Source organism: Gallinula chloropus, assembly GCF_964237585.1.
Source record: "Gallinula chloropus genome assembly, chromosome: 2".
Lineage (NCBI taxonomy): Eukaryota > Metazoa > Chordata > Aves > Gruiformes > Rallidae > Gallinula > Gallinula chloropus.
This window is the reverse complement of record NC_140086.1, coordinates 92516804-92588730: the sequence shown is the minus strand read 5'-3', so window position 1 is coordinate 92588730 and position 71927 is coordinate 92516804. Positions and strand designations below refer to the sequence as shown.

Below are 71927 nucleotides of genomic sequence, written 5' to 3'. Positions count from 1 at the left end.
TTAGTGTGTGAGTGTGAGAAAAGAGAGAGAGGCCCTGAGCGTGTGAATGAGCATCAGCCAGTTGAAAGCAGACTGTGGGCTCCTCTCTTGGTGAGTGGTCCACAGGAAAGGTGCCATGTGCTTGGGAGGGCAGCTGCATTTGCCTTCTCTCAGAAGTGTTATCCAGGACAAGTGAATTTAACAGATCAGCACACCCTTAATAAATAAGGCTACAAATTATTACTGGAAGCCTGGCGAAGGACTCGCAGAATCATTTTAGTAATGTCACAGAATGGTTTGCACCTCTTTGCTGAGTCTGATTTTAATATCCATTTTGCAGACATTCATGGACTGGTTAGTTAAGGGGAACTTCTTCAGCCATCCTGAAAATATCTCTTCGAAATAAAGTCCATTCAGTTGGTTCTTTTCTAATGGATGAAGACGAATAAGAAAAACATCCCAAGGTAAAGATCACAAAGGAGAGGAAGAACTTTGGGGAAAAGAAAATCCCCAGAAAAGGTATTTTTAAATGTTTTGAGCTTTGTTGTTTGGCTTTGGTTTGGTTTTGTTGGTTGGGGTTGGTTTTTTTTCAGAAATGAACATTGCCTAGATCCTGTGGTCCATATGCCATAAAAGGCAGCTTAATCACAGGTTTTCTGAAAGAAATCTCAGACTTTCTGAGAAGGCAGCAAAGGCAGCACTTCAGAGTCACACATATAAAGGGATGCAGCATTAGCCCATGCTTTCTTCTTCATGAAGTCGCAAGGCTGTTCACCCAAAATACAACCCATTGAGCTAGCACGCTCTTACCATGGCTTGGCATGAGTGTTCCTGGGGCACTGAAGCCTCTCCTGAGCTAACTAGTGAAACACTGGTATCATTCTATCTGCCTCCACTTAATTTTATTTAGGATTAGATGGGGGAACGTTTGGAATACTGGAAAAAAAAAAAAGGAAAATTATGTAGCTTCTGTCATTCACCAATGTGAAAGGGAATTTATTTTTGCTTTATTGGTTTAATTTTTTTCCTTTTGTTATACAAATATTAATGAGTGACTCTCTGCTTATTTCATTGAAAGTAGGTAGTTATATCCACAGTTGGTATCCACCGATGGGCCTCCAGTGGACTTTGATTTGCACAAGATGTGGATTTGGTCCATGTTCTCAGTGGACCTATTCTGATACATATGAAGATTAGAATCCAACCCAACAGGTATCCAGAACGGTTACAGTTTTAATTGTGGGAATTACTTGTGTAGGGACATTACACTGAAATTTGATTATAGCTGCTTCGACAAGTGTAACACTCTGTAGGAAAATCAATCCTGTTTCTGTAATGAAGAAAAACAAGTCATTTTCAAAAGGAAATATGATTATACATTCACAGCTTAGGTTGAAGAAACAGAAGGCAGCTTAATACAGTGCAGGCTTGCTCAGAGGGAATATCCACTCGCTGAGGCCAGCATAACAAGATTGGATTCCAGTTTAATGTGGTTGTGACTCAAATCCCTTTGGAGAGTTTGTTTGACAATCTGACAAAGTTATCGCAAGAAAAATAGGTTAAAAAACATAAACTTGACTTCAGTAACTGCATTTCCTCTTCAGCATGTAGAGTATTTTGCCTGGAGGCCGCTGCAGCCCGAAGCCCCATAGGTAATACCACTTTGTGCCTTTACATAAACCAAAATGTTTTAGCAGGCATTTTGCTCCAAGAAAAGGCTTGCCATGTGATCTTAATATGGGGAAATAAGGTCTTTCTGATCTCTCTCTATGAAAAAGAGACTATGAAGGAGATGAAGTGTAACTGGTGTTGCTGCAAGGACATGGGCACATCTCCAGTAATTTCTAACTAGGGTTTTAGTTATATTTCAGTAGCTGCCTAGTTCCCTCACGATGCATTTGGGAAGTTCCTGTTTAATGCTGAATCCTCACACTTAGTGTCAAAGCAGAGTGTGCTAACTGAAAGTGAATATGCAGCACGGCTCTTCCGCAGATGGGAAATGGAGGCCCAGAGAAATGTGCCATGTCGCCTTTGGGGCTAATTGCTTAGTCACTGGCAGAGTCGAGTCACTCCCACACTCTATCTTGGGGCACAGTCACGGAGTCGCAATGGCAGTAATTGGAGCCTTCAAGATATTACAACCTCTAACTATTCATTACTGTCCCCAGTTGTCATTTACCATCTTTCAGCTGGTGGTTACCAACCCACAGTTGAGCCACCAGAACAGATTATGTAAATCCTAATAGATTCAATGCCTAATCAGCCAGGTCTTCTCAAGTCACCTTCATCTCTGGTTTAGGTTGAGCTGGATGAACCGAAACAGGATTGTGCTGGCATCTCTGTCATAAAATTAAGAAGCAGTCACAAAGAGCTGGGAGAGGTAACTCCTTAAACTTTTCTAGGTATATTTGCAGTAGTAAGTCTGACTACACCCCTATTTCCTGACCGGCAGTGCAGCCCTTCTGATGAACTGCTGATTCCCGGAGACCACACACTTCTACATTTCTGGCTGCTATCTATTCTAATGTTTTACTCACAATTGCATCCTAGAAATCAACTATATGCATGGACTAATAAACACAACTACACAGAAATCTTATCTGGCTAACATTTTGCTAAGTAAAGAATATTTTTATGGATCAAGATATGGTGGACACCTTTGCCTGTCTACTCAACCACTCAGGATATAACAAGGAATGATATATAGCACAATTGCATCGTGCCATCCTTGAATGGGTTGCAGTGATCTCACTTTGGCCAAACTTGGGAGAGAACATATGAACTTGCTACAGAGAAAAGCCAAGGAAATGTTTAGATACAATGGTTATCTCAGATTTTGGGCTCCTAAACCCAAATCAGAAACAAAAATGCAAATCATTGGCATTTTTTTTTTAAAAAAAAAAGGAACTTTAAACTTATCAGAATATATGATTTAACTGAGTATCAGCTGACCCCCTTACTTTATTAGCAGATCCCTCTGTAGCCTCTAGAGCATTCAGCAGTCCTTTTTTCCTCACATCCTATTCCCTGCACATTGAAGTGATGATCTCTTGATGGGATAAGCAGACTGAAGCCATATTTTGCCCCACCTGTTTGGAAGCCTACTGACGCTTGATACTTTCCTTACCAGTGCCATTTTTTTCCACCATCACACCAGTCATCACAGTGACCTCCCTCCCCTAATCTATAACCTCACATCTTCTAGGACATTCCACAGATGAGGATCTCTATTTTCGTTGAAGCCTACTGCCTTGGTTTTGTCTCAAGGTTGAGCAGTTGGATGTACCCATGCCAACAACTGTAGCATCCTGCCTCTTACCAGGGCCTGGCCCAGCAGAGCAGTAAAGCATTGCATGCTTAAAGATTGCAGTGGACAGAGCCTGGAAAGACAACCCTGAGCAGATGCAAGCACTCTGCCCTAGGATTCTCAGGAGAAGCAGGAGTGGTTTGGGATATTTTTGGAAGCACCAAATTACATGAGTGGCTGACCATGACAGCAGACTGTCTTGTCTCCAGAGTGTCAGCTGAGGAGTACAGAGAACAGAAGCTTCAAGAGGTCTCTGAGACTAGCTGAAGATGACTCCAGCATAGTGTTGCATTGACCCAACATGTTGATAAACGATCAGGACAAGTCACAGGACAGAGGGAGAGGAAACATACTCAATTGAGCAACACTTGCTAAATTCCTTCATGTTACACTCACATCACAAGCTGGGGCCCTTCCGATAAGCATTTGAATTTCAGCACTGTCTTGCTGACTTTTCAGACCCAAACTGATTGAGACTTGAATGTTAGAAGTTAGCTGCCACCTCCCAGAAAGTCCCTTTCTCCCCAGTCATTCTCCTCAGTGTTTGGTGAGCATTGCTGGCTGGGTAGGAACCTGCCTGAGAAGTACCTGCAAGCAGACATTTAGCAATATTTCCTTTCCCAAGTTGTCCTTGCATTGCTGATCTGCCCATATCTGAAGTATTACCTTCTGCTGATATTCGTAACTCTTCTCACAGACCCTGATGCTACAGGGAACAGGAACCCACAACTCCTTGGCCTTACTGTACTCAGTTTTATCAGCAATGAGAAATGGCCTGGCAAAGCAATCAGTTTTGGCCGGTGCTCCCCTTTCTCTGCTTGTGCAGCCCAGCATGAAACACCATCCCCTGGGCATCACATCTGCAGGTCTCTATCACCAGCCTCTAGCAGGAACAGGCCACTTTAAGGGATATAGCCAGCAACTGATCCATGTTGCCACCTACTGTGTCCTGGAAACTGTAATGCCCTAGCACTTGGTGACATGCACATGACATCTCACTTGTGACACGGTGACTTTCTAGGGTTGCTGCTGTGGTAATAACAGCCTCGTAAGTAGGAGATAGCTTTCCTACCACAGTGCAACAGGCCATCATCCCAAACTACACTTGAGAGAGGAGAATGAATGGCATATGGGATTTGTTGTACTCTGGGCTGTCTCATGGCACCAGCTGACATAAGCACTATCTGATGCGCTGTGAATAATTCAACAGGCATGCATGCCTGTCTGCACCAAATTTGTATTGCCAGGTGATCCAGTAATGCATAAATCCAATCTTAGTGATCATCTGACCACAGCCTAAATGTTCAATGCTTGGGTCTATCATTAATCTCACTGTGTGATTTTAGACAAGTCATTTTCCCTTCCCTGAGAGTCACTTTCCCACAGCTGGAAAATGGGACATAATAGGTAAACCCATACCTCTTGGGGGCTTACTGTCCCACCGCAGGTTATAAGTAAATCCTGCTAGATAGAATGAGTGTTTGCAAACAATAAGAAATAATAATAATGATAATAATAATAATAACTAAAAAAAACAAAAACAAAACCAAAAGATGATACATGAGAATGGAGAACAGCTGTGTTTTAAAGGTTGTTTGGAGGCTGTTTCTGAAAATAGGGAGAAATTTTTATTCAGAAAGCAACTTTTTGAGAAATAAACTGGTTGTCTGTCCATCCTGTAGATGTAATTAATCCAAAGGAGCCCTTTCTGAGGACTGGACTCTGGGGCACACAGATGAGCACTGAAGTTTGCAGATACTGGTACCAAGACAATCTCTCTGCTTCTGCAATTAATTAGATGAAACTGAAACAATATTTGCAGTTTTGTCCCTCTGCTCAATTTTCGGTTTTGTAATTGGTACTTTTCTCCTCTTACTGGACTGAAATATGTCTGTGAACAGTATTAGGTAATTTCACATGATGGCAACCTGTGAAACAACACACAGGTGACAAACAGATTTGTAGGAATAGTATGATGACATTTATCTTTGTTTAAAGAAATTATTTTAAAAAAATAGAAAATTATATAATATGGATAAGAAGTCCTTCTACACCTTACTTACTATCTGTTCCAAAAATACACCATCCAAATGAACAGTTACGCTACAGTAGTGTGTAATGTTGAATGCTAATGTATTGCACTTACACAATCTATTTTTCTCTCACTACCAATGTCTGTCATATGCCGCCACTGTTAATACCTTTGGTGATTAATGGTGTTGCTCATGTTTTGGAAGAAAACCAGTTCTAACTCAAAGCCATAGAAGAAACAGGACAGAGTCATTATGGGCTAGATTCAGTAGTGGACTTGAATGCCTCAAATCTGCCTAAACCCCATTTTAAGCTCATACATCCTTTTTGGTTTGTTCCTTTTGTTGCCTTTTTTCTTTTTTTTTTTCCTAATGTATCTCCCTATTGTGCAAAACAGAGACTGACTGTAAGTGAATCAGCCCCCAGGTTAACAAAGTTTTTAAAGCAAAGCATGTGAGTAATCAGTAAGCTTAACTCCATGGACATGAAATAAGCATGAAAATACTCAGCTCCCTGCATACCTGCCCTGGCATGGCTGAGAAGGGGCAACTCTTCTGCATAAAGCTGATCCCAGAGCTGCTGGGAGTGGGGAACTACAAATTGGTGCAGCCATCCATGTGTTGAACAACCTTCTCTCTATCACAACTTCCGGAGCTTGGATGTCATGCTTTGCCCATCATTGCAGTACCTGAGCATAGTTGGAAAGCTAAGTCAATCATTTTACACTGGATTTGAAGGTTTAAAATGTTTACACATACATTAAGAACTGTGGAAATTTACTTACATTACTTTTTGGGGAGCTTTACACACCCACCCAAAGGTTACTGATGCTTTCAAAAAAGCCCAGGCCTAGAGAACAGGAAGAAAATGTATTGTTCGAATCAAGGTTTATTTATAATGCGCTTTGATCTTCTACTAAAAAGTAACAAATTAAGAACATTATCCTATGCCTACCACAGATTTAAAAATATTAAAAATAGAGAAACTCCTTTTTCTCATAAAGATCTAACGTCTTTTACTGTTGTGCAGGATTATTTCTTAATTAGTATCACATTTGCTAGCACTTTATCCAGCAAAGGTTTAAATGTCTCAAAGAAGAGAATTTACAGTTTATATTAATTCTGTCAATGCTGTGATAATGGTGTTACTGGTGTTGCGTAAAGATCACTAAGTAAGTATTAAAAGTAAGAGGAGAAGTTCTTGCCATTTCCAAGGAGAAGCAGCCTGCATGGTACAAGACGTGTCTGAATTTGAGCTGCATTGAATTGTGAATTTTCAGGTAAAAACAAAAGGCTCAGTCTCTGTCAAAACACTGGGTAAAAAAAAAAAAAAAAACAAGTATCACCACCACCCCAAACCCACCTTTTACTCCTGAATTATATTTAGGGCAGATATTTCCAAACAATCCTGATCCAGCAGCCTGTCAAAACCCCTCCATGAAAGGCTGATCTGCCAAGGATTTTTTAAAACAGTTAAGCTGTTGCTCTTTTTATTTATTTATTACAATGAAAAATATGAATCTCTTTCTTCTGTTTGTTTTTTTCCCTATACTTGTTTGCTTTAAAAATAATGGGCAAAATCCTGCCCCACTTAAGCCCCTGGGAGATCTGCCAAGATATCACTCATCTAGTGCAGCTTTCACACCATAATGTAAGTATTACGGATGTTGAATTTTAAATAAAAACTTCCTTTTTCCAAATGCTTTTTAGTCACTAAAATTAAGCAAACTAAAAAAAGCAAACCAGTCAAGGCTTAAAACCCTTTCTTTCCTAAACACTTGACATTTCTGCGCTTGACTCTTCCAATGGTATAATTTGAAGTATTTTTAGTTCTCACAGGCAGGCAGTCAAGACAGGACTTGAACAGAGAACATAAAATCCCTGCTTTCCTCTCACCTCTGTTACAAAATGCCTATCAGAGAGTCTTTATATGCATAAAAATTAAAAAGCAAACAATCCTATGATTTTTACGGTTCACGATTCAATTAGTTGGCTTACTCAGTTAATTCAACTTTTAGCTGACGTTTCATTTTTGAGCACGAGATATTGACTCCTTCGCTGGAGTTCCCAACAAGCAGTTCCACTCCATTCTTTGGAGGGGACGTTTTTTCCTCTTCTTCTAGTTGCATTTTGTTCTACTTTCAGGGTGTTTTAATGTTTGCATGTGCAAATAGGTTATAGACACTGTCGATTTGGGTAATATCTACATGCAGGCATCAAATGATACTTCCTTTCCCATCATTTCAAGAGCACCCAGGCAAGGCAAATTTAAGTTGTGACATTGTAACAGGAATTCTTGTGAAGCACAATAAATGACAAAAGTATCTCTTGAGGAACAGCTGAAAGCCATTTATACCCCTGTATTTCTACAGCATTAAAAAAAAAGGCAGAATTAGACAAATTTATTGCTGTTATTTTTATTGATTTAATGTCATGTTAACTTTGGAGTAAGTGTATTCAATGGCAGCGTAGTCTCTGGAACTCTCTGACTAATCCAACTAACTTGAGGATAAACTCACAGTTATAGAAGACCATGGGTATTAATCAGCCATTAGCCGCGACACACGCACAGTGACGCAGCGTAAGAGAATTTGGGAGGGGAAGTATTCTTTGTGCTGGAAATGTTGCATGACAGGACATGCAAAATACTCTTCTATTAGATAAAATTAAGAATATGCAAGAGCTACTTAAGGAACAGCTGAAATATGAGCAAATGGGTTATAAATCTGTCTCCATCTGCTACAAGCAAGACTTTAAGAACAGATTCATGTCAGAACAGGGATACCATATTATCATGCATGTGCTGGAAAAGACTTGTAGACAAAGATGGCAAACCCCAGCGTTACCTACCTAAAGCTACATGAGGTTGGATTTCAGAAGAGCCCATCGCCTCTTTAGTAGGAGACTTCACGGAAGTCTCCTCAATTACAGCTCTGTTTTTTTAATTATACAAGTGTGCACACCTTTGCCCTCCAGTGAGGCCCCCTCAATACAATACATGGGCTAACCACACTGCAACTGCATCTGTGCTTCTCACATGAGGTCAGCTAGAGGAAACCCACACTACAGCCTAGTGTCCTCCATCAAAATGCAACTATGGACTACCTACACTCGCCTGTATCCCTGCTGGTGGGGGCCAAAGAGCCTCACCTGCAGACAGACAAGTGCAGCTGGAGCAAACCCAACTCCTAATCTTCGCTTAGAGCAGGTGAGGGGCATCTGTTACTTTGCTTCAAAAAGAGCAGTTCCTGCCCCATTAGTGTGGTTTTGATTTCTCTTAATGAGTTTTTGCTGTTATATCACTTGAAAATGGCTTCACAGCAAACACAGGGGTTCTTTGTGCTTAAAAAGCTTTGTATTGTTACTCTAGCGTCACATTTCTTTAAAGTGTTACTTACAGTCATGTACTGGGCTCTTGTTTGTTTGTTTTCCTGTTTGTGTGTGACTCCAGGGGAAGGGCAGGTAAGTCCCTTGCTGTATGCTGTCCCTCACCTCTGCAGTGGTGGCAGCTCTCAGTGCTGGTGTCAACCTGTGGCAGGAAGGCAGAATATTCATGTCTTTCAAGCTTTTTCTAATGCATATGCAAAAGGTTTCTTTATAGTACCTGCTCCTAGAAGGGCTGCCTGATTTTGGGGTTCTTGTAGGTTGGATTTTGCCCTAGCCTGAGATGTGAATTAAGCTTTTCTGACTACTCAGTTGTTTAGTCCTCATCTTCCAACACCTTATTCCCTTCTCTCTGAGCCTGACTTATAGGGAAGAGGGAAAGTCTTTCCTTGCAGGCACCTGGGGGTCCCTGTAGGGAAGGAAATCTGTGGATCTAGCGGTGCACTTTGCAGTGTCAGTCTAGGCTGGTAGACTTACCAAGACTGAAGTTCTGATCCACAGCAAGTGTTTTTGATGTCTTCTTCCACCTCCATCTCTCTTTCCTCCCCCAGAAGCTGGTATCATTACTTTGGAGCACAGATGCCCAGTATCCATATGCCGTGCTTCCTGTTTTCTATCTCATCGACCAGACTGTAAATCATTTAAGTTAAGGATGTGTCACTTACAGACTTAGCCCAGTGAGCAGACCTGGAGTTGATCCAGACCAAGCTATCCAATAAGGACAAAGGTAACATTGCCTACTAGTTCAGCTGCCTAACCCAAATTTGCTGTGTTTAATTGAACAGTGATAAACTCAGTTACCTCATATAGCAGATCGCCTCTTCTTTCGCAAGCACCCATCAGCCCTCCCTCAAACAACTTTACATTTATGTGGATTTTAGGCATTCACCTAACAGCCACCATACAGCAATATACAAATGGGGACAAACTGCAAGAGGAAAGACAGACTGATAGATTGCTAGACAGACTGAATCAGTTTGTAGAGTTTGACAATTATATTCATTAACTCAATCAGCCTTCCGTTAATAGTGTGGGTTTGATTGCCATCTTGCCTACAGGTAAATCTCCATCAAAATTACAACCATCAGTTAGTCCTCATTTTTATAAACTATATGTGCTCGGGAAAAAGGGGGAAAAAAATAGAGAAATCTGTTGGCGTTTCCTTTCTTCCAGCAGCGAAAAGCCGCTCGCAAGCTGCGGGAGGCACGGAGCCACAGTGACCTCAGCCGGCGCCAGAGAGACCGTGCGGGGACCGCAGGCGCAGCTCTCCTGGCCGTGATTCCGACTTGAGGATGCTGAGCATCTCCCTGCCCTTGTGGTACCGGCTCTGCTCGCTGCTGCAAACCCAGGTGCTAGGGACCAAACTGGGCCAAGATTTTCTCCCGCTCCCTGCTGAGAAACAGGGTTCAGGATGGCCCCGTCCTCCCGTTGCCACAGGGTAAGGATGTGTGAAAGCAACTAGAGGGCTGTTAGCGGGTGAGAAGGGTTTCTTCTGCCTCTAAAAGTTTTAGGTTTGGGTTTTTTGGGGGGATGTGGGTTGCAGACATTTGTAAGAGATGGTCTAAAATGTTTCCCAACGTTTAGTAACATAAGCAGCATACTTCCCATGCTGAAGTCACCCTCAAATGTATGGGCTGTGGTAACTTGAAACAAGTATTTCTCAGTCAAATTCTCTATGAAACACATTCACTTTATAAAAAATTGCTATGCTATACAGGATCTTCTGCATCATATTCTGGTGTTGTGATTAATCAACTCACAGTCTGGAGTAAGTATAGCTTCATGAAAAAACAACGCTGTGAGGAGCATTTACATGCATATTCCAAGGTGAAACGTGGTGATCTCTGCCAAAGAGCACACTCATATTGCTGCCTGTGTTTCGTGACGATGTGTCAGGTGGAAAAGATCATTATAGTCACAAATAACAGAACTGTCATTTTCACCAGAAAAAGGTATCTTGTAGTTGCCATCATTTTAAAATATATCAACTGTTCATAAAGCCATATAAAAGTCTTAGTTTCATAGATAAGAGAGGCGTTTTTACTAATAAGCAATAAAACAGTTGTTTTTCTCACCACAGCAAATAAATCCTGTGTAACCCCAAAATTTACAGATTTAATATTCATCTGAAACAAACTAGTTCTGTTCTGTTTGCATCCACAAAGTGATGTAGATCTGCACTGAACTGAGAGTCCAACTTGCTGTGTGTCTGAGGCAATGACCCCGTAGTTCACAGTCCTCATAAAATCTAACTCGCCTTTTGCTGGCCCAGGTTGGCATGCTGTGAAACAGAAGGTCTGTTGTTGGGAACCAGAGGAGGTCACGGCATCGAGCTGTGCTGTAAGAGAAGGTCACTGGGAGGGCTGGGGACGAGGGGCAGTGCAGGTTAACAAGTGGGAAGAGCAGGCTGGGAATGGGGCGCAGCCAGTGTTCACAGCGCGCACACTGGGTCAGGTCGGATCTGTGATGGAGAAGTTCCAGTGAGCCCCAACTTCAGCCTCGAGCCCTGTCTCACTGCAGGAAACCTTGAAAAGATGTGCTGGTGTGTCCCTTATTCAGAGGAAATTCTCTCAAGATGCAGGCTGCTGTAGCAGTATTTTGTTTTCTGATCTGGTGCATCTATGTCCTTTAGATCTGACCACCTGTGTCCAGAAACTTTGAACCTGAACTGCATTTATTCTACAGAACCACAATCAAGTACTACATGTTTTGTTTGTTTTGGTTTCTTCTGCTTGCATCATCTGAAGAAAGAATCCAGAGGTTGCTGTTGTGTCAGAAAAGTGACTTTTTTAGTCAAATCCCACCACTACTATCAGGAGAAGAGACATTTCCATTGTAGCTGCAGCCTGGAGTCAGCTTTCTTTTGTGTGCTCTCATGTGCTTTAGACCAGCCAAGGGTTTTTTGTTGGTTTTTTTTCGACAGGCTGGATGTTGGCTTATTGGTTATGAGAGCCTGTACAATCACTGCACTGGAAATAAAAAGCCCTGACACTGGAGCAGAAGAAATAACAATGTTGGTTTCTTCCCACTAAGTGGAAATAACATGCTTTGTTCCACCAATTTAAGGTACAGAATACCTGACATGAGATGGTGTATAACATTTTGTATTTCTCTGGGAAAATGTCTCAGCATTGCTACACTGTGCCAGAGCAAAACTGCACCAAAAATGGTCAGGTACAAGGTCATTGATAATAGGCCAGATTCTCAGGGGTGAGGTAAATTCAAGGCTACAAGGTTTTCTACCAGGCCACTGATAGTGTGGCATGGAACATTTGTTTCTTTGGGTAGCTGAAAGTCAGCTTACCTACACGTGAAAGTCTTTGAAAAGACTCTTTCAAACCTCCAATAAATAAGTGATAAGCACTTAAAATAACTGATCGCATATGATTGACAGGAAGAAAAGATGACCCTGGTTTAATAAATCATGGAGCTTGCTGATCTCAGTAGCATCATATATTTTTAAGGTAAGCCATTATAGTTTTTTTTTTTAAATTAAAAAAGGAATCAGTTGGAAAAAAGCATACATTTTTCTGTTCCTTATCTCACTATACTAAGGCAATAAAAAGTAAGCAAGTGTGTAGATGGACCTATTTGTTCCACTGGCCCCTTTGCAATGCTGCACAGTCACAGGCAGATTGAAAAGGAACTGAATGTTTCTAGAAACCACTTGTAACCTCACTGTTACTATACACTATAAGTTAAAGGACTTATCTTTTAGCTACAGATACTATTTAAGCTGAGTTTTTGAGACCTTAAATGAGTTTTAAAATCATGAGGTTAAGTGTAACACAAACATAAGGAGTTAACATCTGTCTACTAAGTGGATAGTGAATCAGAACTGACCTACTCTGGTAGAGACTGAGCAGGCAGAGAGTGTATGCTTCAAGTAGATAGATCAGACTGTTTCCATGAGGAAGTTTTAAATCATAATTAATGGGAAAAAAAAGGAAAATATAAATGCTTCTCCTTAAGGGTTTTTTCTTTCCATTTTCTCACAAGTAATTTTATATTCTCAGTTGGGAGGATTCCTACAAAGCTTTTATCGGAGACCTTAGCACAAACTTCTGTAATTTTCTTTCACGTGTTGTTGGCAATTTGTAATGAAAGAGAGAGCTGCTCAGCATGACTATTCACTGGGATCAGCAGTAGCCTTCCTTCAGACCCCGAGACTTGGTCACAGCTTTGCAAGGACAGATGTGGCTGTATGATGAAGGGAGAGCAGCACTGCCACAGACCTGTGCTTCATTGGGCAGTGCTGGTGGAGCATCTTTGAGTCATATTCCTCATTAGACTGGTCTCCTGTTAATGGCACAGTAACAGTATATTTAAAATCAATAACCATTACCTTTATATAGCACCCTTCATTTGCCAGCTCACAAGGCAGACATCCCAACTTTCCTGTGTTGGTACAAATAACTGACTTCCCAAAGATTTTTGATAGACCCTGTATTAATTAAATAACAGAAGATGAAATAGGGAGGCAGGAGTGGTCCAGGGACTGGGGTGTTAGGCCAGCATGAGGAAGACTCCCGTTTTTATGATATAGGCTTCTTGTGGGGCCTTAAGCTAAATGCTTGTCCTGTTTGCCTGAACCAGGTGACTAATCCCTCTTTGTTTCATGAGGCAGTTTGATGACAGGATATCAAAGATGCAAAGAACCTTCAGTCCATGTAGCAGGGAAGATGTGTGTGCCTTGCAGCACAGTTACACAGTTATGAGGGTTTTCTGAACTTTGCATGTTCTGATCCCTTTATACCCTCCTTTGAAATAAACTGCTTTTCAGTCACAATGTAATTTCATCCAGTCTTCATAAAAACCTGGTCATGGTATTTGCTTGATGTTTTCCTGACATTGACCAGAAGTAAAAGAGAAAGATGTACGAGGTGAAAGTGAAGCTACACACAGTTGCACTTCTAACTGGCTGTTACTGGTCCTGGATCAGATTCTCAGCTGCCAGAGCCACAGGATAACTGCAGTGCCGTTAATGTAAATCTCCTGATTGACACTAGCTGAGAACCTAGTCCCATCTTCCAAAATCAGACACTTTTTCAAAGGGCTGTAATATATAGAACATTTTTCCTGGTCGTTTGTTACGAGGTGCAATGAGAAAATGGAATGAGCTTCAACAGTGAGCTTCCAAGCTTTTCTGAATTTAAGTTTACTCCTACTGTAATATCATTTGTCACAACTAGACTGCAGATCGAAAGGCTGGCTGTGTCGGGGGAATTTGGTGTTTTACATTTAGAGGGAACATTTAATGAATTATGCTGCCCCCAGATAACCCCTATTTCATTTGTATATAACGCTCAGGGCTAAGGATTGTCTTCCTCATCCTTCTCAGACGTTAGGCAGTGTGATTCAACAGTGGTCACGTTACTGCTCCCATCTTTACTTCAGACAAAATCCTGCAAGTGCTGAGTGCCTTAAATCCCACTGAGGACACAAAAATGGCTTTAATTTAACAATAATCTTAAAATCATCAAAGGCATAAAGTTCTGAGTGAAAACAAATGCTTAACTTTTTTTCTGTGTGTGGCTAGTGGGCAAAACATATTATGTAAACGTGACCTTTCAGTAATTTAGTATTTAGTGCTTTTTATATTAGTACCTAATTGTTGGGTTGTTTGGTTTTTAAATGAAAAGTACTCTAAAACATTAGATTGCCTATAAATATTCTGTCCTCTTAATCCCTGGAGGTATTACTGACCCAGCTCCCACTAACTGGGTTTGTCAGTTTGCAGTTCCACATCTTCAGTAGGGAAGGTAAAGACCTTTAAGTTGATGTCAGAAACAAACTAAGAGGAATGCACCAAATACTACATTAGCAAATAAAATGCTTTAGTCTTGGAAAGAAACTATTTTATTACTCAACAGCCATGCAATGTAAAAAAAAACCCAAACTGAGCAGCTGATCAGACGTTAGGCTTCAGGGGGCAAGTTTGTTGTCTGTCAGGGTCAGCTAAAAGATTTCTCCCCCTCCCCTCTGTCAAGGCACTGGTTTAATTGGCTCTGTGCATTATGGAAAGTAGTGCCTCTCCTTCAGGCCTGAGGCAATTGTCATTAGCCCCTGGAAACTGAGCTTTGCCTCCAGTCTTATGAGTAGGGGATGAAGTCTCTCGGTTTGTACAGCCTGGAGAAGAGAAGGCTGGGGGGAGACCTCATGGCGGTCTGTGGCTTCCTGATGGGCGGGAGCGAAGGGGCAGGAGCCGATCTCCTCTCTCTGGTGACCAGGGATAGAACCTGAGGGAATGGCATGAAGCTGCGACAGGGGAGGGTTTAGGTTGGATATTAGGAAGAGGTTCTTTACTGAGAGGGTTGTCGGGCACTGAACAGGCTCCCTGGGGAAGTGGTCACAGCACCCAGCTTGGCCAAGTTCCAGAAGTGTCAGGACAATGCACCCAGTCCCATGCTCTGACCTGGCTCTCCCTTTGTGGAGCCAGGAGTTGAACTCAATGATCCTTATGGGTCCCTCCCAACTCAGGAGGTTCTGTGATTCTATGAACACACTTACATGCTTCATATCATACATCCCAATTTTGTGTTTGCTTTAGTTTTGTTTGTTTTTAAATAGAAGTTACTTGCAGGTTATAAATGTGTGTGTGTGTCTGTAAGTATATGAGACATCACACCAGATGAAAAGCAGAAACTTAACTGCGAGTTAAGTGGATGAAAGCCAGTATGTCTTAGGTCTGGCTGTGGGGACCTAGCAGCTGAACCTGTAAGCTGCCCAAAGGACTGGACCCTCACTGTGGCTGTACAGCTTGTGAGCAGTCCCCAGCTGCACTTGCACATCCCTGTAAGACTGAGTGGTGAAAAATGAACTAAATTCACTCTGAAAATAACCTACTTTTTTTACACAAAATTCAGTGCTGCCTTCCCTAAAGCTTCCGAGGTGTTCTAAGTGCTACCTCTCTTCAGTTTCCATGTGTGCCTGTTACCATATGAGTGAACACTAGAAGAGAGCAACCAGTGCTTGAAGGAGGCTTTGGATCGTATTCCAAGAGCTCTCATTTGAACTGGTGGCCAAACTCTCCTCGTGAAGAGTGGAGCACCCAGGATGGTGTGTTTTCACAGGATTCCCTGTTCCCTGGGATTCTGTGAGAATCACTAAGCATTTCCATTTGGTATGGTAATTTTAAGAAGCAAACTCAGGTCCAAGTATTGGAATAGGAAAGGAATGTTTCTGAGCAGCCCTGGTGATTATTTTTTCCACCACCTGTTTCCCACTTACATTCCCTCTGTGGTAGACCTACAAAATACTTTTATTTTGATGACCAACACCCCTTGTTGCTCCAGGGCAGAGAGGCTAGGATAAGCCCAACACACACTCCGCTGCCCGTACGGAGTCCAGATGTTATGAAACGCAGCCGAAGCAAGGCAGGCTGTGGAACCGAAGTAGACAAAACATTCCAAAAATCCAGAGTTGCTTTCTTCCCTGAGGACTTTTTCGTGTATTTGCACATCAAACAAACACCTATCTGATGTGTTGGAACCAAGTGTTTGGCATCAGTATCAGCAGAGGATGTAAAACAACGCTGCAGAGGCCAGCAGAGCTGGCAGCATCCATCACAGCAAAGTCCTTGCATGTGCTAAATGGCAAACAGCTGCTTTTCAGTATCGTCAGCGGCACACGGAAGAACCTGAGGGAAGCTGCAGGTCTCTAGGATTCTTCTCTTTGTTATTAATATTGACATAGCTGCCGTTCAAGGTAGAAATTCATGGTGTCCATAAAACAATTTGTATTAAGGCAAGGCATTTTTTTGACATACAGAACTCGGTTGCAAAAGATCTGCCTGGAGCTCCTGAAATCTTCTTTCTTGACCAGACCTGGGCAAGTGCAGATGAAACGCTGCCAGGAAAGTTTCAACACTGGTGAGGTTGCTACAGCAAACAGCCTTAGTACTCACTGCAGGGTATGTTACTGTATTCAACCTCATGAATTGTTCCTGCTGATTGGTATACTCATTTACACATAGTTGAAGATTTGAATACAGAGGAGAGAGAACTCACACCAGCCAGATAGATAGCAGTCTTATCTGTATGTACCCCATTTATTCCAAAGCTGGTTTTGTCAATGACCAGAGGATAAGCTTAACTTGGAAGTATGAAGTGGTTATTCACAATGTAGTTTATTATCATTGATCTGCAGAGGTTCCCATAGAGCAGTAAAGTCTGCTCATTTTGAGCTAAGCACTAAGGCTGTGAGGCCAACCTACAGTAAGCTTGCAATTTAACTGTGTTTTCTGGATACTTTTAGGATACCTGAATTCCTTCAAAAATGCAAAGCAACTGAAGATTTTCTGTTAGGTCTCTGTTATTACACACTGCCAACATGATCTCCAAGTTGCATAGTCACTGAGATTGGTCTCAGGCTCTTTGCTCTCCTTATCGAAACACTGCATCTTTGTGGAAAGAAGATGCAGCACAATCCTCAGGCCTCAGAAGGGTAAGCATCAAAAATCATAGATCCACATCAAAATCTCAAGGAAAAAAGGGGTTTGCATTACATACAGTAGGCATACAAGAAAATGCTCAGCAGGACCTGAAAGGGTTTTGTTATCCCATTTAGCAAGGTGAGTCAATGATGCTGCATTGTAGCAGCACACCCTTATTCAGGCAAAGTTTTGCTCTGTTCAGTGTCATCAAGAATACAAGGACTGCTGAGTTGTAAGGAAACAACACAAGAAAAGCGGTGTTGCTCTGTCCAAAAAGGAACAGTTTGACTAGATTTTTGAATAATGGAAACTAGAGTTTTTTCCTGCTGATGTTCCCAAGAGCTAAAGCAAGACCATACATACCCAGTTATGGGAACTGCAAATAAGCCAGTCACTAGCTATTCTGCCCTGATTCCCCGTGTGGAGGCCTTTAATCATTAAATATATGCTATCTTATTCCACTCTGTTCATGAAGAGATGTTCTTAACTTTTCAAAATGTGCTGAAGTCTTATCCCAGATATGGCACCTGCCCTGCCTTCGAACAGCAGTTTTCCTCCCTTAGCTGGGACAGCAAACCTGAATGGGGTTCAGTTCTTCAGCCTCCATCAACAGCAGCTCAGCTCATCAACACAAATCAGCCTTTGCTGGTAATTTCAGTGAATGTGACAGGCTGGGAAGGAGGATGGTGGAAGGGTGGCCGTGTGCATCTTTCCATCACTGCTGGTACAGGGGCCATAATCTCCGGCAAAAGGACAATGCAGATATTGAGGGACAGTGACCCCTCCAACTACCTCAGTGAGCACTGGCACAGGCCACCTGAGAGTGCCCTGAGGACTCACCATGCTCCCCATGAAGAATGAGTGCAGACAGCTACTGTACTATCAGTTTTCATCTTGCCTTACCACATGCTGATCTCCCCACATATGCAGGCCTTTGGCTGCCCTTTAGAGTCTGCTTGCTCCAGAGATATTTGTTAGTCAGCTTTACAACCGTGAGGAGTCAGAATTTGCATCAGAGATGCCCCTCTTATTTAGAAAGACCACTTCTGGGCCCTGACCACATTAAAAAGCTAAACAGAAAATCTTGCTGACATTTGGGAACCAAAATTTTTTGGGTCAAGCTGATTTGTGTTCACTGCAACCTACTTATCCTACATTTAATTAGTCCATACTTCAGGGCTGCTGTCAATCAGTTTCCTCTGAAGATTGGCCACAGATGGAGCTGTGGTGCTGGGGGGAGGTAATGGATGTTCCTGGCACCATTGAGGAAGATCAGGTACATCTTTAGCATGCCTTTTTCACACTCTCACGGTTAAAGCTGTCACCAGAGTATGGTAACAAACTGATGGCTTGATAACAACACATTTTGGGACATAATCTTCTTTCAGAAAATTAGCTGGGAACATCCTGCCTCCTCCAGAGCTTGGGGCATGGCCCATGATCTTCCCCTAACTTCCTGAGAAGATCTGGAAACACCACTGAAGAAATTCCTGCTTCACCCAAAATTCTATCAATGCCCTTTATTTCACCACTTCCTTACCTGTAACACTATTTTTGAGGTTTAGAATCTTTCTAGCAATTGTTAAGGTCTTCCATTTAAAGGTCTTAGGGGAAGTTTTATGAATTTTAGTTTGTCTGTACTACAAGACTGCCTGCAGATGTAAGACACTGAATTTCACAGCACACAGTTGAACCCTTTACATTCCTACTTTCCTACATGAACGTGAGCTCAAAGAAGAAACTGGGAGGCACTTCATCTTCCTTGAACTAAAAGGAGCTTAAGTTCTAGGTTTAGAGTATGTCAGACAAACAATGCATGTAATTTTATTTACCGTGGCAAATGGACAGTTGATGTTTTTCTTCACCAAGTCTTTTTCCACTAAGAGATCTCAAAGCAGCATCCCGCGTTATAAATAGTAGAGAAAAATGATAAGCGCAACGTTAGTCTCCTGCTTCCAAATGATGATGTGCAAGGCACATACATAACTTCTTGGCAAGGATCCATTTGTCAAAATAAAAGAAGCCAACTGCGTAAGAGAACGAGACGATAGATCTTGACAAACTTGTAGATGCTGGCAAAAATGTAAACAAAAAGTTGCTGTGACTGATGCATTAATGTAACGCTGCCGGAGTACCGGCTTCAAAAATTAACAACTGTTGATGCTTTTGTGACTAGTCAAAAGAGCAAGTGTCATGATTTCTGCTATGTTTGACATTTTCTATAGTTTCTACTCAATTTTAATCTCTGTGTAATACTCAATACTCAGCTTTCTACAAGACAGAATAAGTAAGATTCCCACAAATGGGATAATACATTTGAAGACAGCTGACCTAAGAAAAGAGATAGCAGAGATGAAAATTTCTTGACATTTTTATGAACTCATCATTTTTGCCATTTAATATATAAAAAGAAAAACCTATTTCCACTGATTGATTACTTTAATGAATAAATGTACTCAATGATTTGGTGGCTTGAGTGGATTAAATTTCCCTTGCTGGCAGGAACCGGCCTTAAATGAAAGTGTTTTGAGGGTTTATTCATTTTTCCCACACACAGAAAAAAAAAAAAAAGAAGATAGAAAATCAGTCTGAATTTCAAACCACTTTGATCTCTGTGTATATTTTATAAACTATTGTCTGAACCTCTGTGAGCTCCTGTGGAGTAAAACCCAATTACAGTCACCCAGACTGTGGGCTCAAATAATTCTAAACCAGATTTTTCACTATGTCACTGACATGTTGAACAACACCCAGCAGCTTATAATCATAACCTTCTTCTTTTGCATTATACTTCCTTGCTGTAATCAATTCAAATATTCATCATCACATAAGCCTCGCTCCTCACCACCACAAAATGCTTTCCAAAACAGAGCAGCAAATAAACACTTGATAAAAACAAAAAGGCAGCATCGCTGGATATGGTTCTGACAAGTTTTGGCTGGAGACAGGAAGCAAGACTGAGCATCACTGGAGGGAGCAACAGGCCAAAGGAGAAGAGGAAACTTAATTAGAAAAACCTATATTAAAACAAAGAAACATAAAAACTACCCAGGAGAAGGAGGAACTGGGGGGCTTTGCAAGGGTGCTAAAGGACAGGATAATCATTTTGCATCACTTTTCTTCTGGTAGAGCCATTATCAAACTCATGGGTTATTGTGCAACGTAACCTGAATTTCTTGAACTCATAAGCTTGGCGTGTAATTCTTCCTGCAGTCCTGGGGTGAAGCAGCCTGTAGCAGAGCATCACGTGACATCTCCACACTAAGATCTTCCTTTGGGTGATGTATGTGCCAATGTAAACCTCACACAATCGCCAAAAGGTGAATGTAAATTTCTTCTCGCAAAGGCAGCCCCTCACTGACAGAGTTTGTGTTGGCCTGCTGTGTCTGTAACACAGTTTCCAAACATACTTTAGCTTTAAAAAAGTTGCTTTAATGGGAAAAAAAAGGCATTTAAACAGTTATACAATGTACTGCTTTAATTACAATTTTATGTTTCAAATGGTTGCTTACTTTGTGGAATTATGTCCACAGCACTTAAAAGGTGAAAGAGGCAGAGTAAAGAGAAGCAATGAACAAATGAAGGAACATAACGTTTTCATTTCCACCAGCAACACTGGCTTCAGGAGTCTTCGCTGCAGATACACCTTGTGACTGCACACATGCAAAAGGGAACTCAACCTGTGGGGAGTCACTTTTACCCTGTTTTCATCTGTCTGGGTGTGCCTCGATGTTTGCTCCCGTTGTCGCCACACAACTTGTCTCAAGCCTTGTTTGCAGGAGACAGGGTTTGTAAGCTTTCTTTTGAGGCTGCTGCCACTCAGCGAAGATCCCTCTTGGTGTTCATGTCTGTGTGGACACACCTGCCTATTCACCATGCCAAGCTTGTATTACGTTCCTCTCATTCTTCTGTTCCGCAGCATTTCCTAGTTTTACTGAGCGGTTCCTCACTGACTCTGAAAGACCAAAAGAAAAATGTGCTTGTGTGTAGTATTTGATCATGCCTGTACCTCTTAGAGAAGAGGTACAGGTACTCTAGAAAGTGGCAGGTGATTAGATTAGCAACAGCTGAAGCCCGATTCCTCTTTTTTTATTTGGTTACTGATTTAACTACTGCATTCTCTATACGCTACAAGATGCAGAATCCTCTCACAGCATTTAATAGCCACAAAGCACAAGATACACAGCGATACAGGCAATACATGCCCTGGAGAGCTGTCAGGATTGCTATTTCATGAGGTATGCCTCCAAAACAAAGTGTTTCTCTGAACAATTTTGTATAACCATGTAGTCAGTGCAGACGGACAGAATAAAAGGGGGGGGACAGGGAGGAGCAGAGAATCTGCTGGGATTGGCAAGTAGTTGTTCAAAACTGCAGGCACTGCAACAGTACAGCATCCAGGTGTGGTTTTAACCCAACTCAGCGTGAATCTGTCTGGACTTCTAAAAGGCCACTGCAGTTAGAGCCACTTATAAACTGAAGTTTCTAATTATGCCTGTTCATTCAAACTGTGGTTTTCCCATTGCTCTTCTCAAGTGTCCCAACTGTATTTTACTTGTGAATAAGGCAACCAAAACTGCACGAGCATCTACTTCTCCATAATTCTCAACTGCCACAAGCACAAGTAGTTTACTTTAGATGCAAGTCTAGAAAAAAAGCAGGTTTCCCACTATTTATTGCCTGGAGATGTGCTGAGTAGGTTTAGGCAAACTGGCAACAAAATGTATCTTGCTTCTATGGAAGTGCTCTAGCCCTGCCTCAGATAAAGCGAATTCCCTAACATTCATATTACAGACTTAGTAGATTTATGCCAATAACTACACTAGCATGAGTCTGGCTGCAGAGTAGTTGTGTCAGTAAAATCTGGAGATTAATTGGTAATTAAAATCAGAAGAGGTGCACCAGTTCAGGAATTCATGTGCTGTAGCAGGAATCCTAAATGCTTCTGATTGCAACTCAACACTGAGGAAACATTTTGAGAAAAACAGGCAATCGATGACCACTCACAGTGTTCCTATGAATAACACTAAGGGGAAACAAACTTATTGGAAAGACTATGTTTAAACTGTGATTTACTCTTAGAGCCCTGTGCAACTCACCTGTGACATTAGCATAATCTGATAGTGGTGTGACATCTCTTTTCAGATCCATCCTCTCCTCAAAGCCATCAGGAGAGGTGAAAGCTGACAGCATTTCTGTTACACTGGCAGAGCTGTGGGTCAAGCGAGTACCACACCAGTTACACGAGGGCTGAATTTGACCTTGTGTCACAACAGCTCCCAAGGGATCCTCCAGCAGTCACTGATGTATTTGAAGCTGCACACACGGGCATCACGAGATCTCTGCTTTAAGGGCAGCGTTGAGGGCATCTCTCATCCTGGGGCAAACACGGAGCATTGGAAAGATGTTCTGCTACAAAAATTTTGCGACAAGCTGCCATCATCTCCTGCAGGGCAAATACAGGAGTCTACTGTTGAAGACAAGCCATCAGAGCCTGCCTCAGGTGCTGACAGCGCTTCTTTAACACATCCACTTCTCTAGCACAAGCCTTATTCTCAACAACAGCTGCTACTGATCGAGCTGTTACTGATCGGGCATCTTCTCCTTGTCGGCTAAAAGGCAAAAGCAAATCTGTCGGAAACAACATGGCCTAGCATCTTGGGGGCAGAGGGCTAGATCAGCTTCTAGGCCGCCGACTGCGTACACGTACCCAGTACAGCGAGCCAGGCATGCTTTCGTATAGGCCTGAGGAAGACCAATTGATCTTTTGGAGGCAGGAGGGAAGGCTGTGTGATGAATGGGCAAGGCTCACTTCCAGCCACCTGACCTGCCTGCCATCTAGTGTATGTTCTGGACATATTTCCAGCTCGGCACAGCCGTCGCTGGAGAACAAGGAGCGGAAGAGACTGGACCGGTGTGGCACACTGCTGAGAGCGCACGCTGACACTGCCCAGCCTTTTCATCCCAGGACCCTGCGTTATAAACAGGGCATTTCCCACACAAAACCAGCTTGCCAGCAGCACTCCCGTTTGCTCTTGAAAAAACAGGTAGACAAACCCCAGCACTTACTGAGCTGGAAAAGAAGCAGCAGATTACATTTTGCACAGCGCAACATACCACACTTGCAGAGGATAAACGAGGTGCGGTATTCTAGGTGTGCTACTTAGAAAATTCGCTTACTGCTTCATCTCTTTAGCTGTCTCTGGGGAACAGAACTGCTTGTGCTAGATACACACTGCCCCCGAGCAAAACAGTGGTCCTCTGCCACACTGAACCCTGGTGTCCAACACAGTGTATCAGGCACGGGTTTGTTCCCTTCTGTGCCAAACAATCCGCTGCTCTCTGTAACTCTTTGTTTCCGTAGAATCATCGATTTCAAGATGGTTTTTGTTTAATGAAATCTTCTAATTGGGAAGGTAAGCAAGAAATAAAGGATAGTAAGTTTGACTTGAGAATCAAGGATGCAACTGAGAATATGTCTCTACGGATCTTTCAGTGGATTTTCCATGCTAGTCCATATTTTCTTGCCTCGGGGAAGTCAAATTTGTCACAGTCAGTGCCTAAAAGCTGACTCTTTCTTTATTGAACAAGAAAGTTACCCAGGTTTTCTGACAAAAAACACTTCAAAGGCACAACAATGAAACATTTTTAATGGCTAATATATGAATACATACACACTTGTTGTTGATTGGTCTCCAAATCCATGGGAAGTAGTCAAAACTATTTTGGAATTATCGAACCCAAACTCACACCCATGTGCAACAGGTGTTTAATCTCAAAACCAAGTCACGATGCTTTTCAAATCCAAATGCAGACACACCTCTAACAAGAGTCCAGGGAAGTCTGAGCTACGATCAAGCAAGTGAGCTCTGGGAACACATTAAAACCAGGCACTGCAAGTGCAGAGCTGATTGCCTCCTACCTGGGCCAATTAGCTTTTCTGCAGCAGCACAGTAATGCAGCTGTCCCACTTGTGGATCCAGCACTGCCTTGCCACTGAGATGATGACCATAAATCACTGCAATACCTGGGCAGCACCATCATTCACAGTCATTTTCCACGGAACAAGAGACAGAAAGAATTAAGTCCATTTTGTAATGGTCAGTGGCGAGTCCTGATGTCACTCCAGCTTCAATGAATAGAAGCATATGCATATTTTGCTAAACAAAGACCTATGTGTGCGTGAGATCAGTCTTCTCAGGAATATGGCAAGTCTCCCTTGTCCTGCTGCTGGTGTTGTGCTACCGCAACAGTAGTATCACAGCAGCTTTCCCCTTCCCTCTTTCCTTCGACACGCACTTGGGCTAAAACCAGCTGCTGGCTGCTGGGACAGGAACATCTCCAAGTCACTGCCTGCAGAAAGGCTTCTATCCAGAGGCCCTTTCATCTGTCTAACCTAATGGAAATGAGACAAAAGATAAAACTATTCTGCTTTAAAACACTGCTTCTGAGTTGTTTTCTGCCTGAGACATACAAGAATGGCTAAATTTTAACATGGACCCAAGGCTCATGTTTCTGTTGTACAGCACAGGGTTGAGCAGAAGAAAAGGGAAGCTGAAGCAGAGGAGCGATGGCTGTTACAAGAATCATTCTTTTCATGTGTTCGATTTTCCAAGAGAACTTGAAAACAAAAAAATCCAATTTCATCTTTGCTTCATTCAGCCACCTCAGGGACCAGGAACAAGTCTGGATCTTTCAGTGTGACTGCACGCATTCCCCTCGCAGAGGGACAGCAGCAAGGTCTCAGCCTCTTTTTTCCTGCTCTTACACCACAGGAACCACTCCACTCTCACAGGCTTCAGATCAGGCACCGTAAAGGGTATCAGTCACAAACAATTAGCCAGTTTCTAACATGTATTTAACAATTAACCGTGAAACGACAGCAACAAAACCTTGCTGCAGCACTGTGCTGGGGCAATTTTTATGAGGTTTGGATTAGGAAGGTGCTATTAGTGGGAAATAATGTGGTTTATCGATATTTTTAATTTCGACAACTGTATAAAAGTGTTCACTGGGTAAACCCGCCTTCTCCACTTCCCCAGGGGTACCTGTGAATAAAGAAGTGTTAAGGCTAGTGTAATTCATTGTGCAGAGGAGGGGCACAACGTGCAAAGAGTGGAAGAAGACCTCTGTGCTTCTGGCTGGGGGCAAGGGGAGAAGCACGTGCAAGAGTGGGGGGTCTCCAAATGTCAGGACGGTGGGCTGGGGAAGAGGCCCCACACACAGCTATAACCAGGAGCTTCCTGTGGAAGGGAACTGTAGGACATACAGCCACAGGTGCTGAATTTAAGAAAGCGGAAGGAGAACTGGGTTCAAATTGTAACTGCGGCGGGTCCAAGGCGCAGGGCAGAAAAGCGTTCTGTATTTGTATAAAATATAGATTTGTATGTAAATTTTCAACAGTAAGTTCCCTGGTAATGAATAAGAAATAAATTGCTTATTTGATGCATGATAAAGCCATTATTTTGCGCAGATGAGGCAGATGACACTTGATTTATATTGTCTTGCAAAAGCTCCAGACAATTAAGGAGAAAACCGTTCCGAGACTTATTAGGTTGACAAAACTCTGGTGCGGCGAACAGCGAGATGATTCACGCAAGGATCGTCTGGCATGTGAAGCTCCTTTTAACAGACACCAATGTGACATACATAAAGCTGTCAGGCTTCCTCTAAAGGACAGTCATCCACTTCATGTTTCAAGTGCCAAATTAATTATATTTGACATTTAATTTATAACCTAAGGTACTTTAGATTTGGAACTCGACTATGACAACAGCAGATTAGAGCAGCACTCCGTTTGACAGAATCGATTTTTCAAGTTGTTTTCCTCGTGTGGTGAGGGGGTCTCCTCGGTTGAGGTTTTTGTGCGCGGGGCTTGCGCACAGGACACTGATACCTCTAAGCAAAGCAGAGCTTCGGTCGCCTCCCCCCCCGCAGCCCCTCCGCGGGGAATTCCGCGCTCAGAAGCACGCTTCTCCCGCAGCCCTAATCACAAAGCTCCACCTAACGAGCGAGGGGAGAGCTGCGCACAGAAACGGGGAGGCACCGCGCTGCGCTCCTGGCAAGGGGAACGCAACTCCTGCACAACCCCGCCTTATTTAGGAGGTCATGGAGTCTCCCCTTCCAAGGACTTTAGAACTTTGAGGTGGGAGGAAAGCCCGCCCGTCCGACCACCTGTCCCCCACAAAAAAAGAGTTTAGCTTTTCATCTGACTGGAACTGTAAGCTTTCCATTGTAACTGATCGATAGGTGATCCACCAGTACCAGCATTTCACACTGGTCAGTCTCACCTTCTGGGTTCCAAAGCACTTAAATTTATAAACATATAAAATAATCCGTAAATGTAGGTATATACTCACTGATAGATGGTTCATGAATGAAAGTGAAATCTTTCAACAATGGAGCAACTGAGCAGCTTTTATTAAAAAACTGGCAAAGCATTTCTACCCGTTTCCCCACTGGAAATGAAGATTGCCTGCACGATTCTGACATCACACTGGAACACAGCTAGAATGCCAGTGTTTCAAAACATTGCTGCTGGAAAGGAACTAAAGAATTAAAACAAAATCAAACCAAATTTGAAAAGAGCAATGCCAGTTTCAAGACAGAGCTTTTTTATTATTATTATTATTATCATTATTTTTTAAATTAGGTGTCATGCCGATGTTAATATAAAAGATTGGACAAATTCCTGCCAAAGCTTAAAAATCCACTCACAATTTCAGAATTGCTCCCCATTCAGAGGGAGGCTTCGTGGCCACTTCCAGACTTTTTCTGCAACAGAAGGTACAAATCTAAATGTCGCCTTGTATCAAGGTAAAGTGTTTCACTGAAGAACCAGGACATTTGTCAGGATCATCTTATTTGAGATGACTAACGCAGCGATAGCCCTGAGCTTGTATTTTGAAATTGTCAGTAGCAGGACAAGACTAGCTCATCGTTTTTTAGTAAAAATGGTAGTTTGGTATCTAATAGTCTTCTATCAAAAATTAGACTTCGATATTCTGGACAAATAGACCTGCCAATCTAAAATTGTTTGAATTTCTAACGTTATGATCAGGCATAAAGGTAGGACATCTGCAAAAGAACACCTGCAATTAGAAGGGCGATTAAATCATGTCTTTAACAAATCTCAAATACACCCATGTGCAGTTGAACCAGGCTGGTTTATGGCCAGATTTTGTGGGGTTTATCTCTTCACTGCTATCATTAACCATGGCTTATTAACACAGTTTTCTTAACCCTACTTCTTCCCCTCCTTTTCCTTTGATGCCCTTGCTGGATGCGCATCACAGCTCAGTTCTGCGCAATGACCCTTCCTTCACCTCACAATCATAGCACCCCCTGAAACCCCGGTTTCTTTGCTAGATTTAGTGACACCTGGGCACCAGGTTCAAAATTTAGGTGGCGGTAGAGGAAGGCTGGTCTGGGAAATGAATGGATGGATGGATGGATGGATGGATGGATGGATGGATGGATGGATGGATGGGCAGGCAACAGTCACCCCACGGGGCTTGTTTTCCAAGAGGAAGACACAAGTGGAGGGGGGTGACGCACTCTGCGCCACGAGGCAGCCACGCTGCCATGGCGCTAAACGAGCCGTTGAATCACGCAGTCCGCAGCGGCAGAGCGGGAGCGGGGTGGAGGAGCCCGGGGAGTCGGTGCCGGCCCTGCGCGCCCACAGCACCGGGGCAACCCCAGGGCCGGGCGGCAGCGCTGCAGACCGGACTGCGCCAGGCTCTGTAGCGGGACGAGGAAAGGCCTTTATTCGCCTGTCAGAGGCGCAGCGACGAGCCCACCAACGGGCCCTGCCCCCTTCCGGGAAGAGAGCGGCCGTTATTTCCGTTGGAAAGGGCGGGACAGGGCCGGCGGCCGCAAAGCGCCTTGTTCCTTGAGGCTGCGGCGCTCCTCGACACCCGCCGCCGCCAGCATGGCCGCTGAGCGGCGAGAACGACCGTCTCCTGACGCGCCCCATTCCGCCGCGGAGCTTCCGCCCGGCCGGCGCCGCTGCGCACCCCTCCCGCCGGGCGAGGCCGCGCCCCAGAGGCGGGGCTTAGTGCCCCTCGCTAGAGTGCGCATGCGCCAGTCGCCAGGTGGGCGGGGAAGTGGGCGGGCGGCTGCGCACGCGCCCTTAGGGAACCGCAGCACTTCCCCCCGCCCCCGAAAGGTGTCGGCGCACAGCCAGGCTCCGCGCATGCGCTGGCTGCACCGGGCGCCTGATTGGCTGGCCGGCTCCTTCAGGCCAATAGCTGTGACGGGTCCTTTAGCGGTGTGGTGTGTTATCCGCCAATAGGGCTGGCGGTTGTTGTCAGGTGGTGGCTGTGGGTGCCCTTCCTTTTGCAGGCGGGCCTCCGCTAAAGATGGCAGCCTCTGCGCGGCCGGGGCCCGGCGTGGGTGAGCTGGTTTTGCTGGAGAAGCTGCTGGGCCTGCCGAAAGGGAACAAGTACGGCGTCCAGGGGGAGCGGAAGGTGAAGGGAGCGAGGAGGGACTGGGAGCGGGCAGTGGTGCGCGCGGGTGTCCGCTGATACCTCCACCCCCTTCCCCCTCGGCATCTTATCTCGCCGCTTCCCCCCCCCCCCCCCCCCCTCCCCCACCTCAGCGCCGTCCCCGCGCCGTGGTTCCTGCCGGCGGGACGAGGGACGGAGCCCTTCAGACCCCCCCCAGTTTCCGGCTTGGGCGGCCAGGCCCTGTGTAGGTCTCCGCTGTGCACCTGCTCTTCCTCCTGAACAGAGGGCCTGACGTTTTATCTCTCAACCCCTCGAGCTGTAGGGCCTTGCAACCTACCCCTGGGTTCTGGAATCTCTTCCCTGTGTCTGCTGAAAGGGTTTTTTATTGTCGTTGGAGAGATGTTGGCACATTGCTCGCTTCCCGGCATTTTGTTGGTGCTGGTGCGGCTGTGTCTGCTGATCTGGTTAAATCGTGTGAGGAGATGGCTTGTTGGCATCGAAAATGCATCTGTAGTGAAGAACTGATGCTCTTTGTGTATTTTGCTCTTCTAAAGTAAATGTTGTGATGTCTTGAGTGTTGTATGAAAACGTTAAGTTTTATGGCTTAAGAGATACCTGAGGAATGAAAAATGTAATGTGGGGCTGGGGGTGTCGCAAATACGTAAGGGCCTTTACGTCATTCTCTTAAGAGAATGACAACAAAGGAGCTGTGCAGTTGCCACATTTTTTTCTTCCTTGACTGTTTATTCCTAAATTGCAATACAAGTATTTTTTGACTGGAAAAGCTTCCTTGCTTATTTAACAAACTAACTGTTGTCTTAATGGTATTATTATAAAGTGTAAGTCTGAAAAATCAAGTAACTGGATGTGTGTCTGTATTTTTTGACGGCCTGTTCAGTAGAAAAATTGAATAGTAGTCAAAGGCTTTTGGTGAAACTGCTAAATTGATATTATGGTGTCAACTTACATCTTATGTTAATTAAACCTGAACATAGATGGGCTCCTTTGTGGTCAGGTACTTTACAAAGAAAACAGTATTGCATTTTGGTCAGTTTCTCTTCAGACCTTCATGTCATAAATAACTGAAGGGGATTTAGTCTGTGGCAGTGAGTCTCACTCTTAGCAGATCAGTTTCCTTTCCCACAGTTTAATGTGTGCTAACGTCACTAACAAAGAGGTGGTTAAAGCTAGAGGTGAGTTGTGTTGTCCCCCAGTACTAGTGAACTAGTGATTTATTTTTTGTCACGGTACTTGGTGGTGGGACAGTAAGTGCGAATAAGCATTTCAGTAAGTCTGGCTACTGCAATCTGCTTGGAGGGAAGTCGGATGCTACTTACTAACATCTTAAGTCAAAGTCCTGGCTTTGAAAATGAGCTAGAAGTTAGTTAAGATTTCTGCCAGTTTTAGCATGAGCAATACTGTTCTTGCTAATATTGCCACAGTTTAATTGGAGCTGAAGAGTGTTTTGTCCGTGTGCTTGTGTTAAATGTGCTGCTTCTGTAAAAAGTGGAAGTAAAGCACCCTGAAGAGTAAGAAGAGAACATATGCTTTTTATGTTAGCTGCTAGCTTTAGTACGAACGCTTCTGATGCGTTGCTTTGAAGTTCCTTTTGAGGTGCTCTAAGACATGGATAGCTGTTCTCACAGAGCCTGTTTTTCGAATGGGTTGTTCAGTATTGCACTTCTGGTTCCTGTTCTAGATTCCTGTTCTTCAGACAAACAATGGTACCGGTCTGACAGGATTAATGACCATAGCTGCCCACCTGGTTAAGCAGGCAAAGAAAGACCAACTGCTTGGATGTACTGCAGAAGAGAAAGCTGTTGTTCAGCAGTGGTTGGAATACAGAGTGACTCGTGTAGATGGAGGCTCTAGTAAAGAAGATACTAGAATAATTCTCAAGGTAAGGAGTACTCAATTACTTTGCCACTGAATTTCAGAGTGGCTAGGCTTTGCAGGAGACAAGAGTGCTAGTGTTTGTATGAACGTTAATAAAAGAGACCAAATGCCGAAGACTTTACAGCATGTTTAAGCTCTGGTTTAAAAAAGCACTGGCTTTTATTCGGCTTTCTGCTTCTCAGTTTTATTGGCAAAAATACTCCAAAAACCTGAAATGGGAGGGGAAAATGACTTCAGCTCTGAAATACATGAAGCCGAACTCTTGGTGTTTTGTGGCTGTAATGAGGTAAACTGTCCAGGGTGTTCCAGATTCTTTTGGGATTGTTCAGCTGCCTGGTCTCCTATTAGTGTTGTCTTTTACAGAAAAGCTGTTTTCTTACTGTCTTCATCAAACCATAAACAAGTTGGTATATTTCAAGAAAACACTGCTCTGATCGCTCTAAGAGTTGTTCTTGCCACTTTGGTAGTTGTGGAATACAAGCCTACTTGATGTTGTGGTAATTGCTATTGATACCAAAAGGAGTAACTTTGTGTGAAAAGCAAAATTGTAAAAGACCTCTGCAAAACCTCCCTTCACCTTGAGCTGTTTAGCATGGATGCTTTGGTCTACTCTGTTAAAACTCTTCTTGTAGTCTGAAGCTTTCTTACTGTGGAAGTAAGGTGGAAGCAGAAAAGAGAATCTCAAGGGTCACCCTGTTATTTCAGCAACCAGATGGCAGGGTGTAGATAGCAAAACTTACTCTGTTTTCTTTCCTACTCCTTCTGACTGGTAATTAGTCCTTTTCAGTCTTGTGGGAACAGAGCTTGAAGAGAAAATCTGCTTTAAGATATTAAATGCTAAGGGTTTGCCAAGCGTGCAGTTCAGTAAATTTTAAGTGTTTATTTTTTTTTCTAATTTTAAGTCTGTTTTAGATGGAGAAATACCCAGTGCTTGCTGCTACTAGTGGGTCGGGCTTTAAATAGCTTTGAGCTGCGTACCTGAGACTAACAGCATCTTAATTAATACTTCTGACCTTTGTTAGGTGTTAGAAGTCTGAGTCAACTACAACTATTGCAGAAGCCAAAGACAAACTGAAACAGCATCCAAGAGCTAACACATTGTGTTACTTAAAACTCAAGATTTGCCTTGATTTTGAAATGGTGCAAAGCAAAACCGTGTTAGTAACCCACTGTCAGTGTGAAGAGGACAGTGTCCTTGATCTTGAGGACTTGCAGTGTCACTCACGCCTGCTTTGCAAGGATCAGCTTGGTGAGAGGCGGAAAGACACGTTTCTCTCACTTATGCCCCAAATAATCTGAATTATCCTGGTCTTGTATTCATGGAGTATCTTCCATTGGTTAAGCATGCGTTTATTTATGTTGCTTCACTTTTTGTGATACCTGGCCTTATTTTCTATGTGAAATGCTATCAAAACCTTTATGCTCACGGTTACTCTACAGATACTGTGTGAGAGGTGCCCACCCTTTGGGATTTTTAGAACAGGGTTGAAGGAGGCATTGACTAACCAGGGCTTAACTTCAGGTTTAGTTGGAGCAAATTTTCTGTCTTGTTATGGCATAATACACCTGCTCTGTGTGGCTTAAGTGATGATACGCAGTTTGCTGGCACACACATGTGAGCGTTTGCAGAACTGCCTTTGAGTGTTAAAACCAGGTGCAGAGGTACGATGGTTTCATGCTGAAGCTGGAATCTCACTTCAGTTTTAGCCTTAGCAGCAAAATGTCCTTAACAAGTAACAGTCTGTGTTACTTGAGGTAGAATCTCTGCTATTAATCATAGAATGCCTGATTGAAAGGGACCTCAGGGATCACCTGGTCCAACCTTTTTTTGGCAAAAAGGCAAAGTATGTTCTAACAGATAATAGCACTTAAAAATTTTCCTATGGATTTTTTTCTGAGCAGCTGCTGAATAACCAAAATGTATTTTGATACAGGGCTGCTGTGGAATTGTTCCAGCACTAATAATTTCATAGTATAGCAATTAAGATTATTTTTTTTTTATTTGTTCTCTTGCTACCATGATTAATCAGGAAGGGAGGCAGCCTACCATCAAAGTATACTATGCCAAAAGGGAGTATGAGTGGGGGGAAAAAAACCAAGACCTAAAATAGGGAGGCAAGTCTGAGGCTGTAGTTTTACAACGTGTCTGGAATACACAATGGTAGCCTTGGGACAGCTGCAGCCTAGAGCCACAATTTATTATAAGTCGCACTGAAAACAGTTCATTCACTTCTGATAAAATTTTTGGCTGCCTCAATTTAACCCTTACTGAGGTGATGTGGTTTTGAAAAACATCAGTAAATAATCTGTTTCATGTTTGTTACTTTGAGCAGGAAGGGGTTTCTGTTGCTTTCAGAAAATATGTTCTAGAATTGTTGACTAAAGCTGTTACTTGGCAAGAAAACAATCCTGAAGTAGTCAGGCCATCCCGACCAGGTCTTTTGTATTCATGCAGGGCAAGTGCCATACTGTTCAGAACTGGTCAATGAAAGTGCTCTTCAAGTTTTGTCTAACTTTGAGCTGGTACTTGAATTCACAGAAAAGCTTCCAGAGCAATGTAGACCTTTCTAGTCTCTGAAGGATAATTATAACCAAGAGTCTTTGTGTACTGTTACCGGTGTCTCATACAAAAAATGTTCTGTGATTTCAACTGTCCCAATTTCCTGTGCTGGCTGGCTGTAATCATGAGAGACAATTAGAAATCTGAAGTGCCTCAGTTCTTATTTAATGTGCTTGTTTGAAAACTTAGTGTTTCTGCACATATATAAGCAGGTTAATCCCTGCTTTGTCCATGCTGTTAATCCACATGTGGTTCTTGTATGCTGTTCTCTCAGATAAATGGGTTGTGCACCCACTTTAGCAAGCCTGTCCAGCAAGCGTTTTTTTCAACTTTTGAGTTCCCCTGTTCACTTTTCTCCCTCTTCTGTCAGCACCAGGGTATTTTTGATGTGCTTACAAGTGTAAAAGATTGAATATTGATTATTCAAACAACATCTGTTGACTAATTTTTCTTCCGTCTTTTACGGGAACCTCAGTGTGTTGAATAAAATATCTTTCCAGACCAGGTTTACCTCATAGCTTGCTAGTTAGACAGAAAAGTCTTGCACTAGAATTAAAAATATGGCTATGCCCCAAGAGTGCAGTTTTGCTTTTCTTGGATATGGCTGTGGAATCCTGTTCTCAGGTTCTGCATTGTCAGAGGCATTCCTGAGGCATTGGAGTGCTCAGCTCTTTGCCTTTGCGTGGTGCGATACAGAGGCACTCAGGGCATATACGACCTTGAGGATCTTGCTGAGTGGGAAGATGTGCTTCTGTTGTGTAAGGGAAGTGCATACACCAGCGAGCATGGTGGTATGGGCAAAATACCCAAAACAGAATCAGAGTATGATTAGATATGTTGTAAGCTACTGAGTCACTCTAAGAAGCAGCTGTTAACTTACCTGAGCTGCTGTCTCAACTTCTGATGACTGGAAGGGATTCGGTCACCTTAATGGATGAACTGGATTACAGGTAACTGGATGGCATACTGAAAAGATAGAATGATTTTTAAAAAATGGAATATTATGGGGTAGCCAGAAGTGTGCTGTGGATGGAATGTGTTGAGCTGTCACTCTAGATGTGGGCTGTAAATTGGATTTTTTTCCCCAGAACAACCACATGGAAATCCATCAGTTAGTCCATAAATAAGGCAACATCTCTTTCCATTGTTTCCCATCCCCCCCATAGTCAAATACAGAATTTGAATTGCTACAGTTGTTCAATGCATATTAGTGCATCAAGTTGCAATTATGCCTTAAATATCTGTGTGAAACCTGAGAGAGGATTTACTGAGGGATTGCAACCATAATTTCGTATAGTTATAAGCAACTTCCAAGTGTATTTCAGTCATTTAATAATGAGATTGTATATATGTGATCACTTTAAGTAGTGATGTTCAGTACATGAAAGGCAACACAAATGACAGCTAACAGACTTGAATTTCCTGGATGTAATAGAAATTCAAATACACTTTGGTATTCGTATTTCCATTAATCTCTGCAGGACAGGAATGCTATTTCAGTTTAATACCATGGTCACTTAAGAAGCTTGACTTTCAGGAATTCTAACACAGTTGGCTATTAGCCAATAATGTAATCGTGTATGGGAAGCATGACCCATGAGGCAAGATAAACCAAATGTGCCAAGTGCACATGAAAAAAGGAAAAAATTGTACACAGCTTGATTTACAGAATGAAATCAGAATATCTGTCTGGGTTTTATGAGACAAAATTACATATTCAAAACCAAATCTGTAAACTAGTGCTAACTTATTGAAGACTAAACCATTTTTATAAAATTCCATTTGCTCAGTTAACCAGCTTCATAAAATTTGATGAACCAAAATAAATAATAGTGCTGTGATGGCTTACCTTGCCTTTAATGTTTTAGGATTTTTTTCTGTTGATGAATATTTTGGGTATACATGTCCAGTATATTCAAAGAACAGATTTAGTCTTTGTGTAATATTAACTCATCCTGAACAACTGGGAAAACTGTTTCTGCATAGAAACTGGCCTACCCGTTGAAGCTGTATAAAGCTAAGAATTGGCATGCTGTAATTTCTGTGGTGCACAAGTCCAATATTTTGAGCAGGGACATAACTTTGTTAATTGTACCTTTAGTCAGAGTGAGGGGTTTTGGTTTGGTTTTGGTTTTTTACAAAATCCTGATTCTGTAGCCTAGACTAAGAAAGGGGGTGGAAGGGGATATAATTCCGTGGCATTATTTCTTATTATAATGAATGTTGAATATATAGTTTATCAAAATGAAAAGTGCTGGTCAGAGAATCTCTGTCAGAATAGATGAGTTTGATTTATTTCTTTCTAGTAAACAGATTCTAGATTTTTTTTTTCCTTCCTGCAAGCTTTTTCTTAACAATGCATTTGCCTTGGTGTTGTGTGTAGGAAATTCTGCAGAACTGTATTTACATGTTTAAAGTAATTTGAGAGCTAACGAGCAAAGCAGTAAACCAGTGTAGAGGAGAAGCTACATAGCCAGGGGCAGATGACCTTACAGAATTTTAACTATACAGAGGTTAATATTTTTCCCTGATTTGCTCTAATAAAAGAAATCAAAGCAGACATGGTGATGTTTAAATATTACTGAAGTACCAGAGTCCTACCATGAAGAGGTTATCAGATAAATAGTAAGGTGGCATAATGGAGTCAAACTTGTCAAATTCAAATGCAAGGTTAGATGTCTTAAAAGTCTTACACTTTAGCTTTGGTGGGGTTTTTTTATGTATATACTGTAGGATTTCTCCATACCAGTAAATTTATGGAACCCAGAAAGTGCCATATGTATAAGGCTAAGTGTAGTTTTTAAATTGTTCACTAATTATTAACCTCCTTCTTTGCCCTAGACTTTTTTGAAATAAAAGATGGTTGTAAAATAGAATGTGTGCTATAATTGACACTGAAAAAATATTTCAGGGATGTTTTGAAAAAATGTTAGTTATTTTTAAGCTGCCCAACTCTGGATTTGGGATGGGAGGAGAGGGTAACTTAAGGAAATCTCAGAGGAAAAAGGAGTGCATTTAGTACAAGGGTTTTTTCAACCAGCAAAGGAATACTAATAGGGAAAAACTAGGAAGCTGTTTCCCTAAGTTTCTGAAAATAATACTATAAAACTAAAGCTTGCTTGTGCTGGGGTCAGAGTTAGAGTACATACTTTTGTTTGATTTTGATTTCTGTCTTAAGAGGGAAGGAGGGGCCAGAGAAGTACATAAATGAGATGAGAAGCGGGTAAGATGAGGAAGGACGGGTAAAGAGGTGTAGCTGATGTGTGGTGCTTGTATTCTCAAAATTGTTACTCAAGTGTATCAGTGAGTCGGCCTCCTGTTTTTTGGAAGAGTGTCTGCATGCAAAAAGCCATGAAAAAGGGTCTTTCAGTATGACAGATTTGAAATACTTATTCACTGAACCCAAATGGAAGCTGCCTACTATCCACCCTTATAACCTCTGATATGGAATAGTTGAGAGAGAGGTGACCTCAAAATGCTGAAGCAGTGCTCTCTTCACATGGACTTAGATAGCAACTGAATTGACAGTATCAGCCATTGAGAATTGCTAGCTGTGCTCTCAACAGTAATAAGAGCAGATGTTGAGTGCTACCAGCTGATCGCTATCGGGTTTCTGGCACTGAGCTTGAAACATGTTACTTCTCTCCCACCACGCTCTCTTTCTGATTCCCTTATTGTTGGGTATTTGGAGTTCCAGACCTTTGCTGACCAGCTGCACTGATGCTTGGAGGACAGGAGAAGTTGCTGCTGGGAGAAGCAATATGCTCTCCTTTGATCATAACACTGATTTTTCCACTTACCGAATGTTAAATGTAAAATGGTGGTACTTCTGTCATATAAGCTAATAAACATTAAAGAAATTATACTGCTCTTGCATTTTTTTAATTCCAGTAATTTGTAGCAAAAAAAAAAAAGGTTTGAAAGTGTTTCTGTGGGGTCAGCTTAATATGTAAATTAAATCACAGTTGTATTTACAAAAAATTGGGTGGATATAAGTGGGGAGATCATGAGAAAATTCTGTTCCAGCAGCAAGCTGGCTAGCACTTTGTTTAGAAACCACCGTAAGAATTTTGTTGAATTCTGACTGTCAGAGAATGATATTTTAGTTTATCATATTGACACTTTTTAGAATTTTTTTTCTTTAAAAGTTTTTCTCCTTTGCTGAGTTGGAATAAATTAAAGCTGGCATTTGTTTTATATGTATGGTCTCCAGAGGAAACTTTCTATTATTTTGAACAATTGCCTTGATATTTTGTCTTACAAAGCCAATACTGCAGCAGTATAATGACTTTTTACTTTCTAGGATCTTAACATGTACCTTGAAGATAAAGTCTACCTTGCAGGAAACACTTTTACCTTAGCAGACATTTTGATGTATTATGGATTGCATCATGTCATGGTGAGTGTTATCTGCATTATTTTTAACCTGTACAGCTATTATCATTGTTTAGATTTAGAGCAGTTTATTATTGAAGTTGACTTGCTGAATTGATCAGTAACAATTGCTAAACAAACACTGAAGTTTCTTATGAAGAGCTTCAAATAAAATGTTTAAGTTGTTCATCTTTTACTCTTTTATATATTTAGCTATGGATCTATCAAAATAAGTGTATTATCTGAAGTGTCCAGAATGCTTTAGTTACATCTGGGTTAACATAACAAGGAAGATACCTGTGTACAGAGGACAAGTACAAGTATTGTGTTCAAGTCTGAAACACGACTGCTCACATTGCTACATGGGGAAATAAATAAACCAAACTGAAAGGATGTGTCAGAACTGAAAGGATGTGTCAGAACTGAAAGGATGTGTCAGAACTGAAAGTACTGACCTTGTTAGTATTGGAGAAATGCTGCTGGTGCTATAAAAGATGTACATACATCAAGTTCCTGAAGGATGAATGCATGTGAAAAATGTGGGCCATATCAAAATTTTGTTTGTTTCAAGACTTTAGTAATGGTATGAAAACAAAGCGGGGAGCTGGTGCTTAGGGGAAAATAAAAACAAAACCAGAAAACCTCAAACAAATAGAAAAGTTTGTACTGAGTGGAGAAAATAACTGAGATTCTTCGTAGTCAGCACAGGGTTTATTATGAAGTGCTTATAAATCCTTGTACTTCACTGCTGAACCCCAAGTGGTAATTGAAAGATGAAGCAGTAGAAGTTATTGTATCTCTAATGTAACATGCATATGTGCTGAGAATGGGTAAGTGGTTACTTTGTGCAGTTAAAAGCAGGGCTCTGGTACTAGACAGCAAGAATGCTACCCTTCTAAAGGGAGACTGAGGCAGGGGAAGATCAAGTAATGAAATATATATACCTAGGTTGTCTCATTTCTGAAGTGTCTTGACTGTCCAGGAGTAAAAATTCAAATGGGAGAGTGTTAAGCAGAGGAGAGGGAAGAGAAGATTCACTTCAGAAGGCTTTTGAAAACATGTTAGAGGCAGTCTTTTGGAATTAATTCTGTTAAGATATTTTAGAAGGCAAATATGACTTAAGTAGTAGGATAGATGTGTTGACTAGAGTGTCAGAGTGGGTTACCTTTCACATATGATATGCAGACATAGAAAAAACAAATGCTTTCCAAATATGTTATAGTGCAAGTTCAAATGAGACATTTTTTAAAAAACTTAGGCAGGGAAAAATCAAGCATTTTAAATTTAGAGTTTGCTCTAGAGTAGGCCACCTAATCAAGAAGAAAAGATACAAGTTATTGCTTTGGGAAATAGAACAGATGGTGAAAACAAATGACTTGGTGCTCCTGGGTGCCTGCAACCATCCAGACACTACTTGGGACAAGTTTATAGTACAGCATCTGTTTCTGAAATGTTTGATTTCATGGAAGATAATTTTCTGAATCAGAAAGGTATAAAAAGCAAATAACAGGGTGCTTATTCTAAATACATAGTAAACCTAGAAGCTACTAACTATGAATTACATGTATCTTGGAGGTTTTGGAATTGATTAATATTAATACTCAACTGTAGATTTAAGATCTTGAACTGTAGAATCCTGTGGATTTTTTTTAATTACTTTTTATTTTTCCTGTAGTGAGAAAAAGAGTAAGTCAAGAGCTGCTTCTCTCCCCGTAGCTTTAAGGGGAGGGGGGCAGGGCAAGCTGCTCCTAATGTGATATGGTTCAAGGAAACAGTTTGTCATATCCACCAACTGTTTCAGCTGAGCCTTGTGCAAAATATCAATATGTATTTCCTATAATTCTTCAAGGGGAGGTAGAAATGAAACCCGAGTTCTTCTTGTCCATTAAGGTGTCTAGAAAATCAATCTGAAAACAATATTGATAGTGATCTTTAGGATTAATCTCTCTGCTTTTGCTGGGCTACCAACTACGTGCTAACACGGACATTAGTAATATAATGCTGTAAATGTGTGCCATGATTGTCTTGAATGAGCCAAGTGCTGATAAAATTTAAAAAAAGTTGAGGCACGTGTCATTGTAAAATTTTAAGACCACCCGATCCTCTTGCTCACTTCTTCACCTGCAGTTTCATCTTCCTTTTGTAGTGTTTGTGAATATAGATCATGCATCTTCATATTCCTCCCACCTTAATTTAGCCATTCCCCATTATCCAGGGGGTGGTTCTGGAACCTGATTCTTCACTGTTCAGGCTCATCCAACTTACTAATGGGTGTGTCTGCTGAGCAGCAGCAACTTGGAATTTTGCAGTCGTGTGCCTTTTTTTTTCATTCTTCTTTTCCCTTCTAGTTATCTTAATAAATGTGGTAGTACAGTTTGTTTAAAAAAACCACGTTGTGGGAAAGGAATTCGTGTTTTAATGAGAGAGAGATTCACAGGTAGTGTGTTTCAGGCTTCTTGCAGTTTGAGTCTATTTTGAATCTCTTTAATTAGAAATGCACTCTTATACAGTAGGAACTAAATTGTATGCATTATTGTTCTGCATCGTGATATAGGACACAAGCACCCCAAAAGTGTAACACTTGGTACTGTCTAAATGAGCTTTTTCAATCATTGTGATTTACTTTGTATGTAATTGCATGTCTCCATGAATCTAACATAAATATTATCTTTAGACACTTTGCTTAAATACATACGTGAATAAATATCATGAACAATGAAGTTCTTCTAGGTTAAAGCATAGATTGCAGAGAAAACATGAATTTGGAAGCATTGCTTGAGGATAGCTCAAGCAATCAGTGAGCATTAAATTCTCCCTGTGGTAAAGATCTTGCTTTCATGTCTTCTTTTTTTTTTAATTTAAAATAGAAATCTTTCCCTGCGTTTTTCTTAAGTATTTGCAAACAGCACAAGTCCAGTTCTATTAAGGGAACTAATCAATGTGAAGGTTGATCTGTTTCCATACTTCAAAAATTTTGTCAGAACCAAATAAGCAGTAATCAAGTCTATATGTCTGACTTGAAAATTCCTTTAATATAAGGTCTAGAAGATAACTTATGGGTGAAATTTATATCTGCAAATGGAAGAAGTCTCAGTCAAAATCCTAGGGCCAAATGAAGTACAAAATGGAGTTGTTCTCCTTGGGTCAGAACTAACAAGAACCTGCAATAATAGTTTTCCAGCTTTCTTTTTTTTTTTTTTCATAATGAGCATTTCCTGTAATAAACAGATTGCTTTGAATTTTGGTTAATATTAACTGATATGTTGCTTATCTCAGTACTGGGCTAACAGGCTTTCCTTCTAAAAAATAATGCTAGAAATGGTACTTAAACTGAATAATTTTGCCTTAAAGAAAAGGTTTCATTTTAAGCATTTAAACAGCGGAAAATTTGTCAAAACTGTAAAAAGTACATGTATTGTGTGAAATACACCATTCACAGAATGTCAGGGGTTGGATGAGACTTTAAAAGATTGCCTAGTCCAACCTCCTGCCAGGGCAGGATCACCTAGATTAGATCAGGTCTCAGAATTCTGTGTCACAGATTTACAGGTCACACAGGAATGTGTCCAGGTGGGTTTTGAATGTCTCCAGAGAAGGCGATACCACAACCTCTCTGGACAGACTGTGCCAGTGCTCTGTCACCCTCACAGTGAAAAAGTTTTCCCTTGTGTTTACATGGAGCTTCCTATGCTCCAGCTTGCACCCTTTGCTCCTTGTCCTGTCATCTGACATCACCGAGAAGAGTCTGGCTCTGTCCTCCCAACACTCACCCTTTACATACTTTTAAACATTAATGAGGTCACCCCGGAGTCTCCCCTTCTCCAAGATAGAGAGACCCAGCTCCCTCAGCCTGGCCTCATAAAGAAGATTGTTCAATGCCCTTAATTTATTTTTGTTGCCCTGCACTGGACTGTTTTAAGTAGCTCCCCATCCTTTTTGAACTGGGGCGGGGAACAACAGAACTGGACGCAATATTACAGATGCTGTCTCACCAGGGCAGAGTAGAAGGGGAGGAGAACACTTCTGGACCTACTAACCACACTGCTTCTAATACACCTCAGGATGCCATTGGCCTTCTTGCCCATTAGGGCACATTTCTGGCTTATGGTCATCCTGCTGTCCAGCAGGACCCTCAGGTCCCTTTCCCCTATGCTGCTCTCCAACAGGTCCATCCCCAACCAGTACTGGTACATGGGTGGTTCTTCCCCCCGTGGAAGACCCTACGCTCACCCTTCTTGTATTTCATTAAACTTCTCCCTGCCTAGCTCTCCAGCTTGCCTGGGCATCATTGGGTGGCAGCACAGCCCTCTGGTGTCACCCACCCCACCCAGTTTTGTGTCATCAGCAAACTTGCTGATGGTGCTCTCTGTTCCCTCATCCAGGTCATTGATGAGTATATTGAATAATACAGGTCCCAATACTGACCCCTGAGGGACCCTGCTTGATAGAGGCCTTCAGCTAGACTCTGTTCCATTGACCAGAACCTTCTGACTTCTTTCAACAAGTTCAATCTACCTCACTACCTGATTCTTCAGACCACACTTCCTCAGTTTAGCCATGAGGATGCTGTGGCAGGTGGTGTCAAATGCTTTACTGAAATAAAGGTGAACCACATCCGCTGCCCTACCATCATCTATCCACCTGGTTGTGTCCTCATTATAGGCTATCATCTGGTTTTGTTTGTGTGTTTTTTCCCCCTCATGTCCAAAGGTTGAATTTAAAAGGTAAGATACTATCCTATTCTTTTCTTGATGCTGAAGGACTTAAGATGTAAGCAAGTATTTTTACATTTTTCCATGCAGGGTGTGGGAATGGGAACTTAATGCCTGCCTCCCCAGTGCTACTCAAAGCAAATATAATTAAAACTTGTGTATTTATAGCCTTTCTGGAAAATCAATTGGTTGCATTGTATGATGGCCACCTTGGTTACCCTTTGAGCTTTGTGGTGAAGGAGTAAGACTTTTTCATGACATAAAAAAAAGCCTGTCAAATTGAGTGTCTCCTTCTTTGATATTAAAATAATTGCTTTAATAGCAAATAATTATTTTAACAGCAGAACAGCAGCCTTTCTTAACTTGGGGGAATTATCTAATTTAATGAGGAAGAACAGAAAATACCCATCTAACAAAGTGTTGTAAAAAATGCCATGGAAGTGATCTCTAAACAATTAACCTAAGAGTTATGTTTCAAGTAAAAAGTAGAGCATGCCACAAAGTGCTTTTTAATATATCTCACTGATAGAGTACATTATGTAAATAAGTAAAAATATCTCGATTGTTGTGCCTAGAGTACAAAAAGGGGATTTGTTATTAGAGTAGCTGTCTGTTTTGCCCTTCAGATGTTTTTTCATTTTGCTAGCAGAATAGAGAACTAGTTTTCCAGACTTCATTTTTGATTTACTTCAGAAAATGTGAATATTGAGAATTATCAGCATAAAATTATAGGGAGGAACTTCTTTATCTGCTGCAGAAACTGAAGTTTATTTCAGCATTTTCATAGCCAAGTGCCCTACCCATTCAGGACTTGAAAAAGGGCATTATTGCAGTAAGTGTGCAACACTCGTGGAACTTAGTGGCACTGTTTTTAGCATCTGCTCATACTTAAACACTTTTCTTCACTTTCAGTAATTTGAGATGGCCTTAGAGTACACACGTTGCTTTTTTCATGCTCTCTGTTGCTTTGTGAGTGGTTCTGCAGCCTCATACCAAGCACCAGCTTCCAACTACTGTTAATTATAACAAACTGCAGGTGATGGAAAGCATCTTTCCCTAAATGATACTGCATAGGGGTTTTTGCCCTAGATATACTGTACTTGCAGAAACTTAGGCAATTTATGAAGCACTCAGTGTCATGTTTTAATAGCATCTTCTTTTTGTTTATAATGCCTTTACTCTGGAATTTTTTTCTCTTACAAGTGTTACTCTTTCCTACTTGGCTAATGCTGATTAACTCTTAGGTTTGTAGCTCAGCAAAAGTATGTGAGTTTAAATTGTTTTGCTTGTGCACTTGTATCAGATTATACAGCTGCAGGAGTAGCGTTGACATTTCCATGCCAGCAACCAGAAAAGCAGCTTTTCTCATAACTGCTTGAACCAGGGTTCATACAAGTTCAAAACTGCAGAAGCTGTGGAAATTCATGTGCAGTGCTATGTTTGTCTTCTGGCAGGTGGGTCCTGTGGGAAGAGGAGCTGCTTTGGTTTAGGAGCAGCTGCAAGATCCCCGCTTCTCAGTTGTTGCTGCGTTTGTTATGCTCCGAACTTACTGTTAACAGAGCTTTAAAGCAGCGTGGCATTGATTCAGAATTCCTTCCCATAAATCCTTGAAATGCTTCTTCCTTGGTATTTTTCCAGTGATTCATGTTCTAGTTTGTATCCTTATTTTCTCTACGTGTTCAAAGCTTTCCAGTCCTACGCCAAGTGCTGGGCAGAGTGAGAGAACAATAAGGAGGAGCGGCAGATGTTACAGGCAACTCCGAGTTAAAAGGGCTGATGTGGCACAAGGTGGAATTTAACATGATGCTTAGTTTTGAACGCTATCTTCTCACTCATGCAGCTGAGTAAATGAGTATGTATAGCACTTCTTGTGACTTATTGGAATGTACTTGTTTCCAGCTGTCCTGTGCCCAAGATCAAATTTGCAATGAACCTGCGTTATCCATGAAACCTGGTGTTTGTAGAACAAGGCATAAGGAATATGCCATCTGTTGAGCTTTTGAGGAGAAGATTAACCTTGATTAGCTGTAGAAGTCTAAACATGAAAAATATTAGGCATGTGTAGCTAGTGATTTGTCTGTTAAAACTTTCCTCTCCAGGTGTGCCCTCTCTCATTGACTGTGGGTGTTGTCAAGATGACTAAGTTAAGCCTGATGGCTAATTTAGGTAACTGAAAAGGAAGTGAACTGAATCCTGGAGTGATTAGTTTAAGTATCTGAGATAAGATGGGATAGTTGATAGGAAGATCACATTTGGTTCCTGATACAGGTTTTTGTAGTCTTGTTTTGAGGACTGCCCTGTTTGTAATTCAGTTGCAGGAGGTTAATGTGAGAAAATAGATTGTCTAAATTGATGAGATAACTTTGCTTCAGAGGAATGAGGAGTCCTAAAATTGCTAATCAAGGGACTGGTAACACAGGTGATGCAGGGTGGGAGTAGTTCTTCTACAGCAGGCTTGACAGACTTCGAAGTAGTTGTTGCAGATGTAAACTTACACCACTTTGAAGGGTATGGTTAAGGTCTAATTGTGGGTGACTACATAAGCCACCACTCTCATAAAAGCAAAGGCAGGCTCAAAGCTCTTCCTTAGTCTCAGCCACAATTCCTGTGGCAAGGAGCTGTTGCAATAGCTGTGTGATTGTTGGAGGCTTCTTCTTGACTGATCTTGCAGCTGTAGAGATCTGGGTTAAAATAAGCAAGTGACCGTGTTGTTGACTTGAACTCTGGTGAATGACAGGACCTCAAACTCTAGGACTAAGGACTACTACTCTAAGCATATTTATGAAGTATGGACAGGTTTCCAGTAGCAATTTGAGTCATGCTGTTGCTATCTTAACATTAGCTAGCATACACTTAACTATTTAGCTGTGCTGTTTCTTAGTAATTGTTGTATGACTGTTGCTCGTACTGGAAGGCAACTTTCAGGTTTGTTCTATCCAGTCTGAAATTGCCCCTCCAAAAGTGTTTTTTCTTGTACTTGTAATACACCTTGAAATACAATGTAGTCACTTGGCCCCTAGGGCAAGAGCACCTGCTAGATTAATGTGGAAATTTGTGCATGTGGTGGAACTCTTCTCCCACCCCTCCCAATACTGTATGCTAACCCTGTGAATACATAGATGCATTCAGTACAAGCAAGCTAATGTCCATCTCTGACATAAAAATGTATAGTCCACTTTCAAGGTCTGTTAATTTGAGTAAATTAAATATGTATTTTGGGCTGAGAATTTTAATGTGTCAAATTAAGATAGAATAATTTTGGGGTTGGACTTGATGATCTCTTGAGGTCCCTTCCAAGGCCTACAACTCTGTGAGTATGTGGGATAGTAATTTTTGTGGGTTTAAATCAGATGTGAAATTATCTGCTTTTATATTACCACATGTTGGGATGCTGATGATGCAGTATGTTGTATTATGGTTGCCCTGTATTTCTTCCCTATGCAGGTGGACCTCACAGTGCAAGAAAAGGAGAAATACCTTAATGTGTCTCGTTGGTTCAACCACATTCAACATTACCCAGGTGTCCGACAACATCTGTCTAATGTCATCTTTATCAAGAACAGATTATACACTAATGCTCATTAAGGAAAATCTTAATGTTGTGTTGGAAGGGTGTTTTCAGAGCTTAGAAATTATACTGTCCAAAACCATTAACTTGCAAATACTGGTTTGTAACCTTCTGTATGTGAACCAAAACTGTTGATGCCTCAAATAATACAATTGCATTGAACTGCTATTGTGTGTTCAAGAATATTAACTAGTTAAAGAATTGTCATGTACCCAATTAAATGCAACAATGGTAGAAAGATGGAAATTGAGTTTTAATTCACTATTTTTTAAAAATGAAAAGTTCCTTCAATTAAACATTCAAGTGTAATTACATGGTCTTTTAAGGAAAAAATTACTTATTTTTCCATCAATTATTCACTCTTTTTGCTATTTATTGATATTTTTTTTACATATGTCCCACTTCCTTTTAGTTTTATTTTCCATGGATGTTTACACTAGTTTTGTAAAAGTTAAGAGCTATATTGTGTGCCAATGATGTGAAAAAGGGAACATGCAAATGTTACAAAGTATTTATGTGACTGAATAAATTATTTTAAAACTGTAGTCTTAATTTGGCTGTGAAACTTTTTAGGTTTTCTTCAGTAACGAAAATGAAGATTTTAAAAGGTTAGTTTACCTGCTACTTCATTTTTTTGCTGTATGGACTTGTATTTTGATGCAAGAGGCGTTTTCTTTGTCAGCCAGTTTGAAAGGCAGCTTTTTTCAAGATTTGTGCATGTCTCACTTTGTATGGTATTTCCACACAAGTGCAAGTTGCAGAATTCTTAAGAAAAAACCTTAAAAAAAAAAAAACCCAAACAACAAAACCAGAAAAAAACAACCCTGCCAAAACACCCGTGTCGCCCAGTGTGATAGCAACGAGCTAGGCTGTCATACACACTCTCAATGTTGGAAAGTTTGTTTGAAAACCAAGGGTGGATATTCTTGAATCAGGCTTTTGGACAGGTGCTTTCACTATAGAATGTAGTCCCTGACTTTATTCTTAACAAATGCCAAAGTGCTAGCATAATACCCTAAGGAATCATCTGAATTGGGTAATTATCTCCTGCACGCTCTTTTCGTTTCTTTTAAAACACTGAAATACAAAAACAACCAACATACAAGTTGGTTTTTACAACAGTGTTCCACTAACAACTTTTCCAGTTGTATGTACTTTTCTCTTAGCTTGTGTGCTACTTTAGGAGTCTCCTACCCCTTAAGGGAGAGATGATGATATCCTAGATTGTTGTTTGAGCATTCTGAATGCCTTAAGAAAAAAGTAGGTAGGTAATGAGATGAGGTAATTTAAATATATCCCAATGCATAAAAAGGTAAGGTGTGTGTGTAAGCTTAACTTGGGCAATTCTAAGTTCTCTAATAGGTGGGGTTTGTATCTACAGAATTTCTTTAGAGGGTTTGCAGGTACACTTGCCTTCAGGAATGTCTTGTGCAGTTAAAAATTCTTGTTTGCTTTGAAAAAGTTCTTATTTCCCAGGGATCATAATTCTCAGCTTCTACTGTTTCTCCTGGTAGTTACTCCTGTTCCTTGCTGTAATGTCTGCTTATCTTGAGATCTATTCTTCTAAGTTCTGCTATAACGGACTAGTTTCTGTGCCTGAAGGGGAGCATGAGTGAGACTCATCAGTGCCTTTGGTAAGAGCCTGGGGAGGTTTCACATATTGTCAGTTTTCACATGTGCTATTGCAAGTGGGAATGGGTGAAGGCTTGTAAAACGTTACATGCAAGCCTTCATCTGTGGAAATGGCAGCAAAGAACACTGAAATGGGAACAGAGCTAAAGATATTGATAAAAACAATAACTGTTGTATTTTCAGACAAGCTTTGTAGGAATGATACTATGAAGTGTTGAGGTGGGTTTTTTTTTTAATCCCAAACAGCCGCTGTTTCCATGTGTCAGGGATTTCTCAAGGTGGCTATGTGGTCCCGCTGCAGTATCCCCTAGCCTCTTGTGCCAGTTTTGTGTTCTCTGGTATAGAACAGTGCTGCTGAAATGTGTTTTTATATATATATAGTTCAGCTAACAGAAAGATGAAATGTTTAGAAGTGGGTTAGTAAATCCACTAAAAAAAACCTAGTAAAATTTAACCCTCTGCTTTCTAAGTCATTTGGTCATTACCATATGCTAACTTGAGCATTCCAGTTTCATCTCCCTGCACAGAAAAACTTAACAGGGTAGAGGATTAAGAGCAAAGATCAATTGAGAGTTTTCCTTTTGAGATGACCAGGAAAAGCAGATGGTATTTTTATTTCCTCCCTTCTCCCCCTTTCTGTCTAATGCCTTTTGATCATCAAGGACAACTAAACCTGTAAAAAAACACCTGGGTCTGAGATTGTATGAGGTGCATTTTTTAAGATGATGCTTCATAGTATTTACAGATGAGGTGTAGCATGCATGAGCTCTCAAATTAAGTGATTGTCTATATGGAGAGTGGGCGTGGGTAAATGTTCGGCTGTTTTTAAAGCTACTACCCCTAGTCTTTCTGTAATATTTTATTATACTTTAACTGAACACTAGTGAAAGTGACTTCCCTCCCTTCCCAACCCCCTTCTCCTCCCTTAAAATTTCAGTTGCTGAAGGGCACAGTATAAATACTGTGATGTTGTTTCACTTTTGTTGCTTCGTGATGATGATGATGACCACAGTGATGTGTGGAATTTATTTTCACAGCATTTCATGAACAGTGACACACTCATTTGTTAGTGTATCTCATCATTGCAGTATTACTATTATTTTGCATAATTGCTCTATCTAATTTATTCAAGGGGCCTGACATGTTATGGTCTTTTAAGTATGTGCCTCTAGGACGTGAGGTTGTTGCCATATGGTGAGATAGTGCTGCATGACAACCTTTCAGCAACTGAAGAATTCACCAGTGAAATAAATATGATAATTATAAGTGTGCAGTGAAATCTTACACTTGCAACACTGACTTGTCTTTTTCCCCTTGATGCCATGATGACCACTGCTTGCAGCAAGCCTGGCTGAAACAGGTGTTCCAAGTGTTGCACCAAATGTGTTAGAAACGTGCTGGTGCTTTTTAGTTGTCTGTGTATGTGTAACTTCATTGTCAAGCAAGAGTTCGGTTTGACTTCGGAAGTCTCTAGGGGTACTGACACTTAGAACTGGGCAATAGTGATCTATAGAAAACTCCAGGTTTAATATGAGATTAGAGCAAGAGGCAGTGAGAAATTCACGATCTGTTACACTGAACAAAAAAGCCTAGTTACGGTTGAGACCTGGGTGCTAAGTATATCCAGCCATTCAGCTGGAACTGATGTGTAGGCTTTTCAGCAGCAAAACGGTAAAGGACTTTTTTTGTGACAGCTGAAATGTATAATGTGCTTTTTGTGGAGTTCCTTTTGTGTCATCAGGGATGATGACATCCCAGTTCTCCACCCAGAAACCGAGTTAGGAGAGACAGCCTCTGGTTAACAATTGAATCCATCCAGTTGAGCATGTTTTGTTACCCTTTCTCACTGCTCACCCCCAGTAAGTACCTGCTTTGAATGGCCAGAGATTCCCTGGGTAGAATACAGAACATCAGGGCAGTTAAGTCTCCTAAATAGCATCTTAGCTGTTTGCCTATAAGAGGTCATATTTTCACATCCTTTTATTTTTTTTAAATTCATCTCTGTGGCCTACCTCATCCTCTTCAAAATTTCTTGCTGCTGTCTGAATTTCCAGGAGAACGTAGACCTAGAAATGGGGAACTTATTTTTTTGTAAGATACCTATTGGGAAGCTTAAGATGTATTACAGCTCATTGGACTGTCTTCATAAAACAATTCTTCAGCTTCACTTTCTTTCTCACACACACGTTTATTTCAATTATGATTATAGCTGATGGAATAGTAATCTAAACAGTTCAGCGTGGGTGTGAATCCTGGGTTATTACCAGGGAGCTGAGATTAAGGTTTAAAATAGACCTGAATACTTTGCAATTCAAGTAGGACACTCCTTCACATTAACTACTTTATGTGAAAAGGTGACTTAGGAGTGTTAACATGGTTTTGTCTGTGAAATAAAATACACCCAAGTAACACTACAGATGGAAAGAACTGTAGAACTTGGGCATCTCTCTTCTTCTCTTGGTTAAAAAGCAATAGATGATCTACACTCTGCTCCTCGGTGTGGTGGATTTGGAAGAGATGAGGACAACATACTTAGATGCTGAGAGAGAGAGATGAAAATAAGCAAATAGATACAACTGTTAAATCATTATCAACAAATCCAGTGTAAGCTTTTCTATTCAGAGGTCTGGTTTCTATTCTTTCTGATCTGCTAGCATCCCCTGTTTGCATCTCTGCAGGTGACTTAAGATTTTTTTGTCATGCATATGCTGAAGTTGGGAATAGAGATGCTGCTGTGATTTTTCTCCAAATACATTTGCCTTGGTAAATTGATTTTATACTTGTGCGTGTACAGAACCTAACGTAATTTTTTAACTTAAGTTTTTTCTAGAAAGGGATCTGTAGGCCGACTTGATTATTATTTTTTCTTCCTTTTGGTTTTCAATCTTATCACTTCTTTTAATCTTTTGTGTGTTTCACGGTCTTTAACTTCAAAGTGTAATTGCAATGATGCAGCTGCTTAATGGATTAATACATTTAATATTTTCCCCCTAAGAGCAGTACTTCTTCTTTGCATCTATAATTGGATCGTGCTGCTGCTGTCCCTAAAGGAAATGCCAGGTTTCATATTCACTATACACCTGAGCACATGCTTACTCACTTGGTAGTCTTAATTTCTGTTCTGGATTTATCAAGAATGAATTGTATTCTGCACATTTTTTGCATTTGAATTTTACTGTGGAAGATGTGTGAGGGGTGATGCCATCGTGCAGCTCCACTGCGCCCAGCTTTGGGATTCAGGCTGGCTCTTTGTATCCCATTGCTGCCTGTTGTGAATATTAGATCCACAGCACTTCAGATCCCAGCTCCGGAGTGACACATAAAAATATCACGGATTTGGGGTGAGGGGAACGGCACTGATTTTGTAGCCAGGGTTACTTGTTGCTGCTCTGTGCACATTCCTGCAGGCATGGCCTTTATTTTCCATGCTGGTAGCATCTACAGCCACCGTGGCTGATGCAGAACACTGCCATCCCATCTCTCACTCTGCAGGCAAAAGGGAGGTGAGTAATTTTTCATTGTTGCTGCATCTGAAGGATTCCCCTTTCCCCTCCCATGCTACCTCGGCCCCTTTAGGAAGATTTTCATCTATTAAACTTTCCCTTCTCTGTTGGAAGAACTAAATCTCTTTCAGCCTTTCCAGGCTGGTGATCTAATTTGACAGCTCGTCGGTGATGTCTATTCCACTTCAAAGAGGCAGGTAGCCTCGGGCTAGCCAGCTGCATTGTGGATTCTGCAGATTTGGCTTGCTGTTCCTGCTGGGTGTCATCTGTCTTCTTGGTCTTGCGGTGGATAATTTTTGTCCTCCCTAGCATCATCTGCCTGAGCAGTTTCTGCCTGGCAGGCCTGTCCGTCCAGGTTGAGCATCAAATACAGTAGCCACGCGGCTAATCTGACAAGGCAGTCCTCCAAGCAGCGTGGCCCCAGGCCCGCTTTGGCCAGCATCGGCATCGCAGCCCCACTAACTTCCAGCCATCGCCGTCGCGGTCTCGGTCTCCCATCACAGGTGCAGCCCATGGACTTCCTCTGCTGGCACAAAGTACATTTCCTGCCTCTCCCTCTTGAGGGCTGTCGCTCCGATTCCCCCCATCTCAGCAGACGTCTGCCTCAACAGGTTTGGGTTTCCCTGCCTGTTGCCGGCGTTCAGCTCGGACACCGCCACTTGGATGAAGCAATCCTTTAGTGGATTATCATCCCTGGACAGCCTGGGGGGGAAATGACAGGACTCGGCACGTTTGGCCGAAGATTCTGCGATTCGGAGTGCTGCTGACGCTAATGGGAGGCGGCAGGGTGATCCCTAAAAGAGAAAGCGGGTTCCGTTGCACGGCAAAAGTGACAGAGGTTGTTTAGCCTATCTTCCAAAAAAATACATGATGACTGCATATGTTGATTTTCATGCTCCAAGCCATAGCTGTTTCCATGTTTCTGTGACTTGATGACTACTTCCTACAAACTGACAGGTTAGGGGCTCCACAAGTATTGTCTTTTTATAGCCATCACCTCTTTAAGTCCTCCTTAATTTTTTTAAATATGTTTTGAGAGCAAGCTTGACGGGGCAGGGAGAGTAAGCAGAGGGGGAAAAAAAATACAAACAGGCATAAATGCAGCAAATAAAGCATATTCTTAAAAAAAACTCACAACACAAACACACAACCCCCCCTAAAAACAGTATAAAACAAAAAACAAACAAACCAGTATTCAAACAAAGAGGAGAAATGGTTTCAGGACAGTAGTCCTAGAAACCGATGCACTTATCTGTCACAGGATTTGCCCTTGTTGCAGTCCAATAATTCCGAAGCTGACATTACTCATGATGTAAAAACTCCTCTCTAGAAATGCAGAGGTTATAAACCCCCCTTCACTGTAGGGTTTTCTAGTTATTAAATGAAAAGATAGCTGGAGTATAGAGCTTAGAGGGGGAAATAACTTGGCTGAGTGAGAATAGGGAAGGGTGACATCGAGGTTTGAAGAGGGTAAAATTATCATTTGAACAGTTCTACCCTTAATCATTAGTGATTGTCAGGCCAGCTGGAATGTCCTGCAGACATTATTAATATAGGAGCACTGGTGTGATGTAGTGGTAGGTTGTGAAGTGCTCATGTGCTTTAGAGCCAAGTGGGAAAATGGAAAGAGGAACAGTGTTTTTTAATAATGATTTTGATCTCTGCTAATTATTGCTTATTTAATGCAATATTTACAGACCATGTTACAGAGTAAAAAGCTGGTTTAGACTATATTTATGCTGAATTTAATAATGCTAGTTGAAGTATTCAACATTTCCCAATGTAAGATTAATTTATTATTTATTCAGGTTTTAACCATGTTGTGACTGATTTGGGGGGGAAGGGGATTATTTCACCAAAGCCAATTCAATCATTTTCGAGGCAGAGTTTAGAAGATTATTGTCAGAAAATACTACAGTGATTTCATTAAGCAGTTTCCGAGCTTTGACGATGGGGGAGGGAATTTAATAATAGGATCTTTTTTTGTGTCTGTGGTAATAGCTTCACACTAAAAACAAAGTGATTCCTTTTTCTCAGCTAAGTGATTGCTCTTACTTACAAAAGCCATGCAGAGTAGAACATGGGCGGAACTAATTTCTAACAAAAATGCTGGTTAGCTCCTACTAACAGAAGTGTAATCGCTACAGCTAAACTATCTCCTTTCAGGTACTCCAGGTGAGGACGCTGGAGGTTGCAGCAGCTTTAGCAGAATCCATAGTTTTTCCTTCATTTGCTGTACAGAGACACTGAGCAGTGCCCTGTGTATTTCAAGTAAAAAGGATGTGTAAAAAACCCCCTAAGGTATAGCTGCAATGACCTATGCAAGTATCGAACTACTCTGAAAGTTATGTAGCATGGGAAAAAATTAAATCCCAGAAGGAAGTCAGTATGTGGTGTTTTAAAAGGGGTGAGGGGTCAGGGTGCTGAGAAGGACATTGAAAATACCCTGATACTTTCAAGTGGTTTAAAAAGAAACGTGGGGGACTTGACATCATTTTTCCTTGTGAAGTGGTCTCTCTGTGTAGCCCACATGTCCTACAGTCTCTGGTCGTGTTCAGTACACAGAAGTCTCTTCCTAACACCAAACCCAACGCACAACGCAAGGCCTGGCGGTTTGGTGCGGGTTGTTCTCTGTGTGTGGGGTCAGAGGTGCACGCCGCTGGGCCCCGAGGGCGCCCGGGCGCTGGCTGCCGTCCCGAAAGCCTCTCGTACGTGTGCCAGGACGGGGCGGCCGCTGCCGGGCCGGGCTGCGCAGGGCCCCCCAGTCCGCGGCGGTGGCGGTGGGTTCCTCCCCTGTCAAAAATCTTTCTCCTCGGCACAGCCGCCGGAGGAGGTCGGGGGCGGCAGGAGGCCAAGGCAGGGCATCCCGCCGCCGTTACCGCAGCAACGGCCGCCGCCGGGGCGGCCGGCGCACGGCGATGACCTCACGCCGAGGCAGCGGGGCGAGGCGGAAGTTAAGCGGGCGGGGAAGGGCCGGGCCGGGCCGCCCCTGGGGCGCCGAGCGACATGAGCGGCGGTGGCCTCAGGTCCCCCGGCCGGAGCGGGGCGGCCCCGTTGTCCAGCGACAGGAAGCGGGAGGTGCTGGCGGCCGAGTCCCCGATTCAGCCCATCATAAAAGGTAAGGGGCGGGACGGGGCCGCCTCGGTACTGGCTCCCCGTGGTGGCGGAGCCCGCCGTGCACGGCGAGAGGGGGCCTGGGCCTTTGAGGGGGCCGCGGGCCGTCCATGGGCGCACGGCCGTGCCCTCGCTGCCGGGCCTGGGGGAGCAGCATGTCCCTGGAGCGGGGCGGAGTGCCGCGGAGGAGGAGGAGCGCGTCCGCGACCTCCTCGTCTGCTTCCCAGCCCTCTGCGGTGCCGTGACCTGCGGTGAGGGTTGGAGTTGGGCGTCCGGGAAGCTCAGCTGGCTGTCGTGCCCTGAAGTTCGTAACTCGGGTGTTTGTGTGGCGTTGTTTTGGGAAGCTGGACATGCCGCCGGGCCCGTGACGCCGGCATTCGGTTTCCCGGGAAGCTTTTACGTCTGGTTCAGCCAGGCACCCGTGTTTTGTCCGAGTTCAGCTGCGTGTTTGAACCTGGAAGTGGTGGAGCTTGTACTTTATTTACTGTAACCGTGTTATTCCCCAAAATTGAAATAATCGTTCTGCAGGTGTTCAGCGTTTTGTGGGTTTGTTTTGGGTTTGGGTTTTTATGAATGGGATGAGTTTCAGGTTGTTGAACAAATCCTTGTGGATACAGTAGAGAGAGAAGAGCTGCAAGGTAGGAATAGCCAGGTGGGGACAGGAGATAAAGCAGAACTATTGCCAGTTCAGTATCAGTTTCAAGTGCCTGTTGGAACCACAGTGTGTATTTCTCCAGATAGTCTTTGAATGCTCTGCCCTCAGTGCTTTTAAATGTAATGGACATTTTTTCTGTATGATAGACAAGCCTATTTCGCGTGGAATCACAGATGGTTTGGAGTTGGAAGGGACCACAAAGATCACCAAGCTCCAACCCCCCTGCCATGGGTAGTGACACCCTCCACTAGACCTGGTTGCCCAAAGCCCCATCCAGCCTGGCCTTGGACACTGCCAGGGAGGGGGCAGCCACAGCTTCTCTGGGCAGCGTGTGCCAGGGCCTCACCACCCTCACAGGTGGTGATATTCTTACTAATATCTAATCTACATCTACTCCTTTTTAGTTTAAACCCGTTGCCCCTTGCCCTGTCACTCGATGCCCTTGCAAACAGTCCCTCTCCGACTTTTCTGTAGGCCCCTTTAGGTACTGGAAAGCTGCAGTAACGTCAGGTCTGGTGTCCCTGGAGCCTTCTCTTCTCCAAACTGAACAGCCCCAACTCGCTCAGCCTGCCTTCACAGGGGCACTCCAGCCCTCTGATCGTTTTTGTGGCCCTTCTCTGGGCTTGCTCCAACAGTTCACACATATTCATGTTGTACTCTTCTTCAAGAGTAGTTTTTAAATGTTTGACCCTGGAATACAAGAAAATGCAAACAGGCTTCCTTTGTAGTGAGCTGTATTCTTGTCTTTTACTGCAGAAAACTACCATATCCTAAACTATGAATCTCTTTTGAGCTACAGCCTTTAGTTCTCCTCTTTATCAAAATTTTATCACTGTTATCAGTCAGATATGGAAGTTGTACTGAGGAGGAGGATTGACATAGTAAATGCTGAGAGAGGGGACTGTTCACAGAAAGGTGTCTGCAGCACCTAGAATATTAATTCCTTCCATTTTATCTACATTGGTGATTTGATCCTATCTATTGATAGGATAGCCTATGAATATTATTCTTGATATTCTTTTAGCTTTGTGTGTCTGGTGCCTCTTGCATTGAGGTATGGTGTGTTACCTTGTGTTGTGTAGCCTCAGCATGGAGTGTGAGAGAAAAACTAAAAACCTGACTTTCATTACTCTTCTAGATGTTGGGGAAATCTATTCAAGACTACTGGATCACAGACCAGTAATTCAGGGAGAAATACGGTACTTTATTAAAGAATTTGAAGTAAGTATTTGTATCTTGCTGGGTGCTGTAATCTTCTGAGTCTGAAACTTTAAACAGTTTCAGCATCTTTTAGAGGTTATAATATGTATGTAATTCTCTTCAGAAAGACTTGACTTGCATTTCTTGCCCAAACTAACTTAACACTCCAATAGTATATGTCTGCATTGAGGCAGTTTTGAAAGGGGCGTCAATATTTTTCCTGCAGAAGACTGACAGGAATACTGATGTAGGAGAATAATGTAGCCTTAACATTTTAAGAGAAGTCTAGTTGGTTCAAGGAAAATATTGCTGGCCAATGCAGCCTTAATCTGATGAAGAAACTGCTTTGTGCCTCAGCTGGATTCAGCTAGCATGGTTTTAATGTCATTTTGCTATAATTTTTATTTAATGAAAGAAGGTAGTATTGCTGGAAGAGCAGCATGTTATGCAAAGTAAGAAGACAATTAAAAATTGAGTGAATGTTACCTGATTGGCTGCAAATCAAAGGCTGAAGTACTGAAGGTGTAACAGTGTTTATATGCAGCTTGGCTTAGTAAGAGTAATACGGTTTCCACGAGATGGCAGCAAAAGCATAGAAAAGTAGAATCTTGTGTCAACAAGATTTCTATTGGCTATTTCTGAGTAGATTTTTATTCTTACAGAATGTGGGATTTAAAATCTTGAAATTAATCCTAAAGATATGGTTAAACTTCTGGTGTGCAGAGCTGATTTTTTTTTTAAAAAGGCATTAAAATGTCTGTCACCCCTCTATTGTAGCCAATATTTCAAGCAGGTCTAATTTGTCTCTGTGCTGGTTTAGCAAAATAAGTATGTGAAATAAACTCTCATCAGATCTGTATTGCATGGCTTCAGAGTCATAAGAAATAATCTCATTTCTTTGCCTTCCCTAAGCAAGTTGCAGGATACAGCAAATATTTTTATGTGGCTTTTCACAGGAAGCTAATTTTACACTCAACTAGAAATAGTAACTTATATTTTTATAATTCAGGTATTTTTGTCATTGGACCCAAAATCTTGTTCTACTTACAAATTTCATGCATTCTTAGCCGTTTTCTGGAAGTTTTTCTGGTTTATATTTTTAGGGCAAAAATAGCAGAGGATTATTTATATTTTTGCAACTTAAAATTTCTTCCAGAAATTACATTTGTTTCTAACTTTAAGATATCAAATATTTTTTAAGATATCAGTAGGACATTATTTTAAGATGTCACTAGGACATAAGCTGCTGCTTTTAGTGACTAGCATCTAGGGTGTAAAGAATGTAGATTTGCATTTAGGAAGTGTAGAACCTGTTAAGTGCCTTTACAGGTCTGTGCCTTGATTTTCAAGTTCTGAAATGTGGGTGTGGTGATCCAGTTGCCCGCTTCATGTGGTGCAACGTGGTTTTTATTCCCTAGAATTGCTTTACAGTTAGCAGCTTACAGTACAGGAATGGTTGTGTGCAGCTCTACTCATAACTAAGAGGTGGAAAATGAGGAAGGGAGCAGTCAGGCAGCAGCCTGGAGGAGACTTCAGAATCCTTTTCATTGTCTAAAGGAAAGTGCAGGTGGGATTCAGAGTGGAAGCAGTGTAGTGGCTTCAGAAAAAAAAAAAATTTTTAAATGCAAATAATAAAGCAAGAGCTGGTTCTTCTTGTAATTAATTGTGATCTATAATATACCAGAAGAAGACCTGCCTCTTTAGCCAGCTGTGTAATGTTATTTTTTAGTTTTTACTTCAGTAAAAACAGTTTTACCTGCATTGTTGTAACCTCACAGCATGCTAAATCTGGAAGGCCAGGCATCGAGCGAGCAGAATCACTGCTGTGTTACTTCTCTGTAGCAGCTGAGTTATGACAACACTGTGCTTCCAACCTCTGGCACTCTCGGTTGTTTTGGATACACTTCAAATTATCTATACAAAACAAGGCATTTTTCCACAGTCTTTTCATCAGTAAATACCAACTTCCTCCACAAGGGCCAGGAAGTGTCATTCAAAGTATTCCTGCATTTTAGCACGATGAACTGAGTATTAACTCTCTCTTTCTCACAAAACTAGTGCTATCAATCATGCTAAACAAGCAGAGCGACACTTTAATCGACAATGGTATAGTCTTTGAGAGAAAGCAGTTAGCTTTTCAGCTGAGAAACCATCTTCATTTGGGACGTGGAGCTCCTTGTTGGCCACTGACTCTCTTTCAATTCTCCCGGCAGGACAAACGGGGTCTCCGGGAGATGCGAGTCCTGGACAGCCTGAAGAACACAGTCTTTGAGGCCAATGAGCACGCCCTTCCTCAGTGTGAGCAGGCAATGCACCACAGCCTGGGTGAAGCATTCCAGAGACGTAAGCACGCTGCTTCTTATTTCCCTTGTTGTGTCATTTTGATGAATAATCTAAACAGTTATGTTTCAAAACAGGACTTGTGGAAAAAATGCCATTCTTGGATAAGTTTTTGACCTTTTATGTACTTAGCTCTCATTTCTGTGGCGTTTTAAAAGGGAAACAACAAGGACATTGTTTGCTATTTGTTGGTCCTGCCATCGCAGCTCTGGCTAAGGTTACGTTGAAACCTTTTGTTGACTTAAGAAGAAGCTATTTTTGGTCAATCCAACTTTTCTAACTCTGTCTCTGCACAATCGCACAGCAACTCTTGTCTCTTCTGGGATGCCTGCCCCTGCCTCAGTCTCCTATATACTTCCTCTTTAAGTCTGAATTCAGTTAGAAGCTCCTTGCTCATTTATACCAGCCTCCTGCTGCCTTTGGTTGATAGTTGTTGGCACAGATGTTTCTTGAGCGTATGAGGTGATCCTTAAAAAAGGTGCAACATCCCTTCTGTTACTATCATCCCACACCCTTGGTTTGCCAGCCTGTTCCCAACTTACTTTGGTTTTTTGAGGAATTGCCCCCTTACCTGTCATTTCTAGTTTAAAGCTGTCCCTACCAGATTGGCTAACCTGTTGGCAAAGGTGCTTTTCCCCTGTTTAATCTGGTGGATTCCTTCTCTTCCAAGCAGCTGTTGATGGATTTCATGGCTGTAGAAAACAAAACCATGCTGCCAACACCAACTGTGCAACCAACTGTTAACCCCAGAAATCCATTGAGTCCCCCTCACCAGGAAGGTTGAGGAGAACATTATCCAGACCCCATGCCATTGACCACTGTTCCCAGATCCTTATAGTCGTTTCTGATACTTCTCAGGTCACCCCTGTGGTACCACTGGTGTCTACATGGAAGAGCAGCAGGGTGATAGTCCAAGCCTCAGTAGCTTCTCTGTAACATCCTGAATTGAGCTCCTGGCAAGAGTCAGACCTCCCTAGGTGACAGAACATATTGACAGGTGGGGAGCCTCCAGCCCCTGCTGTAGGGAGTCTGCTACAGCTGTCGCTTGCCACTATCTTCTGATGATCCTGAGTGGCTCAGACTCAGCCACCAGATGCTCCGATTCATGATTCTTCAGCTCCTCACCAGCCACTAGAGCAGTGAACAAGTTCTCTTAAGTGGAAGTCCTCAGGGGGCAGGAGCCTGCCTTCTGCTGTGAGAAGATTCAGAGCCATAAATAAGGTATTTCTCAATGCTAGAACTTGTTAGTGCATTGGGGAAACTATTCTGCGTTAATTAAGTATTAAATAAGTTAGGGGAAAAAACTGCATAGAATACAGTTCCTATTTCCACTGAGAAGTTTTCCTAGGCCTAGTTTCACAAGAGAAGAGGCTAGCTCCAGCACAAAGATGTTGTCCACCTAGGTTGTTTATACTAAATCTCTTCTTACATTTGATGGGTGTGTGTGTGTGTGTGTATGTTTAAGATCAACAACCAGAACATAGAGCTTGGTAATCTGTGTCTGTTTACTGACTTGAGAGGTTTTTTGATGTCTTCTGAGGCGTTGAGTAGTGCACTCTCTCATCAGCATCACAAGAGGACCAGGCTGTCATTCTCTTTTTGGCTTCTAGAACAGAATGCACAAGGGGGAGCTTGGTGATAGACCTACATACAGTTAGTGTAAAGCATCTTCTGCAAGTACTGACAGGGCTTTTTTTGTGCAGTTAAGTGACACAGTGGAATACAGTCTTTGCCTTGCAACAGCCTCGTGTCTTTTAAATCCCTTTCAGGGGAGTTTTCCTTCCATTTAGAACAGCAGATTGATCTCCTGTAATTTGTTATTTCAGTGCAAGCTGCCAACGGTATGATCCACAGACTCCAAGAGAAGGAGCATGAAGAGAGGAAGGTAAAGGATGGATGGATAGATTTTTATAAAGTGACCTATGTAAGAGTTTTGTGCTTCTAAAGCAAGTCTGTGTGCCTTCTGTATAGCACACACTTTTCTATACTTTATATACTTGCAGTAAAATTCTGTTGTGACCTCTGCACTTGTAAGATGCAAGCTGCAGCAGTATGTATGTTCTAGTACTGCAAAGTTAATGGATCACTACCTCTTCCTACAATCTCCTGATGCATGGAAACTGGTTTTTTTTAATTTATTTCCTCTGCTTTATTTTCCCTCCTACCTCAAACTACAAGATTTGTCACATACAGAGAAAGCTTAAATAAAAATAATTTTAAAAAAAAATAAATTTCCGTGGAACAAAACCCACCTACCAACCTACCAGAATGGAAATGTAAATCTTGCCTAGTTAGCTGAGAACATTGACTGTATTCTATATGTTGCTTGTTGAAAAGGAAGTGTGTTTTTCTCTTGTGGATAGGCTACTTAATGAAGGGCCATATTATAGGAACATGCGAATCACTGGAATCTTTTCAGCTGGCTGCACTTTGCTCATCTGAAATCCATGTGCCCCGAATCTGGAATTGGGAAAATTAACAAGGAATTAGTTTCATGTTTTCCCATGGCTCCTTCAGGATTGGGTTCCTGTGTTATCTTTTCTCTTGCAAAATGTTATTTCGAATCATTTAATTCAGAAAAGCTGAAGATGTTTCTGTGGCCATCACCCAAGACAGGCAGCAGGTTGGTTTCTGCAAGCTGATAGTTGTGTTGTTCTTTCCTCTCTGTAATGGATGAAGATGGGCTGTCCGGCTGCCGCTCAATACCGGTACTGTGCGCACAGCACGCTGCTGAGCCCTGACAGGGCGCGCTTGTGGCTGACCCTAGTGTAGGTACTGGAAGAAAGCTTCACTAGGAAATTCCTGTAGTTCTGCTACTGCTTGTTCACAGCAAAACTTGAATACAAATATTTTATAACTTTTAAAATGAATGGTCACTTGATCAGTGCGCTCACCATTCTTTATTAAAAACATTGGCTGTGTATTTCCACTCAATTTTTATGTGCAGTGGAGCAATTCTAATAGCTATTAGGGGTTTGTAAAGTTTCTTTAAGCTTGTATAGTAAGACTTTCCAAATGTGAGTAGCTACAGGTAGGTAACTTTTAAAAATTGTAGATAGAAGGTGTCAGTGTAGTTCAGCTGCTTGGGGAGAAATTCTTTTTCCTTACTTTTCTTTCTGAAATTATGTGTTCTGAAAAACTGACGGGGTTTTGATAAGATGTAGTGTCAGGTGCTTAGTGTTAGCAGCCCTCGGTGAAATTGATTCTGTTTCTACTGAATAAGAGGAATTTTAAGATTATTTATTAACAACTTTTTTGCTGTTCCTTTTGGCTACTGGCATCAACCAAGTAACAAAAGGGAAATGATATGGTTCCTACCACATTCTCACTTAGTGTGTAAAGTAATTTGTGATTACAGGAGTGTCACTGAAACAAGCAGTCGTGGAATTCCCTGTCTCATTGAGTAGTCTTTCCATCCAGATATGTAATATTTGGCTAGTAGCTCAAGCTGGAAATTACTTTAAACTTGTTGGACAAACCAAAGAAGATTTCAAGAATGTTTTTAAACCTGCTTTTGTGTACTATACTTTAATATATTTTTTTTCCATTTTAAATATTTTTATGCAGAAGGGTACAGGTATATGCTTGGAAGCTACCCCCTACACTACACTTCCCATTGTGGACTTAACTGCTTGAACTAGTACAGTAACGTTTCTCAAAGCCTGTCCCTCCCACAAATGGTATATTTTTTGGTTTGGGTTTTGTTGATGTAGTTTTGGGGTTTGTTTGGATTTTTTGTTTAATTTCAGAAAAAATAACCCAAGTAATACAAAAAACAAAGTTTACTGAAAAAAGGGATTTTTTTTTTAAAAAGTTATTTTTTTGCATAACCAGTGGTGATAGAAATAAGTGCAATAGTCATATGAGTCAGTACTATATACAGGGCGGCTTTGTTATCTTTAAAGTTCAAGCAGTGTGCACTATTGAGTAAAAAAATACTTTCCTAATCAGATTTTTTTATCAAATAACTAATGTCTGAACTTCGATGTTGATATAAAAGCAATACAAAAGATGTCACTGCCAAAATACATAAGTTTGCTAACACACCAAAGGGAATTCCCAGAAAGGAATTAAAGGAATTAATAAAGAAGCAATTATGTAATTTAGACAAGCTTTGGTTTATATCTAAAGCAAATTCTGAAACTTTAGCTTAAAACTATTTTCAACTTTTTAAATGAACGTGAAAGCTGAAAAATCTTCCAAATTTAGTGATGTGTCTATCTTATACAAAACTTACACATATAGGTAGTAGGCATTGTTAAAAACAGATAGGATTCTAAGCTTAGTTTGAGTTTCCCAAAGCCTTGTATTTATAACATTACACTGAAAGACAGAAATTGAGGATGAGTATTGAGGTTACGTGTGAAAAGTGACTTGCTATGGCTTATGTTGGGTCACTGAAGGAAGTGACTCCTAGAACAGCTGAGATATACTGGGGCACAGGAATTGCTGAAAGAATGGATAACTAGCAGTCAAAAACAGGACAGAGTTGTATCAGTGTTGTCTGGAGCTGGAAACTTTATTGGAGAGAGCTAGAGCTCGAAGATTGTTTGGAGGTGAGGAGAAAATCATCTGGTTGAATTAACAACAGAAATAAAATATATCCAAATTTTGCTAAAATAGCAGCTATGGAGAAATATCATTTGTGTGCTGCCTTATAGATCTTTTCAGGTGGGGTAAAAGTGTTTGGCTTTTTTCCTGCACAGTAGATGTTAGTAAGTGCAAGTCACTAACACAGATAGTAAAAGCCTAAAGCATAACATACTGTTGCTGACAGTTAAATGATCTTTCGATTCACGCTACAGTGTGGCGGGAGGTGTTGGATTGTCTGATACTTAAAACTTTACCATTTATAGAGCTAATTATTGTTGAACCTTTCTGGAATGCAGAATTTCTAAGAACTTGCAAAAGCTGGAGTATGAGTTACTGTCGCTTGTTGTCTTCGTGATAACTTAGAAAAGAATTATGGGAGTTTAGTGCATTATCAGCAGAACTGAGTTTATCCAGATTTTCTAGAGATTGCTCGTTCTTCTTACTGTTGTCATACTTGTGTCAGCAGGAGATTCCTGTCTGTTTCAATTTTCCATTCCTATTTAGCTAGAGAAAGTATGTATTTCAAAGATTGTTCCTCGGAAATGATGTTCACATGCCCCTTTCTACTTAGCCTGGGTTTAAAGGTGTGATGAGTTCGTGCTTCATAACTAAGGATCATGATGCTTAAGGCATGTTGTAGTTTTGCATGGCTGGGTTCTGGTGAAGAAGGGGGGCTGCAGGAGAAGCAGCCAGAAACTCTCTGTAGGCCTGACAAAACAAACACCAGCCGGCTCAAGGCCAGAGTCATTGCTGACCAAGGCCAAGCCCAACAGCGATGGTCACAGCACCTCTGGGAATCACATTTAGGAGAAAAAACACTGCAAGCAGCTGCTTTTTGCCACCAGAGAAGAGAGTGAGAAGATGTAAGGAGCTGTGTAGGCACCAAGGTCAGGGAAGGGGGGCGGAAGGCAGCCTAGGTGCTGGAGAGAAAGAGATTCCCTTTCAGCCTGCGGAGAAACCCATGGTGTGGAGCGGGTGTCCCCCCACAGCCCATGGAAAAGGCTGAGACCCCACCTGCAGCCCATGGAGAGGCCCAGTGCTGGAGCAGGTGGAGATGTACAGAAGACGCTGTGGCACACATTGGAGTAAGCCTCCGCCAGTGGAGAGAGAGACACAGATGAGCAAGAGAGAGAGACCCATGCTGGAGCAGGTTTGCTGAGACGGGAGGCTTGTGACCATGTTGGGGACCAGGCTCTAGCAGTCTGGGCTTGAGAGACTGAGAGACACTCCATGACTTTTGTGACCACACCCCATAGACATGACCCATGCTGGGGCAGCTGGTGAAGAGCTGAAGCCCCGTGGAAAAGGACTCAAGTTGGAGAAGTTCATGGAGGACTCTGCCATGGGTGGGATCCCATGCTGGAGCAGGGGAAGGGTGTGAGGAATGCTTCCCTCCCCCACCCTGATTCCTTGCCCCTCCCTGCGTCACAGTGGCGGGGGGGAAGAAGGGAGAGAAATCATGTCTCAAGTTCAGTCTGCTCAGAAGGGAGGGGTGGGCGGTGGTGCTTTAAGATCTGGTCACACTTCTTGTTATCCGACTCTGGTGTCACTGAGTGTGCAGTGCAGTGTCATAAATTAGAGTGTTTTCTTTTATTCCCTGTTGAGTCTGTTTTGCCTGTAACAGTAATTGCAGGGTGATCTTTTCCTGTCCTTATCTCGACTCCTAAGTCTCTCAATATATATTTTCTTCCCTGTCCAGCTGAAAACAGGAGTGGTAGAGCAGCTTTGGTGGGTGTCTGACCTCCAGCCAGGGTCAAGCCACCACAGGCCGCAAGACCGATTTGTGTTAATATTTAAATTGATTGAAGTTATTTCTATGTTTTTAAGACTTAGAGGAATAAGAAACGTAATATGATATTAGGTACAACAAATTGATGGAAAATAACCTGAAGTTCTGTTATGTTAAAATGAATATGTTATTTTCCTCATCTTTACAAAATCACCCTGGAAATTGTTTTGCCAGGCACACTATCAAATTCTACGTGTACTGTTTTCTTGGGGGAGGGAACGACACGACAGACAAACCCAACAAACCTTTTTGCAAATCAATACATTTGGAAATTATAATTGATAGCATAAAAAACACTCAGTGTTGTTGTTCCAGATCACTAATATATGTAACCTTGTTAACTTTTGCAAACAGTTAGCTTTTTGAGAGTAACTTTTGAGTTAACCAATACAAATCCAAGCCAAGATGTCTGTACACGTCAATGAATGTAGTTTAAAGATAGTGCTGTGCAATCCTGTCAGAAATGTGTGAGGCACTGACAGTTTCAAAGCCTGTTGAGTATAAAGTACTGCACTAGTCAAACTACTAGAGTACACTGGTGCATTTTGTGACTGGCCGGGGTTGCATCTGTTGCAAACAAAGCGATTTTGGCATAATGTCATGACAAGGTATATAGAATGCTGCATGGCAAAAACAGTGCCTTAACCCAGGGTGGGAGATCTTGAAGAACAACATATGGAGTGTATTGAAGAATATTTGAATGGGTTCCAGTGGCCTGGAGTTGACAGAAGTGAAGTGCGAAAAGTACTCTCTGTTTTGCTGGAAGATGGACCAAATGTAAGAACAACTTCCTAGATTTCTTATGACTTCAGTGTCTATAATATAAAGAGGCCAGACTGTTAACACTGTATGCAAGCACTCCACAGAAGTACATGTCATTTAAACATGCATATAGGATGTGTGCCTGACTTCTCTTCCTAGGTAGCTGCGCTTTTTGTTCTTTGGGGTTTTTTTATCCCTCTTCAAAATAAAGAGTATGAAAGGAATTTGAATTACCAGAAGCCAAGCAGTATCATAGTATGAGGGGGGAAAATAACTTACCAAGGAAGACATTAATCACAGCTTGACCTCGCTGGCTAAAGCAGAAACACTACCTGGTTGTTTCAAAACATTGAATATCTATGTTGTTATATTTTGTTTTGCTCTTTCCATTTTTGTACTGGGGGCTTGTGATCAAGACTAAGACCTGATGCAGAACCTAAGCATTATGGTAAATAGAACTGTGTGTTTTTCCTAGTTTTAAAAATGTCTTCAAGAACATAGAAAATACTTTTGTTTCAATGGTGATACGTTCTAGGGGAAAGCAGTAAATGGCAAGAAAAGAGGAGCAGTATGTTGAAGGATTGGTGGTGTATAAATTACAGGAGTTTTATTAGCAATTGTAACTTGTTGTGAAATGCAGTAGCATTCTATTTATGTACTTTTGACATGAAACTTCAAATGTCTTGAATGCTGAAGTGGTAATCTCTGGTAAAGTGCATGTACCTAAATAACAGACATACATAACCCTCTGAAATTGCATTCTGCCTAGCACTCACAAATCCAAAATTGTTTTCTCCTCATAATTCTTAACGGTTCCAGCGCGTTCCTGCTCTGTGTCGTATTTAGCATAGACCTTTCTGTGCTTGCTGTACTGGCTGCAGATTGCCAGTTCTTTAAGACCATTTAACCAAACATCAGCTGCATTTTATTTAAATTATTTTTCTTCTAGTTACTTTCATTCCAGTAGAATCCTTCAGTCTGCCCATGTTAGTCGGCAGCTTCTTTCTAGGTGAACACAGGAAAAGAAGGGGGGTGGAGGCAGGCAAAAAGGAAAAAGAAGTGTCTCTTTACTGATTGGGGTGGGAGTTTTCCCATACTTTAAGGGGTTAAACCCACTGAATACACTTCCCAAAATCGGAAGTTCATTTTAAAAGAAGATCTTTGTACAATAATACGAATTTATATCAGCTGGTAACGTGACTTCTAATGTTGTTAGTGGTCGGTGGAGCAAATAATGCAACAAGCATGACCTGCAGAAACTCAATGAAGCGATCTAAGGAAGGTAGCAAACTTTAAAGGGTCTCTGGATTTATTTATGTTTTGACAGGCTCTAGCAGAGAAAAGCTGCTGTTGTTAATGCTGTCATGTTAATCGTATTGTAGGCGTTTTACCATTCATTTTGGATTGTCACCTTTTCATATGTTTTCTTGGTAGTTTCACTTTCCTCCCCTAAAGTAAAAGCTCCGTTTCTCTGATACTCGTTAACGTTACGTAGATCTCAATTAAACCCTCTGTTTTCATCCGTAGAGGACTGTTAAAACCTCTTGTTTTCCTTCTCTCAGCGCCAGGCGGACGAGCTGATGGCTCGTGAAGAGAAGCTTGTAGCCCAGCGGGAGGAATTCATGAAAGAGCAGCAGAGCAGACGGGCAGAGGTGGACGAGGAGCACAGGAAAGCTATGGAGCGCCTCAGAGAGCAGTATTCCGAAATGGAGAAGGAACTGGCCAAAAACATTGCTTTCTAAGACCTTTCTTTTTTAATAATGCTGGGTTTGTGCCAATACTCAGTTGCTTCTGACTTAAATTGAGATTCTTTTGGAAAGCTGAAACAAAGAAGAAAAAAGGAGACTTTCCTCCACAGGCTTAGTACGGGAAGAAAAGGTTTGCATACGTTCAACTTAAGTGCCTATCTCTGCTTGTTGTGTTGGGGGCGAGTGGAACGCCAGTTTTTCTTCGTTTGCTGGAAGGTGGGACTGGAAATGACATTTGTGTGACTACATCAGCTCAGGGAGTTGCAAACTGGAATTCTCTCCCATCTGCAGAGAGTATCATATCATTTGAGAAAAAAAAAAAGACTACCCCAGTGTGTGGCCACGGACTTTTCCCAGAACATAGGTGTAAAAGGTTTCAGCCATAGGTAGCTGGGGAAAGTGTAACTCCTGTTCACAGATTTCAGGAAAACCAACTTGTTTTATGGAATGCTTTACTCTGAAGCTTTGGCAATGGCAGATACCAGCAAAGTTTTAAAGCCAGTTGTAATTCCAATTTTGGGGTTGTGTGTTCAGTATTATCAAGTATAGTTGAGATTCAAATGGTTTTTCCTGACAAAAATGGCTAAACGAGCTTGGACAAGGATTTATTTTCCCTCCCTTTAAATGCCTCAGACCTCTCTTCTTAAGCTTTACTGTTCTAAGCAAAGCCAAAACAAGCTCGAAAGTAATCATGAGAAGCGTATTGGTCTCTTTACTAGCTTTGTAGCTAGTACAGTATTTACCTTAAATGGTTGACATGCTGTTGGTTTACGTAGGATAAACTCGTCAGAACTTTATAAAGCAATCAAGGAAAGATTTTTGTTATTTCATCCGCATAACACATGAGCAGATTAGTGGTAAAAGGCCTGTAGTACCCATCTGCATTCTTACTGTTACATTTATGGGGTATGTGAAGCTCCTGTTGTGCTTTCTTTTATTTAAAGCTCAAAGTTAATAGCGGTGTAACTGAAGAAGTTAACTTAATCAGTTCATTAACCAAGGAAAATGAGACATAGTACCTTAATGAAATTTGCTGCAAGCTAACCGTTAGTACAGGAAATATCTTTCCATAATTTAGCTGATGTCCAGTATAGAATGGAAACAGGTAAAAATAAACAGAGTTTACCCTTTACCTGCATTGCAGCAGTAATATGCCAACAGTGGTTGCTTGTGTAAGCTTATGGCTTGGTGTCAAGGCTCCGTTCCTGGCAGCATGTTGATAGTGCGATTAAAGTTGGTGGAGGAGATGGAATAAGTATTTGAGATTTCTTTCAATAACACTGAATTCCTGCCAAGCTGCTCTGCCCGCTACTGTAGACCCAACAGCTTCATCAATCATCATTGTGTATGTGCACTGAAAAGAGGACTTGCCAACACCGGGGCACGCTGGAATGTTGTTAATTTTCTGTTGTGGATGGAAAAAAGTGAGGCTGTCTCCAAAGTATCCCACACATGAAAAATAGGAAAGCCTCTTTTAGAATAACCCCTTTTTGAATAGAAGGTGACCTCTGTAATATTTTTCAGTTTATGTACCCATGATGGATGTTGTAACTAAGCTCAGACTTTTCGTTTCAAAAGAAAAAGATAGTTCTTGCCTGTCTTTACAACTGGGTGTGGAACAGTTCTGATGTTTTGAGCGCAGACTGAAAACGGCTTCTCTCCTACGAGATTATTTGATGTATACGTGCTCAAAGCCCAAATATCTTTGTAACAAAATGCATTTAACTGCAGACTGAATTAATTTTTATTTTTGCACTGATAATTTTTATTAAGATTTAGATATCTAATTAACTGTGCACTGGAGCTGTAGATTTTAGTATTTTGTCGGTTTGAGGGCTCTTAAACAATGACTGCAAGTGTTTCAAGTTGGATCTTCACTGGAAAATAAAGTGCTCTTTCCAAGATCTTCTGGGATGTACTCTCATGATTCTTTGGAAAGCTTCTAAATATTGGAGGAAGAAAAGTCTTCTAAATATTCTGAGAATGTGTCCCCCTCTTAGAAAGATAGGGGTATTTTTATGCCGAATGTAATTTGAGCACACTTTTCATAGTTTCTATCCTCCTGTTGGCCCACTCTTACTCGTTGTGGGGACTACCCAGAAACGGTCTGTTGCTGAATTATTTCATTCACGTGCTCTGACTTGGCTGGCCCTTTGTGGAGCCAGGAGTTGGACATCATGATCCTTACGGGAAGTGCCTAATTGTCTTTGAAGCAACTTGTCAGCACTTCCAGGAAAACCTACTTTTTCTGTCCAAATGCTTAAAAATTCCAACAAACCAACTTGATGTCTCTACTATTATCCCAACACAGAAGATGGCTAAGAGATTCCTATCCCAGCAGTTTTTTAGCAGGGTGAACTATGGTCTGCCTGGGCACAGTAGTGCTCCATGGCGGGACTTCCTTTGCAAGGCTCGAGTGTTGTTACTCCATGGTCTCTACCATGTGGGAGAAGTAAAAGAACAAATAGTTTAAAAGTTGTGTTCACATCACTGGTGCGTGAAAGAAGTGTTCTGTACTTACATAATACAATATTTAAGTGACCGAATTTCATAGTTTTAAAAATGCTGAGGGTGTCTCTACCCCCTGTTAAGCTCAATGGAAGTTTGGGTGGGATTCCAGCAGGAGCTGGAAAGCTGCCTCAACACTTCGGTTAACCACTGCGGCAGGTGAGTGTTGCCATGCGTCTCGGTACCAGACTTACACGTGTAACTTTTTGCTTAACTGTTAGTGCTGAACTGTAGGATATTGTGTGATCACTGGAATATTCTCTTAGTTGTTCTGTTCCAATGGATACGTAGCAAGAAACTGGTGTCTGTCCCAGAACTCCTACAGGAAATCTGTGGCTGTATTTAGGAGTAATAACAAACTGAGGAACTGAAGAAATACGTAGGGGGTTGTTTTGATTTTAGCTGCCGTGCTTTAAAAATGAACCCCTGTGCTGTTCTACTTGGAATGTTTTATATCTAAGGCATATCACAAGTTCTAATTTCAGGGGAGGGGGGAAGCTGCTTTATGTCCAGGAACTCTGCTGCTTTAGATGCTAACGCCAGGTAACGCTTTTTATAGGAAAATTCCATAATCACAGCTGGAACATTGCATCTGCTCTGGTAATTTATACCTTGTTAAAGCTTTCCTCAAAAACTGTGGAGTTCTGTTCAGGGGTCAAATAGGAAGCACCCTAATCAGTGTTCGAATCCCGGGGTAGCTCGCTCCCGAATTGAAAAGCTTCTCGTGTCTCATGGCTGCGGATAGCGAGCTTTCCAGATGCTCCCCAGCAGGTGTCGGTGCAGGCCTGAGAAGGAAAGCTGGAAAGTCTGGGTTTATGAGGTGCAGAACGCAAGTGCTTGTGTTCGGCTGTACTGCAGCGTTTTTGTAAGTCCGGGGCTTTTTGTGGATGAAACCACATGCTTTGAAATGAAAAAAATGATGCTACCGTTCTGCCCCATTAGTCCTTGAAAAGCCTTGCAACAGGTCGCTCTTAAAATTATTTACGTAACGTGCTGATCTAAACTATGTCACCCGCAATACTTCGGTGTTCCAATTAATACTTACAATAAATTGAAGTTAGACTCTGTGGGAGGCATTTAAAACCTTCAAGAGCCACGTTTTTGTACTGCTGTCCAGTTCAGTGGATCAGGTTTTCTGAAGGCTTGAGACAGAAGTTGGTGCTTCTGGAGAGAGATCATGCCATTATAAAAAAAACCCCAAAAGCCAAAAACAACTTCTACAAAAACTTTTGTGAACAAAATTACCATACCACTCTCTCTTAAACAGGCCAGTTATTCTAATTGCTTCTAATTAAATTCTCAAAGTAGTAAAGGTAGAGTGCTTTTGCTTTAGTTTTATGGTCTGTGCATCAAGTTACAGGGGAACAAAGATTTATTTCAAGCCTTAGAAAGGTGGTACCTCTCAGCTCTGGGGAGGGTACAGCATTATGTGCGGTACCTTTTCAGCTTTACAGGTCGCAGTTTTATATTTGGTAACTAGCAAAGTAGAAACAAATTTATTCAAGGCAATGGTGAGCATCGGAAGGAAGAAAGGCTTGCCAGAGTCCTGCTAGGGCTTGGAGCTGTGGCTTTGAAAATCTGGGGCTAGGGTTTGTGCTTCCTAAGTAGGACTGGAGCTAAATTAGCACTCGGGTTTCAGAACACCACCCGAAGTAAGTGCTTGATTCGGGCCAAATCAGAACCTGGATAGTTCAGATTTTTACTTAACGTCATTTTATAGAAGGTGAAGGAAAAGTTGACCCTTTGAATATGAGTCTTCAAGACAATTGCACTGAAGGATGGATAATACTGTATCTCCTCAGTCTTCTCTGCTCATGGCTCACGGGTGGGTACGGGGAGACCTTCAACCGAGTGTCACTGTTCGTTTGACTTGATGTAACAGAAGCTGGTGCAAACCAAAGCTCTGCTTACAGCTTTTGCTAGTTACTAACCATGTTTTTAGAAGTGGACATAACCTATGGATTTATCCAATGTTTCGTGAGATATGGTCCCTCTATTCTGTAATCTGGAGAAAAATAACCTTTGCTCTTGCCACAGCAAGCACCTCAGGGCCTGGATAAGCATTTTTAGTTGTCTCCAAGTTAAATGTAAAATAAATTTGCCAGCATACTTTGGAAAGCTTGGGGGGTGGTACCCAGCCAATGCCCTCCCAAGCTAGGATACACAAAAAGGCAGTAACGTGTTCTAGAATATGCACAGCGCTTTTCAGTAGCTTTAGCTTCAGGGAAGTTAGTTCCGGATTGCTTGAGGTCATAGGAAGTCCTTTATGAGTGGACCCAAGCTTGTCCTTTCCAGATGTTTTTAGCCCTCATTAAATAAATTCCGGTTCCTGAAAATCCCCTCTCCAGATGGCTTTAAATCTGTTCCAGTATTTACTATGTCACCTAGAAAG

General features: G+C 41.8%; 2 protein-coding genes across 2 annotated transcripts; both read left to right on the top strand.

Moving 5' to 3' along the window:
- Positions 1 to 28494: 28494 nt before the first annotated feature.
- Positions 28495 to 46236, top strand: EEF1E1 (eukaryotic translation elongation factor 1 epsilon 1; the record flags this gene model as incomplete). The annotated part of the gene is made up of 4 exons (XM_084279885.1): positions 28495 to 28602; positions 30281 to 30481; positions 37341 to 37436; positions 45568 to 46236. 4 exons carry the CDS (start codon positions 28495 to 28497, stop codon positions 45706 to 45708), a joined length of 546 nt encoding a protein of 181 aa, XP_084136011.1. The 3' UTR covers positions 45709 to 46236.
- A 7580-nt stretch (positions 46237 to 53816) lies between these two features.
- On the top strand, positions 53817 to 68931 carry BLOC1S5 (biogenesis of lysosomal organelles complex 1 subunit 5). The gene is made up of 5 exons (XM_084260571.1): positions 53817 to 53944; positions 55734 to 55816; positions 58009 to 58138; positions 59962 to 60020; positions 66842 to 68931. Exons 1-5 carry the CDS (start codon positions 53833 to 53835, stop codon positions 67019 to 67021), a joined length of 564 nt encoding a protein of 187 aa, XP_084116697.1. The 5' UTR covers positions 53817 to 53832; the 3' UTR covers positions 67022 to 68931.
- The last annotated feature ends 2996 nt before the right edge of the window (positions 68932 to 71927 follow it).

Excerpts from the sequence above, each read along its gene's own strand:
- BLOC1S5 (XM_084260571.1), top strand. The coding sequence starts at position 53,833 with ATGAGCGGCGGTGGCCTCAGGTCCCCCGGCCGGAGCGGGGCGGCCCCG. Across the intron at positions 55,817-58,008 it reads ACTTTATTAAAGAATTTGAA|GACAAACGGGGTCTCCGGGA; the intron begins GTAAGTATTTGT and ends TTCTCCCGGCAG. Across the intron at positions 58,139-59,961 it reads GGGTGAAGCATTCCAGAGAC|TGCAAGCTGCCAACGGTATG; the intron begins GTAAGCACGCTG and ends TTGTTATTTCAG.